A 55,528-nucleotide genomic window follows, 5' to 3' on the forward strand; every position below is an offset into this window, starting at 1 on the left:
CCCACGTCACCCCTCCTCGGAGCAGGAGGTTGAAACCGAGTGCATCTGAGGGTGTGCCTGGGAGCCTGGGTTTGTGTTGGAATTCAGTGAACCCAGTGCCTGGTGTCAGGCTGAAAATGACAGATTTAGCTAAAACAAGGGTTTCCCTCGAGGGCGTGACACCTCAGAGAGCTCTCGGGGCTTTGTGCTGAGTGACAGCCGCGGCCCAGGGAATTTGAGTTGGAGTTCGGCTCCAACACCAACAGTGCTTTTGTTTTTCTTTACTCTCTGGGGAGTGTTTGCCAGCAGGTCATGGTTGTGGCAAAGTGAGGAAGGCGTCCTTTCAAACCTGCAAACAATGAGAGTGAAACAACCCCTGAAAAATGACATCTCCACTCCCCCCTGGCACAGACCCACTCCCTGAGCCCATAAAAACAGGGGACCCGGCAGTTGCTCCCACAGGACTTGGCTCCTCTCGCCTTCCAAGCTTCAGCCTCAGCCCTTGGCTCAGAATTTTGGGGACCCTCCACCATGTCTCGCCAGTCCTGCGCTCTTGGCAAGGGGTTCAGCTCCAGCTCTGTGTGTTTCGGGGGCAGGAACAAGGTCACGTTCGGCCCCATGCCCCGTGGAGGATGCCGAGGATCCGGTGGCAGCTTCAGCAGCAGGAGCCTCTATTCCCTGGGGGGCAGTAAAAGCACATCCCTGGGAGGATTTGGGGGCGCTGGTGGTGCCTGCAGAGGCTTTGGTGGGCAAGGAGGCTTCGGCTTTGGGGCTGGAGCAGGATTTGGGGGCGGCTATGGTGCGGGGTGCTTTGGTGGAGGGCTCGGCGGCGGCTTTGGCGGAGGATTCGACGGCCAGGGCTTCCCCCCGTGCCCCCCGGGTGGCATCAGGGAGGTGACCATCAACCAGAGCCTGCTGGCCCCCCTCAACCTGGAGATCGACCCCGAGATCCAGAAGGTTCGGACGCAGGAGCGGGAGGAGATCAAGAAACTCAATGACAAATTCGCCTCCTTCATCGACAAGGTTTGGAGGGGCTTCGCTCCGGGGTCGGCTCTGGAGGGTGGGAACGACCAGGAGATGCTCATCCAGTGGCACCCAGAACTGGGAACTGCCCAAATCACCATAAACTGAAGGTGTTTGGGGCTGTTTTTGGGGGAAAATGGGCTATTTTAAGGGGAACATTAGGTTACTTCAAAGGAGAAGGTGAAATTTTTTTGGCATTTGGGGCTATTTTTAATGGGATTTTGGGTGCTTCAGGCTACTTTTAAGGGAAAGATGTGATTTGGGGTGACTAGGGCTGTTTTAAAAGAGAAGGTGGGATTTTGGGGGGTAATATTTTTAAGGAGATGTTGGGATTTGGGGTGTTATGGGTTATTTTTAAGGAGAAGGTGGGATATGTAGTGATTTAGGCTATTTTTAAGGAGTTGATTGGACTTTTCAGATGTTTTAGTCTATTTTGAAGATGTTGGGACTTTTTTGGCTATTTTGAACAAGAAGATGCCAAACCCATGAAGTTCAAAGTGTTTCTCCTGTTTGTAGGCTCCAGAACTGGGGAGGGGACGTGACCCCCTTTTGTCCACTGACCCCATCCAATCCAGTCCTCCCTGTTTCACAGGACTGGGGAGTTATCACACATATAATGGGAACAAAATATGGAAAACACATGGGGGGAAAAATCAACAAAAATATGGGATTTTGAAGGGAGAATCCGACTCTTTCCCCACCTGTTTAGGTCCGGTTCCTGGAGCAGCAGAACCGAGTCCTGGAGACCAAGTGGAAGCTGCTGCAGGAGCAGGGGGGCACAGGAACGGGGGGCAGGAGCCTGGACCCCTTCTTTGAGACCTACATCAGCGGGCTGAGGAAGCAGCTGGATTGTCTCTCCAGTGAGAAGCACCAGCTGGAAACCGAGCTGAAGAGCTTCCAGGACATGGTGGAGGACTTCAAGACCAAGTAGGTTGTTCGGGGTGTCTGGTGGTGAATAAATAGAGAGAAAATCTCACTTCAAACAGCCCCAAAATTAGAAATACTGATAACAATCGTCAATATTGATTTTTTTCTTCTGACAGTTGGAAAATGTTAAAATGTTTTGGGTGAAAAGTGGTGCTTTTTCAAGGTGTTTCTCAATTTATCTCAGACTTTCCTGAAGGAGGATCCTCCACTCTTTGTTTTCCTCCAGAAGGAATTCCTTAAGAATCAGTGACATTATGATTCAAAGAATAATCAGTTGCTAAACCCAACTCTAATTTCCTTGTGGATTTCCTCACGATTCCTTCACATAATATCATTCAGGAATTGAGGATTTCTGTGGAAGGTTGACATGAAGTAAAAAAAGGAAAGGAAAAATAAAAATTGTTTTCCTACTGTTATTATAATATATAATTTATTTTAGACTATAAATTTATTTTAGTCTAAAAATTTATTTTAATCTAAAAATTTATTTTAGCCTATAAATGCGAACATAAAATGTGTCCAGGTGGAAAAAGTAGAACAAAGACTGGAGAAATTAATTCCCTTGAGGAATTACAAAAGACAGTGGGCAAGGAAGTCAGGGAATCATCGGAACCCACAAGACCTGGGATCAACAAGAGGTTGCTGGTGAAAATTGATTTTATATTTGGAGACGAGCATCTGGAAAATTTGGGTTCATTTGGAATTCTGGAGTGTCCTGTGCAGGGCCCAGAGCTGAACTCGGTGATCCCTGTAAGTCCCTTCCAAATCAGGAGATTCCCTGACACCTGTGAGGAGCTGAAGGTTCTTGGATCTCACAGAAGGAACTTGGAGTGGCTGCAAATGCCAGGACTCACTTCAGCAGAGCCAGAATTCCTCTTTCCAGGCTTTCCTCACCCAGGTGCAGGAGCCAGGGCTTGTCCTGAACGGCGCAGTGCAATTCCCTGTCCATAAATCTCCCTCGTGGCAGATCTATTTTTGCCGAGTTTACGAGTCTGAGGCCAACAATGTTCATTAGCCTGAGCCGGAGCCAAAGCAAGCAGCCAGATTCCATCTCCCTCCTTCCCATCCACAGGTACGAGGAGGAGATCAACAAGAGGACAGCAGCTGAGAACGAATTCGTGCTCCTGAAGAAGGTCAAGTCCTTGTTTTTTACCGAAAGGGCTCCAAGAGAGCTGGAGGGGGACTTTGGACAAGGGCATGGAGTGACAGGAAAAGGAGGAATGGCTTCCCACTGCCAGAGGGCAGGGATAGATGGGAAATTGGGAAGATGTTCTTCCCTGTGAGGGTGGGGAGGTCCTGGAATGGATTTCCAAGAGAAGCTGAGGCTGCCCAACCCCTGGAAGTGTCCAAGGCCAGGCTGGACGGGGCTTGGAGCAACCTGGGAAGGTGTCCCTGCCCACAGAAGGGGGTGGAATTGCATTTAAGGTTCCTTCCAACCCAGACCATTCCACGATTCCATAAAATTTCAGATTAACGAGCGTGTGCTGGGCAGGTTTTCTCATCCCATTTCTGCTGCAGGACGTGGATGGAGTCTACATGACCAAGGTGGAGCTCCAGGGAAAACTGGATTCTCTGTCAGATGAGATCAACTTCCTCAAGTGTCTCTACGAGGCAGTGAGTATTCCAGGGACACCAGGACAGGGGAGGGTTGTGGCACCACGAGGAGGCTCTGGAAGGGCTGAATCCGGGTTGGCCTCACCTGCAGGAGCTGTGCCAGATGCAGAAGACTGTGTCTGACACCTCGGTGGTGCTGTCCATGGACAACAACCGCAGCCTGGACCTGGACAGCATCATCGCCGAGGTGAAGGCGCAGTACGAGGAGATCGCCAACCGCAGCCGCGCCGAGGCCGAGGCCTGGTACCGGTGCAAGGTGAGGGTGGCACACACTGCTGGGCTTCTCCAGCGTCCAGTGGGGGTGGGAGAGCTACTGATGGCAGCTCAGGGCATGGCAAGATCCAGAATGTTGCCGGTGCTGGTCCATCTAGAGTGGATACAGCACAGGCTTGCTCTCCTTGGCGTCCCCGCGGTGACGCGGGAGCAGCTGTGGGATCACAGTGGTCACACAGCCCTGCTCAAGGTGCTCCTCCTGCTCCATCCCACCAGTACGAGGAGCTGCAGGCGACCGCGGGCAAGCACGGGGACAGCCTCAAGGACACCAAGATCGAGATCTCAGAGCTCAACCGCGTCATCCAGAGGATCCGGGCGGAGATCGAGAACGTGAAGAAGCAGGTGGGGGTCATGTTTTTTTTGAGTAATGGGGAGGACCTCTTGGTCATGCCCTTCAGAAATTTCCTGAAGGGAAATAAGCGTGGTGGGAATGGCTGGGTGTGGGAGAGACCTGGGAATAGCTGAGCCTGAGTGGCTCTGGCACTTATTGCCCAGAGAAATTATGGATGCCCTATCTGTCACGGTTGGACACAAAATAAAAATGCTCGACTCCAGTCAGGAGGCAGAAGAGAATCAGAAGGTTTTATTTACAATTAGTTCAGCCTTTTTATAACATTCTGCCCTAAAAAGGCACTTTATTGGTGCATAGAATGGACACCTCTCTCCATTGGTTAAGTAACAAAAGCAACACCTGGGGGAGAGGTTGTTATGGGAAAGGAAAGTTGTTAGAAATGTTATGAGAAGAACGGCTATTTAAACAAATTTGGCTGGGAAAGGAGAAAATTGCTGAAAAGTTTCCCTTGGAAAAGCCAGCAACCCTCAGGCTTCAGAAACATCAGGCCCATATCCCATCCATGGAAGTGTCCAAGGCCAGGTAGGACGTGGCTTGGAGCAACCTGGGATAGTGAAAGGTGTCCCTGCTCATGCTCTGGATCATCTTTAAGGTCCTGTCCAGCCCAAACCATTACACCTTTCTCTGATCATGGTTTCATCTCTCACCGGCTGCCTCCACCCCACTCATCCCACCCGTGTCTCGCCCTCCAGTGTGAGACCATTCAGACGTCGATTGCGGACGCGGAGCAGCGCGGGGAGGTGGCTCTCAAGGACGCCAGGGACAAGCTGACCGAGCTGGAGACAGCCCTGCAGAAAGCCAAGGCCGACATGGCCCGGCAGCTCCGGGAGTACCAGGAGCTGATGAACGTCAAGCTGGCCCTGGACGTGGAGATCGCGACCTACAGGAAGCTGCTGGAGGGCGAGGAGTGCAGGTGGGTGGGGTACAGCAAGAATTCCAGTGTATCCCAATCACTCAGTGGGAAAACTGTGTACCATCACCTTCACAAAACATTAATGGTGTTGTCACAGCCATGGACCGTGGTCCTGTGGCTGTGCCAATGGACCAATCCTGACTTCCTGGGGCTGGACCCCTCCAGATGCTCTGGCTGGATCTGACGCTCCGTCTCTTTCCCTTGCAGGATGTCTGGGGAGTGCCAGAGCTCCGTCAGCATCTGTAAGTACTGTTCCCACGGGAGTGTGGCGGGCTGGGATCGGTGCTCCCAAACTTGTTGGTGGCACCAGAGGTAACCTGGTGCCTTTTGTTCCTCCCTGCAGCCGTGGTGGGCGGCAGCAGCTCCGTGGGAGGCGGATACAACAGCGGATTGTGCCTTGGAGGAGGAATGGGCTTCGGAGGCGGGAAAGGCAGCTGCAGCACGGGCGGTGCTGGTGTCTGCTTCAGCCTGGGAGGGGGCGGGTTTGGTGCCGGGGGTGGATTTGGCTCCCTGGGTGGGGGATCCAACTCGGTGGTGGTGGGGGGATCTAGCACCATCCTGAAGAACAGCGGCTCCACCGCCCGGAGGGTGTAGGAAAGGAATCAACCCCGACCCCGGCAGCCAGAGGAGAAAGGCAGCAAGTACACGATGACCCCCAAAGACCACTGAGTGATGGGCACACCTGAAACCACCACTCAGACTGTGGGCAGAAGACAAACATGGCCAAACCCATCTGCCAAGGACTCAGATTCCCAACAGCAGCCAAGAACAGCTCAATCCCTCGTGCTCCCCTCCAGCTGCTGCACATCGAGGTGCCCAGGTCTCCTTGGGGAGCGGGACCTGCCCACCCATGAGGAGCCCCAAAACTGGCTGGGTGAGCCTGTGGAGCAGCACCCTCCCAGCAAGAGCTGCCCAAGCCCAGGCAGGAGGGGAATGGATCCAAGCGCAGCTCCGGGTGTGCAGGGAAGCCTCGGCCTCTCTCAGGCTCCTGTGCTGGATCCAGCCGTGGTGCAACTTTAATCAGCGCCGCTCATCAGCCGCAGCTCAAGCTCCAAAGCAGAATTTCCTCCTGGTGCCTCGGCCCAGCTGAAGATGTTTCTCACCCAACCGACTTTCAGTTTGCTTTTTCCCCCCAAGTTTCATTCGGGCTGTTGTAAAATGTTTATTTTTACTCAGGGTTCACCTTTTCCTTGGGACCATGGCAACAATCGTGTGTGTTTGCTCAAGTCTTTCTCCTTGGCATGTGCAATCCCCCAATAAACATGAGAGGCAGAAACCTGGTGTGGTTTTCTCCCCGACCAAAGAGTTTCATGTTGGAACAAGTCTCGTCTCCTGACGAGATCTGAAAACATTTCCTGACTTTCTCCTGCCCTTTGAAGTCTGAATTTAAAGGAGCTCGGGTGAAGGTGCAACCGGGTCTCCTCTCACTTCCCTCTGTCTCCAAAAATGTGGGGAGTTTGTGAATTTTTCAGGAATAAGGAGGGTCTCACCGGGGAGGTTGAAGGGACTTTGGGTGCAGGGTGACAGTGACACTGTCAGGGATGTTTTTGGTGACAGCCCTGGGAACGAGCCCACTCCTGGCAGAGAGAAAGAGGCAGCCCCTGGATCCTCCTCTCTGTCCTGCAGGATCTCTGGACGTGGCAGAGATTTTTGTCCCTCCACTGTCCCCACCAGATCTGAGCAGACTTTCAGACTCTGTGGATTTTAGGAGACTCTTCCCTTCCTCCTTCTCTTCTTAAGCCCTTTCCATGCTGGAGTTGGCCAATTTGGGGTGTCCCACAGCTGTCTCACCTCTCCCTGGCCACTGTGCCTGACCACACAATGCCCACTCTGTCTTCTGAGGTGGCCCCAGGACTGCGGTGCCACACCTGGAGCTCCCAGGGCCCTCTGCACAGCTACAAGTGCTTTAGAGCATCCTACCACGGTTGAGGTGGGAGAAGGAAGAGTGGTCATCACCCCTCCAAACAATTTGGAGCTAATTCCTTGGTATCCACAGTTTTGGAGCCAGCCCTGCAGCTTCTCCTACTGTCTGGACTCACCAGGGTTCCATGGATTGCTCTTAAGGCATCTCCAAAAGGTAACTGAGACTGTGGGAAGCGCGAGACCTTCCCCCTGCCCTGCTCCATCAAACCCCACCTCTCCCAAAAGCAGAGTATTCACATAAATTTTGATCCCCAGACTCCTGTTGTGGTTTGACCTCTTGCCTAGGAGGCCTTGAATCGCATCCCTGGCCGACCACAGTCTGTGCTTGGGGTGACTCATCCCATTTCTCCTGTTCTGCTCTGAGCTGGTAAAGGCTGAAGACATCCAGTACCAGCAGCGGCAGGCGGGATGTCACAATGGAATGTCACAACGCTGCCAGCACGGGCTTGTCACTGCCTGGGTGGGGACATGGTTTGAGCCATGGTTAAACATGAGGGAAGTTGTAAAAGTGACTTGAAGTGGTGTTGAATGAAAAGGCACTGACTCCCCTTGGAGTCACCCCAATCCCTGGGAGTCACCCCAATCCAAACTCACTTCCAGCAGTGACTCCTGCCCGAGGAGAGACAAAGGGCTTCTCCAGGAGCACAAAGGACAGTTGCTAAAACAAACATACAGGAAGATCCCTCCCCTTTTGTTCCTGGGATGGCACCAGCAATTAGGGAAAAATTCTCCCAGGCCGGACACAGAAGCGATATAATTCCTGCCTCTGGTTGGAGGGGAGAAAATGTTTTCCACTGAAAATAGGATTGGATTCATCAGGGTTTGTCCCTGCTCATGGCAGGGGATAGACCAAGATGAACTTCAAGGTCCTTTCCAGCACAAATCATTCCATGATTCTGTGATTTCATGGTTGCCTCTTAGTTATTCAAGGCCTGTTTATTTTCACAGCATCATGGAACAGTTTGGGTGGGAAGTGACCTCTGAAGGTCCTTGTCCTTCACTGGGGGCTTCAGGAGAGCCGTAGAGGGACTTGGAAAGGGCCTGAAATGATGGGATAAGGGGTGATGGCTTCCAGCTGGAAGAGGGCAGGATTAGATGGGATATCAGGAAGGAATTCCTCCCTGTGAGGGTGGGGAGGCCCTGCAATGGATTTCCCAGAGCAGCTGCGGCTGCTGCATCCCTGGAAGTGCCCAAGTCCAGGCTGGACAGGGCTTGGAGCAGGAGGGCGCCCCTGCCCATGGCAAAGGTGCGATGGAAGGATCTTTCCACTCCTTTCCCACCCAAGCCATCCCAGTTTGGGCCAGGAGGTGATGTCGATACCCAAACCCGGGTTGATTTCCCAAGCTTGGCTGGAGCTGCGGCCGTGACTCAACGCTCGGCGTTATCTCTGCGCGGCGCTCGGGGCCCTGCCATTTGCTGACTCGGGAACTCTCCTCCCCTGGGAACGGGAGAGCTCTCAGATCGTCTCATCCCGCCCACAGGAGGAGGAAAAAACAAAAAAATCCCAACGAAAATCCCCCTGGAAAGCGTAACCAGAGGTTTAATAATGCTGAGGGAGGCAGGTCTTGCCTGGGCTATTGAGGGACAGTGCCTCAGCCCCCATTTTTAGCATCTGTGTATTGATTTCTTGTCTACTTTTTTATTTATTGCCTATAAAACCCTTTGTCCAACCCCCAACCCCGCTCCCCCCCATTCCTTTGCTTTTTACAGTGAGGTTTTGATATTATATATTCATTTTTTCAAAAGTAGGATTTGATGATCATGAAGGTCTTTTCCAGTCTTAACACTTCTATGATTCCATGATTTTTCTTAGCCTTATCCACCCCCCCCAAACCTTCCTGAGTCCTCCCAGACCCACACAGGTCCTGGAGGTGGGATAAACACATGGAATGTCAAGTTTTCCAGTGGAAATGCCAGTTTAGCTGCACGTCCGGGTCCCAAGGCACTTTTGGAAATGGGTGTCTGGGCGATATTTTTAGAGGTATTTAAACATCTGATGATACCAGAAGTTGCTGGTGTGGATTTTCCAGAAGCTCTTAATTAACATGTGTCCTGTGAGAATTGAGAGCTTCACCAGACGGCTGCCAGCACAGTTAGGTGCCTCCAGAGCAGTGGGTTTGGACTCCAATATGTCCTAGGTGGCTTTAAAATGTTGAAAAGTAATTAAAATAATTATTTTCTCTAGAAAAAAAGAAAATGAGCCCAACTGTTGTTTGAAAGGCAAGGCAAAAGGGTGGATCTGTGATGGATTTTTGTATTAAATGACTTACAGAGTCAGCCTGAATCATTCCATGGGTGGTGCATGCCCAATCCTTGGAAATGTCCAAGGCCAGGTTGGACGAGGCTTGGACCCACCTGGGATAGTGGAGAGTGTTCCTGCCCATGGCAGGCGGTGGAACAAGATGGGCTTTAAGGTCCTTTCCAACCCAAGCCATTCTGCTTGGAATTCTGGAATTCTGTGAGGGATCACAGTCGGAATCCATCCTCAGCCGGGGATTGGAACTGGAGAATTCGGACAAAATACTGCCTTCCTAAAATCTATATCTGCCAAAGATATGTTTGCATATAAACACCCAAATAAATGAAACAGCCGGAAAGAATGGAGATTCCTCCAAGCCCTGTGCTCTCCTCATTTCCACATCTCTATAAACGAGCTCAATTAATTGCATTTAAATTGCTCCAGGGTGTGTAATGCGGGCAGCAAAGTTTGGGATCCCTCCTCCCGCTGCATTCCCGGGGCTGTCCCTCCATCTTCCTGCATGTCCCACCACGGCAGCAGTGCCTGGTGTCTCCTCGTGGTCCTGAAGCTTTCAGAAAATCCTACACAGGTTTCCCAGCTGGGGTATTTCCTCACTAGTGCTGAGATTATCTTGGCATGAAGACAGGGGGACGTGTTTTAGTCCAACAATAAATGAATTTCCAGTGCCAGCACCGGCATCTCGTCACTGGTGAGGTTTTATTTATCAAAAAGGTGCAGAGCCTCATCAAAATGCAATTTGCTGAGCCCTGGCTGTATATTGAGAAACTCAATTCTCTGAGCCAAAGGCAATTTTCCAAGTAAAAAGGAGGCTGAGGGTGTAACTTAGGTGTGTTTTGGGAATTGTGAAAGCTGGGCTACAACTTGGCATGAGCCGCGGTGCCTGCCTGCAATGGGGCTTTGGAGTGAGAGATTTAAAGATAAATACAAGCAGGGAAACAACCCCAGTGGATGAAAGGTGGAAAAAAAAAAGCCTGGTGTGTTCTGGGGAGGCTCTTGCTGCTCTACAACGTGTAGGATTCCTTAGTCATGGAGCGCTGGGAGCCCCAGTTGGATTTTTTTTTTGCTTTTCTCCTGCATTAGAGGGTGTGTTTCTGGGTAGGGTCAATGTTTGGCAAATTGGAGATGGAAATCTTTAGCCACACCACGCTGATGAAGACAGGACCTGTCTCCTCCTTCACGCCCATGCAGACCCAGCCCATCTCCCAAAACACATAAAAGGGAGCATCCGCTGCCCTCCAGCCAGAGGGACTGACTTCCCTTTTTCCACCCACCTGCTCACCCACAAACCTGTCAAGCGCCTCAGCTTCTCCGCTCCTGGCTCTTTTGAGGATAACCAGCCATGTCTCGTCAGTCTGTCTGCAGGAGCTTCGGAGGGGGCAGCAGGAGGGGCTTTAGCTCCTGCTCCGCCATCGGCGGCGGCTTCGGAGGCGGCGGCCGCAGCAGGAGCAGCTACAGCTCGTACTCCATGTCCAGGGGGTTCGGAGGAGGAGGACGCTGCGGGGGCTTCGGCAGCCGGAGCCTCCACAACATGGGGGGCAGCACTAGGATATCCATGGGCGGGTGCTACGGCGGCTACGGCAGCAGGATGGGCGGCTTCGGCGGGAGCTACGGGGGTCTCGGTGGCTTTGGGGGCGGAATGGGCGGAGGAGGAGGAGGAATGTGCGGCTTTGGAGGAATGGGTGGAGGTGGAATGGGCGGTGGAGGAGGAATGGGTGGCTTCACTGGAGGAATGGGTGGCTTTGGTGGCGGCATGGGTGGCGGAGGAATGGGTGGCTTTGGTGGCCCAGGCTTTGGCATGGGTGGCCCCGGGAGAGGCGGCCCTGGCATCCAGCCGGTGCAGATTGACACAACCCTCCTGCGCCCGGTCCATGTGGAAATTGACCCCCAAATCCAGCAAGTTAAAAACCAGGAGAAGGAGCAGATCAAGACCCTGAACAACCAGTTTGCCTCCTTCATTGACAAGGTGAGAGGGTGGGACTGTGCCTGGTTAAGGGCAAAATTTGGAGGAACTTCCAAGCTGTGCAGAAATGTCCTTCTAGAGCTAAATCCCAGCAGGCAGAGAAGCTTGAGCAGAGCCTTTTCATTAAGGGAAGAGATGGGAATCTCTCCTCCACAGGAGATCAAAGCGATGTCTCCAGGGCTTTCATCTGCCCTGTTACACCAAGCTTTACTCTGAGGTTACTCTCGCAAGCAGGTTCAACACCTCCAACCTCCGCAGGTTTCGGGCACAGATTCTCCCTCCTCCACCACTCTCTGCCCAAAAAACCTCCCATTTAAGTATTCATTTATATATTCTTCTCTTTGTCTTCAAAGCTCCAGGCTTTTAAATCCAGGCCAGAGACTGCCTGTGATGGGGATGGACTTGGAGTAAAGACAATGTGTAAAAGCTCCTTTGAGTAGAAAATTATTAGAAATTTCCTCCTTTTCCCAATGTTGCAGCTTAGGCACCAACAGAAATTTAAAAAACCAGAGTTAATTGGTTCTCTCATCACCATGCAAATCTTTCTGAGTGATGCAAGAGATGTTTTGGTGGGAGCTGTTCCCCTGTGACAGTGGGTCCTCTGTGTCGTGGATGCAGGTCCGATTCCTGGAGCAGCAGAACAAGGTGCTCTCCACCAAGTGGGAGCTGCTCCAGCAGCAAGGGCCGATGGGGCCCAGGAAGAACCTGGATGTGATCTTTGAGAATTACATCCAGAACCTGCGGAGGCAGCTGGATTCAATCCTGGCACAGCGGGGCCAGCTGGAGTCGGAGCTGCAGAACATGCAGCAGTACGTCGAGGATTACAAATCCAAGTGAGTGTGGAGCCAGGAGCAGCTCAAGCAGCTTTTTGGTCACTTTAATTTTCCCCAACTGTTCTTATGGTGATAGTTTTTCAAATATTTTAATTTAGGGAATTTTTTTTTCCTTTTAGTTTGCTTCTCATGGCCTTAGGCAGGAAAGTCCAGGAACTCAATTTGCACTTTTCCTCTCCACAGGTATGAGGAAGAGATCAACCGGCGCACAAGCGCTGAGAACGAGTTCGTGGTGCTGAAGAAGGTGAGTCACAGGCACCACAAAACAATCCCTCAATATTTGGCTTTACCTGTGCTTGAATGGGAATTGTGGAGTTTTTTAAGGTCTTCCAGCTGATATCTGGAATCCCTTAGACTCAATTTGCATGATTGAATGACACCATAACATTAATTATTTATATGTATGATTATGGAATTATATGCAAACATAATGATGTCCCAGTGAATAACAACAAACCCTCAGCACAGACAGTGATTCCCACAAGCCTGAAAGATTCCCAAGAGGAAACAAAACTTTTCTGTGGGATCTTTCCTTTAGGATGTGGACAGTGCCTACATGAACAAAGTTGAGCTGGAAGCCAAGGTGGGAGCTCTGACAGACGAAATCAACTTCCTGAGGTGCATCTACGAGGAGGTAGGAGCTCTGTCTTCTCCAGGGGGCCACAATTTTCATCAGGTGTGGTGTGGCCAAGGACACTGAGGTTGGATGGGGTGCCTGGGTGGATTTCAGCTTGAGACGGTGCCTCTGAGTCATGTCTTGGTTGCAGGAGCTGTCTCAGATGCAGACAATCAGCCGGGACCTGTCAGTGGTGGTGTCCATGGACAACAACCGGCACCTGGACCTGGACAGCATCATCGAGGAGGTGCGGCGCCAGTACGAGCAGATCGCCCAGAGCAGCCGGGCTGAGGCCGAGGCCTGGTACCAGAGCCAGGTGAGTCAGGGAGCAGCCGAGACTCCTGGGTGTGGCATTCACAGTAATTTATGGCTGGCTGAGACACCTTCTCAAGCTAACGGGGCTGGAGCTCGTGGTGTAAGGAAGGTCCAGAGGGACTGAGCTGCTTTTGAGGGATCTGACTCAGTGTTCCCAATGCATGCTAAACTCACTGAGGTGGCACAAACTGATGCCTTGAGAGGCTCCCTAAACAGGGGCTAGACAGTGCTAAAAGAATAAAGTCGGTATTTATTAAAAAGGCCTTCAAAGAATACACCTTAGGCAGTACAAGAGCATGGCTGAGGCCACACCCAAGATGGACGATGGGTCACGAGTTTTTACACTTTTATACATTTTGGTCCATTTACATGTTGGGGTTAATTGTCCAATTACAGCTTCAGGTTATGAAGTCCCATCCTCCCTGGTTGCTCTCCTCAATTCGCTGTTTATACTTTTGGGGCCTGAAGCTGCAGTGGTGCCCTTGGTTCTGGGGCTGGAAAAGGATTGTTTTGTCCAACTAAACTGTGAGGAGAATTTGCTAACACTTTACATGAAGTTCAGAGCTATATACTAAAGCTGTACACAACCTGGATAATATGAAAGCTAAAACTGAAGGCATCAAAACCTCTCAATAAAAGCAGCCCCAAGTGCACCTTAATGAGGAAATCCCAGCCCAAGTGGATTTTCAGAAGCCAAGAGATGATTTTTTAGTGTCACTAAAATCCATTTCAAAGTCCAAACCCCATGACTGAGCCCCAGAGCCACCCCTGAACACTGAGCTGGGCATCCATCGGCAGAACAGTGGGCCCCCATAGAGTCACCCAACCCTTGAAATGGGGACAAACCTCCCAGAGGCACCAGGAGTGTGTTGCTGATGGGTCGCTCTGTCTCGGTGCCACCAGTACGAGCAGCTCCAGAGCACGGCCGGCCGGCACGGGGACAACCTGCGCAACACCAAGATGGAGATCCAGGAGCTGACCAGGAACATCCAGAGGCTGCGGGCTGAGATCGAGAACGTGAAGAAGCAGGTGGGGGTGTTTGGTGTCTCAGGGATGAGACCGAGGGCAAGAAGAAAGGAAGGGGCTGGTTGGTGTCTGGGGGGAAGGTGGCAGCAGGTTGGATCACAAAAGGCCATGAGTGTGGTGGAAACCTTTCATCACCCCAAGCTCACTTTATGCAGATGTTTGTTTGCCTCCTGATTTCTCCTCTTGGGGATCTGAGGACTGGTCCTTAGGAACAAAATGAGGCCTGAGAAAGGTCCTGTTGTGCTCCCCAGAACCAGCAGCTGCAGGCAGCCATCGCTGAGGCTGAGGAGAGAGGGGAGATGGCCCTCAAAGACGCCAGGTTGAAGCTGGAGGAGCTGGAGAGCGCCCTGCAGAAGGACAAGGAGGAGCTGGCTCGCCTGCTGAAGGAGTACCAGGAGCTGCTGAACACCAAGATTGCACTGGATGTTGAGATTGCCATGTACAGGAAGCTGCTGGAGGGAGAGGAGAACAGGTAAACAACTGAGCTCCCACTGGGTGTTGGGATCTACCCTGGACACCCGGAACATTGACAGAAATCCCAAACCAATTCTTTGGGCTGACAGGTGGAAGTTATGATTGATGCTGTGTGGGTTGTTTGAGGGGCCAGGACCCATAACTGTCTCCCCAGGGGTGGCAGAGCTGCTGCCCCATCTCTGTCACTGCTGACTTTGAAATGAACCCGAAATCTGGAGAAACCTCATCGTAAAGAGGAAATGCCCTTTCCCTCCTCCAATCGTTCAGTGATTCCAAAGCGGCTTAGGAGGGTGAAACAGGAAAATGATTTGATAGTGGAAACACAGTTTAAAGCTTTTACAACCTCTCTTTTATTGGGTAATTAAAATGTCCAATTTCCCTCACAGGCTGTGCAACGACAGCATGTCCAACGTCAATGTCTGTAAGTATCTGCCCTGGGCTCCTTCGGAAGGGGTGGAAATTGTTCTTTTGGGCAGCAGGTGAGTAACCTGTGCTTCTCTTCCAGCGGTGGTGGGCAGGACGACCATCTCCGGAGGCAGAGGAGGCATGGGAGGAGGATTCGGAGGCAGCGGCATGGGAGGAGGATTCGGAGGCAGCGGCATGGGAGGAGGATTCGGAGGCGGCAGCGGCATGGGAGGAGGAATGGGAGGAGGTGGCATCTGCGGAGGAGGCAGCATGGGCGGCAGCTGCGGCATGGGGGGAGCCATGTACGGTGGGGGCTTCTCCTCCGGCAGCGGAAGGATGTGTGGCTCCGGTGGGGGATCCTCCTCTGTGCGGAGATGCGTCACCACCACCTCGGTCAAATCTTCGGGGGTGAGATTCTGAGCCCCGAAGGCTGACAAGGAAAGAAGCACCTCCCGTGTCCTGCTGACAGCAGCCCAGCCTGCCAAAGCCCAGCTCCGGTGTCCTGCAATGGATGAACGCCGTCCCTCCCACCCAGCTCCTTCCAGCTCCTGTTCCCACACGGGGTTCTGGTGGTGATGCCGTGGGTGTCCCGGCACCGGGAGCTGCCTGGCAGGAGGGGCCGCTCTGCCTTCCTTGCTGTGTTGTACATTTCTTGTGGCAAATGTGTATAAACCCCTCTGTCCTCCTCTCTCCTCCTGCTCTGTGTCCCTGGGGTGCTTCTGTGTGTGTCCATCCTGCTATTCCCTTTGCAGGCCTTTGGGGTCAGGGTGGGTGTGGGGCAAGCGGGACTCGTTCCTTGGAGAGGGAGCACCTCAGGCGGTGGCCAGAGAGATGAGCTGGCCCGGGGTGGAGCTTCTGGGCAGCTTTTCTTACTTGGGAGCCCCAGCAGGAGCTTCCCTGGAGCTCTGGCTTCCATTCCATTGTCCCGGCTCTCGGTGACACCTGGGACACCTCACACACACTGGGACTATCCCTCTGGAGACCAAAATTGTGCCCAGCTCCTCTGACACAGTGCAAGACATATTGTCCCCACCTCCCCTCCTCCTCTGTGGGCTGCCCTCCTTCCTTGGGATGTTGCCATTCCCAATAAATTGCAGAATAATCCATGATGTCATTGTGTTGCTGCTTTGGGAGCTGTTCTGGGCAGGGTGGGAGAGGGGGTTGTTCTTCTGCCTGTCCCTGTGTTTTGAGGGAACAGATCCGTGGTGGGGATGGACCAGGGCAGGTGGCACAGCTCAGATGGTGCTCTTGACTCACCTGGAGGCACAATCCTATCTCTGGAATGGTGGAGATCTGGGTCCTCCAGCTAAGCAATGAGAAATAAGAGCCCAGGTCAGAGATCTGGAATCACTGAATAATGGAATGGTTTGGGTTGGAAGGGACCTTAAAGATCATGCCATTCCACCCCCCTGCCATGAACTGTCGGAGTCTAGAACATTCCTCTGGCCGCCCTGGAGGGTTTGGAGACCGGACAGGGGGTCTGGGATCTGTCCAAGGGGCTCAGGCAGCCTCACACAGAGCCCAGGAGGGCACTGCCTCTGATCCCTGCCATGGCAGTGAATGCCCACAGTGTGTGAAGAATCACAAGCTGAGAGAATTCAAAATAAGCAGTATTTAGTTAATCACAGAGTGCAAATGTAGAATTTAGGATTTTTAGTTTATGGGTTTAAAGAGGCGAGAGAGAGGAATTGGGGAGTGGTCCCGTCCTCCTTGTTCTTGTTCTCATCCCCCATTTTCTGCTAAATTGGATCACAAGGATTGGTTTAGAGTAGAAATGACAGGTTAACATAGGTAGTGAATATTGGTAAGATTCTGTAAATAAAAAGTTCCTTGTGGACGTGGTTGGGTCAGGGAATGGTACAAAGGGTCCGGGACCCTCTGACCCGCCCAGTCCTGCCGCGTGTCCTGCTCTGCTGGGGACGCCCTGCAGAGCTGGGAAAGAACTGAGATAATGTACCCTGCCAGGGATGCCTGGCAGAGCTGAGAAAACTGATAAATAATGAAGAATAAACAACCTTGGAAACATGCACTGGCTGACTCAGCTTGTCATCTCTGGCTCTGGAAACACTTAGGGCTAAAGAAGACAAAAAACCTTATTACCTCAGGGAACAGCAACCCCAAGGAGAATCTCAGGGAACAGCAACCCTGAGAATGAACAGGGACATCTTCCACTAGAGGGGAGGTGTCGCACCCCTTGGACAGACCAATGTAAGGAAGCTGTTGCTTCTGAGGTTCCTTTGGGATTGTCTCCAGGTGCAGAAGACTTTGACCTGTGCCGGGTGAAGGAGGTGGCACCAGTGCTGCCATGTGCAGTGGTGCGAGGGCAGGTGAACACGGATCAGGACGCTGGCCAGGCACCTGCCACTGGCTGCAGCCAGCCACAAACTCATGTGCCCCAGGATGAGCCACGATTCCAGGCTCATCCTGAAATCAGGATGAGCCATGATTGCAGCCGTGGGAACACAACGGGCTGGGAAGGTGTGATTCACCCCCATCCATGAGCTTGGGTCCCGTCCTCTCCCTGAGAAGCTGATTAATTCCTCAGTGGCTCATCCTTGCTCCAAGAGCAGGAGGGAGAGATTTGGAGGAGCTCAGGAGAGGATTTGGGAGGGGAGTCTGGAGTGTTTGATCTGAGCTGTGCTGTGGTTCCTTCACCACCTGGAGAGATCAAAGAGGCAGCAAACGCTGTCGGTGGTGGTTCAAGAGTCCCACAACAGCCTCTGGGAGCTGCTGATGTTCTCAGAGTGTGTCAGGAAGCTGCAGACTGAGGGAGAGGGCCAGGAGAGGCAGCAGGGAATGACTACAGGCTTTTTGGAAGAGAAAATTCTCCCATTGGGAGCACAGCAGGAGGGTTCCAGGGTTGGGGAATGCAGCTGGATTTGGCTCAGATAAAGATGCTGAGAAGGCTCTCAGAGACTGCTGTTGTGCCAGGAGCAGTTTGAGGTTCATCTTGGGGCAAGAGTCACCTGTTTTGGTGCTTCATTTTAAGAGTCTGTTTCTTCTCAGCTTTACAATCCTGAACACAGCATTGTAGTGCCGAGTGTTGAGTCGCTGCAACACCTCCTCAGTGCAAGATCCATGATGGAAGCTCTTGGCTGGGTCACATTGGAAGCTGGAGCTGGGCTTGGTCTCCATCCACGTTTTCTGCCGAGCTCACATTTTCCCTGGTGTTGATCTTACCATGTTCAACTCCTTGTGCAAGAGATCTGAAGGATCAGCTTGGTGTCGAGTCTCACCTGAAGGAGGCCAAAGTGACTCCAGGTTTGGAATAATCTGCACATCTTGTCTCAAGACGTCAGGGTGACTCAATCTGGGCGTCTTATCTGCAGGAGCTGAGTGTGGTCAGCACCCAGGCATCTGGCTGACTTTGCAGATCTTCCTCCTCCTCGTGGAACCTCCTCGTGGGATGTTCCAGCGAGGTCCTGGTGCCTCCATACCATGGGCTTGGCAGCTGGGAGGGAGGCCAGGAGAAGGGACAAACCTGTTTGCTCCACCTAAACCTGAGCCCCTCTGCAGCTCCCCCGGGATGCTGGTCAGGAGTGAGTGTGCTGGACTGCAGGACAGTCTGGAGAGCTCAAATCTCCATCTGGGAGATGACCCTGGAGAAACCAGCCCATCTTGACTGCAGCTGCTTTTGGAAGGGAGGGTGTCCCCTCCATGCTGTGGGGTGCTGTCCATTCCCCAGCTGCAGGAACACACACCTGGTAACTTCTTGCCAACCCTGGTCACCCTGGTTGGTCTCCCTCAAAGCTGGATAACCTTGTCCCTCAAGGGTGGGATAATCCTTGGCCAACTCCTGCCTGAGTCCACTGAGGGTGGGAGAACCCTTGGATAAGCGTTTTTTGAGTCCCTCATGGGTGGGAACAATCCTTGGCCAACTCCTGCCTGAATCCCTTGAGAGAGGGATAATTCTTGACCAACCAGGAGTTAGGAGTGGGATAACTCTTGTTCAAGTGTTACTGAGCCCCCAAGTGTGGAATAACCCTTGGCCAACTCTTACCAAGTTCCTCAGGAGTGGGATAACTCTTGGCCAACCGTTGACTCCCTCAAGGGTGATGTTCTCCCCTCCCTCACACCCTGTTCATGCAGACCAGGGGGCTCAGCACCCCCGTCCCAGGGATTATCAGGGACATTTTGATTTCTGATGCCTCGTGATATTTCCAAACCACATTCAGTGGCCCAGATCTCATTGGAGGCTCTGAAAATTCATTCTGAAGGTCTGTGTTCATACACAGGTCTTTTGAATGACCTTAAGTTCATATTTTAAGTATTTCAAGGGCTAGAATGTGCAGTTTCTGTCATTTGTTTTATTACTTCTGTTGTGCTGTTTTCTAGGAAAATGTGAACATTATTTTCCATTTAATTTATTAAATGATTCAGGTATTTAATTGATAATATCAAGGTAGATAAAACTTTTAGAATGCCTCTTAAATAGTATTTACAGACTCGGCTTCCTTTTAAACTAGAATCTACTGTTTTTTGGAACACACCAATATTATTTATATTTTCCATAAATAATTAACATTTCATTTACATGCAACAGAAAAAAAAAGGGTTTATTTCAGACACATCCTGTAAAATACATTTCTAAACCACATTCTTAAACCACATTCCTTTCCCAATAAATTATTTGGAAGCAAAAGGTTATACTGTGCCTTGGGGGTTGTAACAGCTCCATTTCTCAACAGGTTTTTCCATATCAGTCATCTCATTTTTTGGGAAAAACCAGGTAAATCACAGGTCGTGGGATTCACCAGAGCAGCAGGAACCCCTCATCACTTTGAATTGTCCATCTGTCGCACCTCTTCCATAGTGTTTGTCTGTCTGTCCCTGACACTGTCACCACAGGGTTCCCAAGGTGTCCCCTCATTCCTCCTTAAGCTGTCACGCCCTGTCACCCTCAGAACACTGAGGAGAGCGAGATTATTCCAGGCTCCTTCTCCCCTCTGCTGCAGCATCATCCAGAGCCCCAGCTGGCAGTCGCAGATTTGCGGAGTTGCGAGTGGAGGGAATTTAGACTCAGGCAGAAGACACTCCCATTGTAGTGGCACCACACGCTCCAAGGAGGTGTTTTTCCTCTCTCGCAGGAGAATATGCTGAGTCTCCTCAAATTTTGGTGTCGTGAATTCCCATTCAGGATTGGGAAACATCTCCTGAAACTCCAAAGGCAACTTAACATATAAAATGGGGATTAAGGGTGTGTGTGAGGAATTGTGAAAGCCATATTATAGCTGGGATTTCATCAAAACTTTGCTGTTCTGTGTAGCTTTGATAGGGAGATCTCTATCTTGAATTATTGGGAGCCACTAATGAGGGCTGGATACCCAATGAGGGGGCGCAGAAAAGGGAATTATGGACAAAATTGATTTCCAAGATGTCATAAAGATATGAGAGTTCACTTAGTCACAGAGACCTGCCTCGATGCTTTTGTTTTATTCACCTCTAGATTACAGGGTGTGTTTCTGGGCAGCCCCAAATACAGCAAAGCTCATGGAAAATCTGTCAACAGCCCCGTGCTGATGAAAATATTAAATTGCTTTTCACCTTCACGCCCAAGCTGTCCCAGCCCACCTCCAGCAGCGGATAAAAGGGAATGCCCTGAGCTGTTGGAGCCAGACTTCTTTCTGCCCTCATCAGCTCTGTTGGTCTTTCTGCTCTTCTGGATTTTGATTCTGCTTGGAAAACACCAGCCATGTCTCGTCAGTCTGTCTGCATGAGCTTCGGAGGAGGGAGAAAGGGATTCAGCTCCTGCTCCGCTGCTGGTGGTGGCTTTGGAGGCTGCGGTGGCCGGAGCAAGACCAGCTACAGCTCGTACTCCTCATCCCGAGGAGGAGGAGGAGGACACTGCGGGGGGTTCAGCAGCCGGAGCCTGCACAACACGGGGGGCAGCAGAAGGATTGCCATGGGCGGATGCTACGGCGGCAGCAGCTACGGCAGCAGGATGGGCGGCTACGGTGGAGGGATGAGCTGCGGAGGAATGGGTGGTGGCGGAATGGGTGGTGGCGGAATGGGTGGCTTTGGTGGTGGAATTTGTGGTGGAATGGGTGGTGGGTCAGGAATGGGTGGCTTTGGTGGCGGGATGGGCAGTGGGGGAATGGGCGGAATGGGTGGAATGGGCGGCTTTGGTGGCCCGGGCTTCCCTGGAGGCATCCAGCCGGTGCAAGTTGACCCCAGCCTCCTGCGTCCGGTCCATGTGGAGATTGACCCCCAGATCCAGCAAGTCAAAAACCAAGAGAAGGAGCAGATAAAGACCCTGAACAACCAGTTTGCCTCCTTCATTGACAAGGTGAGAGTTTAGGACTGGGGTTTTTTGGGGGGTATGCTGTCAAATAACAAGGGTGTGGAATGGGAATTTATCAACAGCTGTTGGAGTAGTCAGACCAATGCCTCAGCATCAAGTTGTAATTAGTCAGGTTTTCTTAAGTAGCATCGAACAATAGAGGAGGTTTTGTGCTAATGGAAGTTTAAAGAGAACATCTGTAGGGTATTCTGGGGATTGTCTTGCCAAGGCACTTCTGCAGTCCCATTTTGGGTGATTCAGGGCAAAATCATCATTGTGAATTTATTTGTCCTAAGAGTTCTCATTGCTGGGACTTGCTTTTTTGATTAGACTTTCTTCTCAAAGCCTGATTCTAGAAACTTCAGAGCATTAAACCTTTTTCCAATACTCTTGGATTATTTTCAAGTAGAAGCCGAAGAAATAGACAATCTCTCCAAAGAGAATGCATGGGCAGTTAGGGAACAAAAAATTCATCTTTCTTGACTTCAGTGCTGGAAAGATGACGGCAAACTCCAAACCGAATGCTATGGAAAATTGGGATGGTATTTTTTACTGGCAACATCTCTTTGTCCCCAAGGGAGAAGTACAGAATGACTCAAAACTTAATGGTCTAATAATAGATAAATTAAATAATATTTCTCATGCACTTATGGAGCTTAAATGCCTGAATGAGACATAGATGGGGAGTGATTCTCTGGGCTCTCAAAGCTCCCGGGAGGTTTGAGCAGTGGGATTTCTCTCTGGTCAATGTCTCACACACCCGTTGTTGGCTGCAGGTCCGATTCCTGGAGCAGCAGAACAAGGTGCTCTCCACCAAGTGGGAGCTGCTCCAGCAGCAAGGGCCGTCGGGGCCCAGGAAGAACCTGGATGTGATCTTTGAGAATTACATCCAGAACCTGCGGAGGAGGCTGGATTCAACCCTGGCACAGCGGAGCCAGCTGGAGTCAGAGCTGCAGAACATGAGGCAGTACGTGGAGGAGTTCAAAACCAAGTGAGTGCGGGCACAGACAGGGAGGGACCGGCCAGGAGAGCAGAGCTGGTGCGGAGACCCCGTGGGGGGAGGGACCAGGGGTCTCAGAGCCTCACCAGGGGTCTCAGAGCCTCACCAGGGGTCTCAGAGCCTCACCTTGTCCTGCTCCCTCCACAGGTATGAGGAGGAGATCAACCGGCGCACGGCTGCTGAGAATGAGTTTGTGGTGCTGAAGAAGGTGAGTCCCGAGACACCAGCAAGGATGGGGTGAGGGGGGACAGGAGGTGAAGATGTGGGAAGGACTCAGCTCCAGGATGGGCAGATCCAAACAGGAAGAGCCAGCAGTTCTTGGGGGATGAGAGGAAGCCATGGTCCAATTCTGGGATCTTTCCTTTAGGACGTGGACTGTGCCTATATGAACAAAGTTGAGCTGGAAGCCAAGGTGGGAGCTCTGACAGACGAAATCAACTTCCTGAGGTGCATCTACGAGGAGGTAGGAGCTCTGTCTTCTGCCGGGTGAGGTTTTAATGAGGGTGTGGTGGCCAAGAACACTGAGGTTGGACTGAGCATCTTTGTGGGTTTGATCTGGAGAGGCTGTCTGGAGCTGCTGCTCTTGTCTCCCCTCATCAGACGGTGCCTCTGAGTCATGTCTTGGTTGCAGGAGCTGTCTCAGATGCAGACAATCAGCCGGGACCTGTCCGTGGTGGTGTCCATGGACAACAACCGGCACCTGGACCTGGACAGCATCATCGAGGAGGTGCGGCGCCAGTACGAGCAGATCGCCCAGAGCAGCCGGGCCGAGGCCGAGGCCTGGTACCAGAGCCGGGTGAGTTGCCGAGGGGTTGAGGCTCCTGGGACAGTCCCCGCTGTTTGGACCACCTGAGCTTTTTGGTCACTTGTGTCCCTGACGAGTGTCTTTGTCCCTGTGCCCGTAGTATGAAGAGCTCCAGAGCACGGCCGGCCGGCACGGGGACAACCTGCGCAACACCAAGATGGAGATCCAGGAGCTGACCAGGAACATCCAGAGGCTGCGGGGTGAGATTGAGAGCGTGAAGAAGCAGGTAAGGGACCATCAGCGCCTCACTGGGTAACAGCTGCTGGGTCAGTGTGGGGCTGGGTCGTGAGAGGGAAAGCAGTCATGAAAATTCATGCCCTTTGGAGGAGATGGATTATTTTTGTCTGTTTTCTCTCCAGTTTGTGCCATGAGAATGCTGCAGTGGAGGGTGGGCAGAAGGGATCTCACACTGGTTTTCTCTTCCTTAGAACCAGCAGCTTCAGGCAGCCATCGCTGAAGCTGAGGAGAAGGGGGAGATGGCCATCAAGGATGCCAGGAGGAAGCTGGAAGAGCTGGAATGTGCCCTGCAGAAGGACAAGGAGGATCTGGCTCGCCTGCTGAAGGAGTACCAGGAGCTGCTGAACACCAAAATGGCACTGGATGTTGAGATTGCCATGTACAGGAAGCTGCTGGAGGGGGAGGAGAACAGGTACTTAATTGGCATCTATTTGACTAAATTCTTGACAGATTATAAGACGTGTAGGTAAAACCCTTGAATCCACACCTAAAGATTGATTTTGTGTCATTCATGCTCTAATTCCCAAGTATCTAATAATTATATCAAGCATAATCATACTTAAGTGGGTTTTCCATTTTAATGTGAAGGTAAAGGTTGCTCATTTCTATAAAGAATAATTGAAAAATTCTGGAAAAAATATTGAACAGGTTGCAAATTTTTTTTAGAATAATTGAGAAATATAAATGTGTACAAAAAAGGGAAATTCTCAGCTGAAGTGCCATGCACTTCCTGGAGGAATAACTGGTCCCAATTTCCCTCACAGGCTGTGCAACGACAGCATGTCCAACGTCAATGTCTGTAAGTATCTGCCCTGGGCTCCTTTGGAAGGGGTGGAAATTGTTCTTTTGGGCAGCAGGTGAGTAACCTGTGCTTCTCTTCCAGCGGTGGTGGGCAGGACGACCATCTCCGGAGGCAGAGGAGGCATGGGAGGAGGATTCGGAGGCAGCGGCATGGGAGGAGGATTCGGAGGCGGCAGCTGTGGAATGGGAGGAGGATTCGGAGGCGGCAGCGGCATGGGAGGAGGAATGGGAGGAGGTGGCATCTGCGGAGGAGGCAGCATGGGCGGCAGCTGCGGCATGGGGGGAGCCATGTACGGTGGGGGCTTCTCCTCCGGCAGCGGAAGGATGTGCGGCTCCGGCGGGGGATCCTCCTCCGTGCGGAGATGCGTCACCACCACCTCGGTCAAATCTTCGGGGGTGAGATTCTGAGCCCCGAGGGTTGACAAAAAAGAAGCACCTCCCGTGTCCTGCTGACAGCAGCCCAGCCTGCCAAAGCCCAGCTCCGGTGTCCTGCAATGGATGAACGCCGTCCCTCCCACCCAGCTCCTTCCAGCTCCTGTTCCCACACGGGGTTCTGGTGGTGATGCCGTGGGTGTCCCGGCACCGGGAGCTGCCTGGCAGGAGGGGCCGCTCTGCCTTCCTTGCTGTGTTGTACATTTCTTGTGGCAAATGTGTATAAACCCCTCTGTCCTCCTCTCTCCTCTTGCTCTGTGTCCCTACTGCCCTTCCTCCGTGTGCGTGTCCTGCCCTCCTTCCCAGGGATGTCGCCATTCCCAATAAATTGCAGAGAACATTCACGATGTTATTGTGTCACTGCTTCGGGACCCACTCTGGGCAGGGTGGTTCCTGCTTTGGGAAGGAAGCTGGTCCCTTTGTTGGGAAGCTGGGGGTCGTTCTCTGCCCAGTGTGTTGTACCTGTGCTTTGATGGAGCCAAACGGGTGGGGGTGGAGCAGGGCAGGCCCCCCAGCTCAGGTGGTGGCTGACTCTCACCTGAAGGCACAAATCCAGGTGGTGGGTGCTGGATGCTCAATTCACACAATGCTCACCAACTCAGTGAGCCAGCAGAAGACCAAACTCAGGAGTACAGGAGCATGCTCGATTTTTAGGCATCTCCTGACATAAGGAATCACCCAGTTCATCTCTGGAATCCTGCAGAGTTATTGCCACAGCAGATTCTGCAATTGTTGGGTCTGGAAACCTCCAGTAAAGGGGTCCAGCATCTTCCCAGTCACTGAGCTAATACGGGCTGCTCTGTCCCAGTTTTGGGGACTCAGCTTTAGGCACACAAAGACACTCAGTGCCTCAGTGCCCCTGTCACGTCTCTCCAGATGTGGCAACACTCCAGTTCACGAAGCTCAAGGAAAGGGACTGTCTCAATCCCTCTTGGATTCTGGAAGCTCAAAGGGTCTGCTGAAACCCGTGTCCTGGGATGTAGGCAGGAACGTTCCCAGTGCCTCATGGCCTGACCAGTAGAGAGCCACGGGGGCTAATGGATGATGAGAATCAGCAGCAGCAGGTGGGAGCCAACATTGGAACAGTCTCGTCTGAATTTCCTGCCTCCAAATGGTCTTGGGGTTGTGACAAGGGGGTGTCAGGGTAGGAGCCCCTTGGGTGGGAGAGCTGGTGAACATGGATAACAATGGATCAGGATGTTGGTCCAGCACCTGCCTCTGGTGCACACCTGGGCTGTGGGATGGCCGGGTGGGACGCACAGCTGGGCAGAGAGCAGGGGGAGCACAGGCAGCATCCCTGACCAGCCGTGGGAACATGACAGGCTGGGAAGGTGTGATTCACCCCCATCCATGAGCTTGGGTCCCATCCTCTCCCTGAGAAGCTGATTAATTCCTCAGTGGCTCATCCTTGCTCCAAGAGCAGGAGGGAGAGATTTGGAGGAGCTCAGGAGAGGATTTGGGAGGGGAGTCTGGAGTGTTTGATCTGAGCTGTGCTGTGGTTCCTTCACCACCTGGAGAGATCAAAGAGGCAGGAAACGCTGTCGGTGGTGGTTCAAGAGTCCCACAACAGCCTCTGGGAGCTGCTGATGTTCTCAGAGGGGTCGGGAAGCTGCAGACTGAGGAAGAGGTCCAGGAAAGTGAGCTCTTGGAAAAGGGAGTTCTCCCCACTTTGAAGGGTGCTGGAGCTGGGATTGTGGCTGGATTTGGCTCAAATAAAGATGCTGAGTAGGCAATGCCTGTGCGAAGCTGGTGTTGTGCCAGGAGCAGTTTGAGGTTTGGCTTGGGGCAAGAGTCACCTGTTTTGGTGCTTAATCACCAGTTTCAGTGTTTAAGAGCCTGTTTCTTCTAAACTTTACAATGAACTTTACATGGCGTTGCAGCGCTGCTGTGAGGAGTCATTGCGACACCTCCTCCGTGCTCTTGGCTGGGTCGGGTTGGAAGCCGGAGCGTGGCTTGGTCTCCATCCCTGTTTTCTGCCGAGCTCACATTTTCCCTGGTGTCGACGATTCTGCTGCGCGCAGCTCCTTGCGCAAGAGATCTGAGGGCACAGCTGGAGCCCAGCTGCCGGTCGAGTTTTACCTGGAGAAGGCTCAGGTGACTCCAGGTTTGGAATAATCTGCACATCTTGTCTCAAGACGTCAGGGTGACTCAATCTGGGCGTCTTATCTGCAGGAGCTGAGTGTGGTCAGCACCCAGGCATCTGGCTGACTTTGCAGATCTTCCTCCTCCTCGTGGAACCTCCTCGTGGGATGTTCCAGCAAGGTCCTGGTGCCTCCATACCATGGGCTTGGCAGCTGGGAGGGAGACCAGGAGAAGGGACAACCTGTTTGCTCCACCTAAACCTGAGCCCCTCTGCAGCTCCCCCGGGATGCTGGTCAGGAGTGAGAGTGCTGGACTGCAGGACAGTCTGGAGAGCTCAAATCTCCATCTGGGAGATGACCCTGGAGAAACCAGCCCATCTTGACTGCAGCTGCTTTTGGAAGGGAGGGTGTCCCCTCCATGCTGTGGGGTGCTGTCCATTCCCCAACTGCAGGAACACACAACCACATGGATAACCCTTGGCCAACCATGACTCAAGGGTGGGACAGCCCTTCACCAACAGTTTAGTCCATTGATGGTGGAATAATCCTTGGCTAACTGTGGCATCCTTCAATTGCCAAATGACTGTTGCCAACTCCTGGGTCCCTAAGGGTGGGATAATCTTGGCCAACAGGTGAATCCCCATCAAGGTTAACGTCCTCCCCTCCTTCTCATTCCACACAGTCTGTGGCTCCAAAAGCCCCATCCCAGTCACAATCAATGACATTTATGTTTCTGATTCCTCCAGTGGCTTTTGGAAGTGTTTTTCTGGGCTGGTTTTCCAAAGTGTTTTCTGTGTCTGTGACCACTAGCTGATTCCTAGGGATGCTTTCAAACCACACTAACCTGTCCAAATCTCCTGTGTGACCATGAAAGCTCAACACATGCAATCAGGAACCTTAAAAACAGGATATTTTTTGACTACTGAAGTGCTTTAAAATCTCTATTTCCCTTGACGTTTATTCATTATTTTTAGGAAATACGAATGAAGGAAATGTCGGTGATTTTTACTGATCAAATTAATAAATGTAACTAAGATATTTATTTGATTAGTGAGGCTCAGAAGGTACCTGCAAGATGTCCTTCGTGTGAGTGTCCAAATCCATTGCTGGGGAGCTGGTGGATTAAATTAAACATTATTGTCAGTCACCATTACAACATCTACTGCCTGGAGCGTCCTTTCCGTCCTCTGTGGCTTGACAATCCCTGTGGCCACTGTAAAAGCACAAGTAAGGAGCTGGACATCCTCGTTCTCCTGCTCTGGCACTCAGAATCCCAGGACCTGTTGTCTCAGACTTTGTGGGACACATTTTGGAGGGATAAAATCCCACCTGATGCTCTTAGGAAGGAACTAAGCAGCTTTTTTCCACATAAAACAGAAATGCTGACCTCTGTCAAATGTTAATGATGCGGCATTTTTCCACTTGGAAAGCCATTGGGAATTTTCTGCTTAACAAGGAGATTCAGGGCGTGCTTGGGAGAATTGTGAAAGCCTCATTCTGTCTGGCTTTCACCAAAATCCTTGCCTAGTGTGAAGCGTAAGGAAAAAAAATCTGGAGTCAGACAACCTGTGGAGTCATTAGGAGCAGGCAGGGAAATGGGAGGAGGGAAGAACATGCCAACATCGTTGTAAAACATATTTTTCCAGATGATATAAAGATATGGGAGTCCACTTACTCCACTTACTCACAGAGACCTGCCTCGGTGCTCCTGCTTTTCCTTCTGCACGGCGAAGCGGATTTCTGGGTGGAGTCACCAATTTGGCAAAAATCTGTTAACCGCACCAAGCTGATGAAGACAGTAAATTTGTTTCCTCTTCACGCCCAAGCTGTCCCAGCCCACCTCCAGGAGCAGATAAAAGGGAATGCCTGGAGCTGTGGAGCCAGAGAAGACTCTGAGCACTTCTCTCTGCCCTCAGCACCAGCTCAGCTCTCTCGATCTCCTCATCTTCCCCAGTTTCGGCTCTTTTGAAGAGAACCAGCCATGTCTCGTCAGTCTGTCTGCAGGAGCTTCGGAGTTGGGAGCAAAAGGGGATTCAGCTCCTGCTCTGCTGTTGGTGGCGGCTTTGGAGGCGGTGGCCGGAGCAGGATCAGCTACAGCTCGTTCTCCACATCCAGGGGGTTCGGAGGTGGCAGCGGACGCTGTGGAGGATTCAGCAGCCGGAGCCTCCACAACCTGGGGGGCAGCACAAGGATTTCCATGGGCGGCTCTTACGGCAGTGGCTACGGATGTAGAATTGGTGGCTTTGGTGGAGGATTTCCAGGAGGATTTGGTGGCATTGGAGGAGGTGTCATTGGTGGAGGAATGGGCGGCTTTGGTGGCTCCGTCAGATGCGGCCCCGGCTTCCCTGGAGGCATCCAGCCGGTGCAGGTGGACCCGACCCTGCTGCGGCCAGTCCACGTCGACATTGACCCTCAGATCCAGCAAGTGAAGTGCCAGGAGAAGGAGCAGATCAAGACTCTGAACAACCAGTTTGCCTCCTTCATTGACAAGGTGAGAGGTTGGAACTGGATTTGCTTGGGAATGGGAAAACTGCAGAAATTTCTTATGCTTTGCTGAGGGAAATGTTATCCTTCTCAGCTCAGTGTTGGGCTGTGATTGTTCCCATTGGGTTCCATCTGGTTTCCTCCTGAGGAAGTGTCAAAATTTAGCATCCACAGAGAAACTGAACAACTTTCTCCAGGTTTGGTGGATGGACATTTCTCTCCAGTGCACACAGGCCAAAAGGGATGGGGATATATTCAGTGACCAAAGTGTTTCTTTAAGTCTTTCCTTTTTCTGGGATAATTTTTTCTCAAGGAACTGAAAATCTAGGAAAAATTTTTTTAAAAATTGCAACCATTTCTTCTTTCAGTTTAAGTGCAGATGAGTTCCCTTTAAATTATCTAAACTGGGAGAATATTGGTTATAAATGTGTTCCTTGTTTTTTAAATATATGACATGTATATGGAATAATTTCTGTGTCTGATAAGAGGAATGTGCTTGAATATGGAGACCAATGGGATTTCATTCATAGGAAGGTCAAAAAGGGATGCTTTTGTTTTTCTGATTTTCTGATGCTCCAGAAAATTAATGCCAAAAATCCTGACTGGTGTTGGAAATAATTTGGAAGATTGGAATGGAAGCATTTCAATAGCTACCCACACTCCTCCCCTCCACCCCCCCCAAAAAACACAACAAAAAAAAATGTGAGCAGAAATACAGGAGGAGAAAAGAGGAGGAATTTAAGAATTACAGGGTAAAAAAAAAAAGGAGAGAAAAGGGAGGAATTTTCCCCTTGGAAGCAATGGTCGTATGAAGGTTTTGGGGAATGATTCCCATGGCCCTCCAAAGCTCCCAGGAGGTTTGAGCAGTGGGATTTCTCTCTGGTCAATGTCTCACACACCCGTTGTTGGCTGCAGGTCCGATTCCTGGAGCAGCAGAACAAGGTGCTCTCCACCAAGTGGGAGCTGCTCCAGCAGCAAGGGCCGACGGGGCCCAGGAAGAACCTGGATGTGATCTTTGAGAATTACATCCAGAACCTGCGGAGGAGGCTGGAGTCTCTGCTGGGGCAGCGGAGCCAGCTGGAGTCAGAGCTGCAGAACATGAGGCAGTACGTGGAGGAGTTCAAAACCAAGTGAGTGCGGGCACAGACAGGGAGGGACCAGCCAGGAGAGCAGAGCTGGTGCGGAGACCCCATGGGGGGAGGGACCAGGGGTCTCAGAGCCTCACCAGGGGTCCCAGAGCCTCACCAGGGGTCTCAGAGCCTCACCTTGTCCTGCTCCCTCCACAGGTATGAGGAGGAGATCAACCGGCGCACGGCTGCTGAGAATGAGTTTGTGGTGCTGAAGAAGGTGAGTCCCGAGACACCAGCAAGGATGGGGTGAGGGGGACAGGAGGTGAAGATGTGGGAAGGACTCAGCTCCAGGATGGGCAGATCTAAACAGGAAGAGCCAGCAGTTCTTGGGGGATGAGAGGAAGCCATGGTCCAATTCTGGGATCTTTCCTTTAGGACGTGGACTGTGCCTATATGACCAAAGTCGAGCTGGAAGCCAAGGTGGGAGCTCTGACAGACGAAATCAACTTCCTGAGGTGCATCTACGAGGAGGTAGGAGCTCTGTCTTCTGCCGGGTGAGGTTTTAATGAGGGTGTGGTGGCCAAGAACACTGAGGTTGGACTGAGCATCTTTGTGGGTTTGATCTGGAGAGGCTGTCTGGAGCTGCTGCTCTTGTCTCCCCTCATCAGACGGTGCCTCTGAGTCATGTCTTGGTTGCAGGAGCTGTCTCAGATGCAGACAATCAGCCGGGACCTGTCCGTGGTGGTGTCCATGGACAACAACCGGCACCTGGACCTGGACAGCATCATCGAGGAGGTGCGGCGCCAGTACGAGCAGATCGCCCAGAGCAGCCGGGCCGAGGCCGAGGCCTGGTACCAGAGCCGGGTGAGTTGCCGAGGGGTTGAGGCTCCTGGAGCATGGGAAGCATCTGTATTTTTTGGTCTGTTGTGTCCCTGACGAGTGTCTTTGTCCCTGTGCCCGTAGTATGAAGAGCTCCAGAGCACGGCCGGCCGGCATGGGGACAACCTGCGCAACACCAAGATGGAGATCCAGGAGCTGTCCAGGAATGTCCAGAGGCTGCGGACAGAGATTGAGAACGTGAAGAAGCAGGTGGGGGTTGGCCAGTATCTCATGGGTTCCCCCTATTTCCCCTCCAGCTTGTGCCATGAGGATGCTTCAGTGGAGGGTGGGCAGAGAGAATGAAGAAATTTCTTTTGCTCTCCACAGAACCATCACCTGCAGTCAGCCATCGCTGAGGCTGAGGAGAGGGGGGAGATGGCCACCAAGGATGCCAGGAGGAAGCTGGAGGAGCTGGAATGTGCCCTGAGCAAAGACAAGGAGGAGCTGGCTCGCCTGCTGAAGGAGTACCAGGAGCTGCTGAACATCAAGATTGCGCTGGATGTTGAGATTGCCATGTACAGGAAGCTGCTGGAGGGAGAGGAGAACAGGTGAGACCTCCCACCATGGGCTGGGCCAGCTTTCTGTCCCCTCATGGGTCAGATTCTTCTTTAATCATCCCTCACAATGCATTTAACTTTGAAATCTGATTACTTTCCTTTTTTCCTCCAAATTTTGAAGCCCAAAACAGAAACATGATCTCCACAGGGAATATTTCTCAGGGGGCTTGATTGATATTATATGAAACAGGATAAAAAAGGAACATTTGAGGAAGAGTTTTGCTTCTGACTATGTATAGATTTACAACCGATGTTCCTCTCCCTACACAGGCTCTGCTTAGAGAACCCCTCCAACGTGAATGTCTGTAAGTACCCACACGTTGTTTTCTCTGCAGAATTACCTTTACCCTTGGTTTTGTGAAGATTCCCAGGATGTTGCCTGGTGTTCAATGAGCCTCTCCCTCTTTTCCAGCTGTGGTGGGCAGAACCACCGTGTGTGGAGGCCGATCTGGCAGCTTTGGAGCCAGCAACGGCCTGGCTGCAGGAGGAGTGTGCACGGTTGGCGGTGGGAGCGTCATGGGCGGCAGCTGCGGTATGGGAGGAGGGATCCTCAGTGGCGGCTTCTCCTCCGGCAGCGGGAGGATGTGCAGCACTGCAGGTGGCAACTTCATGGCCGGGGGAGGTTCCTCCTCCGTGCGGAGATGCGTCACCACCACGACGGTCAAATCCTCTGGGGTCAAATACTGAGCCCTCACCTCCCTCCTCCCAGGGAAAGCAGCACCTTCCTCTTCCTCCCACCAGCAGCACAGCCCCTTCCGTCCCCATCGGTATCCAGGAGGAAACAAAGTGTTTTGGGGGGAAATCTCCCCAAAGTGAGATTGAAAACAAGGCGCATCCCTCCAGCCCGGCCTGGCCCTTGCTGAGCCCCACTGGGGTGAAACATCTCTCCCGTGGGTCCCCCAGCACTGCAGAGCTCCCCGGGGCTGCTGCACCAGCTGAGGAGGAGCCTGTGGAAAGCTGCTCTTCCCTGTCACTTTTTAAGGCCCCTCTTTCCCCCGCGCCCCCCATGGGTCCCCCGCATCCTGCTCCAGCTGCGTCAGGAGCCCACATGAACAGAAGGAAGGAGATGATGTCCCATAGTCAGATTTAGGAGTGAGAAACAGGTCTCTGGAGCTGTCCACCTTCCCCAGGTGGAGTAAATTGACAGCTTCAATGTTTTATGGGTCCTTTCCCTCCTCTCCTTCCCACCTGGAGCATGTGGCCCTGTTGCCCCCCTCTGTCGTGTGAATCAGCTGCTTCCTGCCAGTGCCATGGCCCCAGGGTCCTTCAGTGTACCAATAAACTGCAGAGAGATGAAGATATTTTTGTGTTGTCTCATCACTCGATGCTCCTCAGGGGAGGGGAAACACGGGTTTGGGATCAGGGCGATGGCAGGACAAACACAGAGTGAACAGGGAAAGAATTGAGAGCAGCCCTGGGAGAAGAACTTGGGCATGCTGGTGGGTGAGCACTGAACCTGCCCCAGCCCAGAGACCCCCGAGCCTGGGCTGAGCCCCCAGCATGGGCAGAGGGGAGGGGGGTTCTGCCCCTTTGCCCTGCTCAGGTGAGACCCCACCTGCAGAGCTGCTCTAGCCCTGGGGTCCCGCACAGGGAGGACGTGGAGCTGCTGGAGAGAGCCCAGAGGAGGCCACGGAGCTGCTCCAAGGGCTGGAGCTCCTCTGGGGCCAGGCTGGGAGAGATGGGGGTGCACACCTGGAGAGAAGGAAAAGGAGACCTTTGAGCTCCTTCCAAGGGGCTCCAGGAGAGCTGGAGAAGGACTGGGAAAGGGAGAGATGGGACAAGAGGTGATGGCTTCAAATTGGAAAAGAGGAGAGTTAGATGGGATGTTGGGAAAGAATTCCTCCCTGTGAGAGTGGTGAGGCACTGAAATGGATTTTCCTCAGATTGCCCCATCCCTGGAAGTGTCCAAGGCCAGGCTGGATGGGGCTTGGAGCAACCTGGGATAGTGGAAGGTGTTCCTGCCCATAGCAGAGGGTGAAACAGGATGAGCTTTAAGATCCTGTCCAACCCAAATCCTTCCTGTTTTGAGCTGATTTAGACAATCTTGTGGGAATGCCAAGGTGTTTCCTTGGGCATCACCCTGAGAACTAGGATTGATTATTCCCATTTAGGGTTTGGGCAGGAGCTTGGAGCAACCTGGTCTAATGGAAGGTGTCCCCGCCCACGGCAGGGGGTGGGACTGGATGGGCTTTAGGATCCCCTCCCACATTCTGTGTTTATCTCATTCCAACTCCCGCCATGGAAGAGGCTCCAGTGGGTACCTGGAGCCAGGGTGAGGAGGCTGAATCCTCCCCCGGGCTGGCACAAGGATGAGCAGCACCCTCTGCCTGTCTGGCTGGGCTCTTACACCGCTCACCCGTGAGCCGTGGGAGGGTCTGACAACTCTGAGTGGACACAAATTACTCACAAAGAAAATAAAAACAGCATGAGAAAATAAGCTAGGGCCCAGAACCTGCCATCAGAGCTCCAGGTTGCCCAGCCAGATTAGTCATTAGCCCACTCCAAATTACATGCCATTGCAACCAAATAAATTTGATTAATGCTTGACTGGATTCTTCTGTAGCTCTGGGAGGAGCGAGAGGTGAATCAGACTTCTCTGCAGTGTGTGTTATGGGCGGTGAGAACAGATGGGATTTAAGGTCCTTTCCAACTTCAACCATTCCATGATCCTACGATTGATCTGGTGCAGATAAAATATGGAAAGGGAGATGAATATTGTCAAGTCCTTGTTATCTAAATGAGCAAAACAAGGAAGAAACGTTTGGTTTTATTTGAACCAGTGTTACTTTCCTGATGTTTTTCTTATTTACCCCTGAATTTCCTTCCAGTTCACCCTCCTGACTTCTGAATGATGCTCACACCAGGCTGCAATGCATCTTATTCTTCTGTTTGAGTCAAAAATGACATTTATGATTATAAAATTCATAGGTTGGGATGGGAAAAACTAAAAAGTCATGGCCCTCTTCCTCATCCCAGGGAAAAATCCAGGGTTGGACCCAGGTGGTTCAAACCCAAGGAGTGTCCTGGGGACACCCTCGGGAAGGTGGCAGAGAGGACAGGGATCTCCAGCCTGCTGAAGCCCAGGAAGCCAAAGGTGCTGACGTCATCCTGCCAAAAACCACAGGATTTTTGCTGAGTTCCCTGAGTTTTCCCTGGAGAGAAGCCAAGAGGTGCCTGGGTTTATCATTCCTGTCTGATGCACTCATGAAAAAGGCAGCTGAAGGAAATAGCTCAAGGGTTGGGTTAGCCTGCTCTGTGGGGCACTGTGAGAGCTGCTGGATCCCATCCAGGGGGACAAGAAAGACATGAGGGGCTGGAGCATGTCCAGAGACAGGAACAGAGCTGGGGATGGGCTGGAGCACAAGGAGAAGGGTCTGGAGAACTCTTGAGGAACAGCTGAGGGAGCTGGGGGGCTCAGCCTGGAGAAAATGGGGCTTGGGGGGACCTTCTCACTCTCCAGAACTCCCTGACAGGACAGTCCAGCCAGGAGGGCAGGGGAATGTCACTGCTCCACTGGGGTCAGGGCATGGGCTGAGAAGGATCTTTTGCATTAGAACATGAGAAGAAACCGCATCTGTGCCATGTTTTATGAGCTCCTTGGGAAGTTAACCCAAGTGGTATTTTATTGGCTCTAATTAGGGCTGTAATGAATTTTTAATTGTTGCTAATCATGTTTATGGTGGGAGGGCCCCATGGTTTTTCCTCTGGGTGGGTCATTGTGCAAACATGGAGGAGACTCCCCCAGTCTGGGCTCGCAGGGAGATGATGGGGACAGCTGCGGACAGGAAATATTTGCTTTTGTGAGAAGCCCTGGTTTGTCACTGGGAGGTGACCTCCCTCTGCATCCTCCAGACTGGGGTTTACCTGGCACACTTCTCCTGAGCAGCTGGAGTCCTTTGGGATCTTGAGGATGGGATGTTCAGAGGAAGGAACTGAGGTGCAGAGAGGTTAAGGAGGTTAAAAGTGGGGATCAGCATCCTTTGATCCCCTCTCTGCACTCCAGACAGAAACATCCCCAGTTCTCTTACCTCCAACTAGACTGGTCTAAAAAACAGCTCAAATATACACTAGCAAACCCTCTGACCTCCTCAAGGAATACCAAAATCAGCAGCTCATGGAAGCCACGGAGTATCTGGGCTTGGGAGGAGGTTTAAAACTCCTGTGGGCAAATACATTGACAAAGGTACCCAAAGCTGTGCAACTTCCAAAGAAATTTAGCTAAGGGGAGCTCTTTCCTTTGCTTTCCACACTGGGCTCCTGATGTTTGATCCTGGAAACTCCATCACCTCCATTCCTGCTCTTTGGACTTTCCTGCTTTGAGTTCCTTGTGAGTGAATCCACTGCCAGTCTCCAGGGGTGATTTCTGCTGCGATCCAGAGGAATCTGTGTCACAGAGCATCATCTGTGGCTGTGCAGAAAAATCTGGGCCTTTCATGTAATTAATATTCACTCCAGCTTTGCTGGGACAGGTTGAGCTGACATCTGAGCACTTTTCCTGCCGGACTTGGCCCCTGTTGGATGCTGACCCTGCTCCTCTGAACAAAACAGCTGCTCCCACCCACCCCCATGACCTGGATGCCCGGGAATGTGGTGCCTCCTGCTCCCTGCGGGCCCCGTTCCATCCAGGGCTGCCTCAGCTCCCGCTGGGACAGGTAGAGCCGGATTTGCACAATTTACGGCAACTGCATCACCCGCGCCTGGTGCTGACAGAGCCCAGGCCTCCTCATCCCCCTCCCACCCATTTCAGTTGGGATGGTGGTGGTTCCCTGAGCTTCATCCTCCTTCCACATTCCCAGTTCCTTGGAGTGGAATGATATCCTGAAGGGTTTACAGGCGTGACCCCAAAACCTGCATTATCTGACCAATTCTGTTGGAGCACGGGTTGAATCAGTTCTACCTGTCCCATGGCCTGGGGACTCAGCCACAAAATGCCACAAAATGTCACTGGGAGGTTTGGAGCCTGTGCAAGGGAAAGGTCTCTGATACAGCTACATCTGCTGGTAACCACCAGGTGCTGCTGTGACACACCTGGTGTGTCACAGCACTGTCCTGTGCTGTGTCACCTGTCACTGTCCTCCAGGTGTTGCTGTGAAACATCTGAACCTGTCAGTGATCTCCAGACCTTCTGACATGCCTGAACCTGTCACTGTCCTCCAGACCACTCCTTACACCTGAACCTGTCACTGTCCTCCACATCCTGCTCTGACAACTGAACCTGCCAGTGACCTCCGGGTGCTGCCCTGACACCAGAACCTGTCACTGTCCTCCAGGTCAATGACAAATTGACTTTCCCCTAAGTTATGGGTCAGGCTGAGGTGGGAATTTGGGGTTGGGTACAAACCCACCACTGTTATAGGTCATGGCTCCAGCTGACAATCAGGAGGAAGGTGACAGGAGAAGAGGTGGGTTGTGCCCATGTTCGTGGTGGCGCTCTCTGTGCTGGGGGCTCTCTGCTGAGTCTGATCCATTTAAGATTTGATTTGGGGACAGAATCAGCTGAAATGGGAACTGCTCTGTGTGTCAGCCTTGGACAAGGACCTCCTGCCGGCCCTGGGGGGCCTTGGAGCCACCTCCCTCCCTCCTCCCCCACAAAACTCCCTACTGAATGAGTTCTCCCATTTTTGGGGTGTTTGTGACCTCTGGAGTAAAGGTTGGGCTGGCGGACAAGGAGTTGAGCCCTTCACCTGGATTGCTTTCTGTGGGGCATCCTCTGGGAAATCCACTCCAGGGCCTCACCGCCCTCACAGGGAGGAATTTCTTCCCAGCATCCCACCTAACTCTGCCCTCTGGCAGTGGGAAGCCATTCCCTCTGTCCTGTCCCTCCATCCCTTGTCCCCAGTCCCTCTCCAGCTCTCCTTGAGTCCCTTTAGGCCCTGGAAGGGGCTCCAAGGTCTCCTTTCCCTTCCCCTCTCAGGTGAGCACCCCCAGCTCTCCTGGCCCCAGAGGGGCTCCAGCCCTGGAGCATCTCCCTGGCCTCCTCTGGACTCTACAGCAGCTTCACGTCCTCCCTGTGTTGAACAATGCTCTCAGGTGTGGAATTGTTGGGATTCTCCTGATCAAGGCCAGGAGTTTGACTCGATGATCCCTGTCTGTCCCTTCCAGAACTCAAGATATTCCAGGATTCTATACCTGTCAAAGCCCTTAAATTGCCCTTCCCCACCCCATCCTCAGGTCTTTCCCTCCCCAGGCAGGAAATTTGCACTGGAACCAGCACGGTTTTGGTGCTTTTTGTACAGCTTTACCTTTTCTGCGCCTGCCTCGTTGTGCTGTGGCTGCTCCTTCCGCTGTTGCAGAGACAACCACAGCAATTGGGATCCATCAATAGAGGGATTTACTCAATTGATCACAAAGCCTGACCTTGATTGGGCTAATTATGAGCTCGGAGTCCAGCCCAGGTGGAGCTGGGTGTGGTCACCCTCCTGTTGCTGACGCTACCCCGGGAAGGCAGCACAGGACCCACTTCCTGGGAGGTCAGTAATCACCTTGTTTACTGGATTTGGAACATCTGCCAGAATTAACTGCTTCAACTTCCTGGGGAACAGGATGTGATTAAAATCATTCTCAACTCACACAGCAGCTTTTGAAGCTGCTGAGCACTCTCAGACTTGTCTTTACCTTGGGGACCAAGTGAAGAGGTTCCCGAGGTTCCAAACCCCTGGAGAGGCCATTCCTGAGACCTCTGATTGTTGGGTCGCCTGGAGATCCTCATCAAAATCCTGCCCTAAAAGAAATAAAAATTGATTTATATCATGACTGCCACATCCATTGATCATTTTTCTTCTGAGAAAAGTGCACATAAGAAAAAAACCCTCATGTCTCCCTGTGCTTTTAACTTGGAGTTCAACACAGTTTCTTCCTCATCCTCTTTGTTGTTGTGGGTTTTTTTTTTTTCCTTAATCTTTTTTTCCTTGCAGGTCATGCCTTTCCTCCTCCACCTGCTCCTTCTGAAACCCTTTGGAGATTTTATCTCTGCCTCGTTCCAGCACCTCCCGCCCGAGCCCGAGGGCATCAGCTGTGTGTGGAGGCACGGGGACACGCTCAGCCTGTCGGAGATCTCAGGGATCAGAGGCTGATATTTGGCATTAGCCAATTAAGCAAAAAATTAACGAGCTTCTCCTTCATCCACTCGCCACCACTGTTAATAATAATAGCAAAAGAAAAATTACTTCAGTGTATTCCCAAGTCATATTCAATTTAATTAATAGACTTTCACATTATTCTCAGGGAAAGAGGAGATTAACCAATATCGTAATTATGCTGTTATTTTATGAATTGATTATTTAATATCAAGGGTGTTGTTGAGGATGTTATTGGCTTGTTTACCTTCCTGTCAACCCCGAATCACGAACCATTTATTAAAAGAGATTAAAAGAGCCATCAGCCCCTTGTTAACGGGATCACAAGTTAAAGCCAGATTTTGGGTTGGTCCCTAAATGAGCCTCACCACAGACCCCCTCCCTCAGGGACACTGTCCCAGCCTGGGGCTGGTGACCTCCCTCCCCACTGTGGCTGGAATCCACCCTGGGAGCTCCCTCTGCCCTCCTCAAAGTCAAAATTCCAGTCTGAAGGCATCACCAGGGCATTTCACCTCTTTTGTCTGCAAAACCCAATGTTTTTGACATTTCCCTTCCTTGGTCCTTTCCGAGTGCTCCTGCCTTGGCTGTGGGGAGCTCTCCCTGCTCTCTGAGGGCCTGCCAGCCCTGCCCCCTCACCTCCTCTGCTTCCTTTGCTCTCATGGATTCCAACCTCTACCCTGTTGTTCCCAGAGATCCTGGGCTCCATCTGCTCGTGTCCTTCTTCCCCTCTGTCCTGGTTTAGGGCAAATTTGGGAGGAAATCTCCGAATAGCGTCCCTCTGGAAAGCAAACTCAAACGGCCCCTCCCCCCCAGCCAGTCTGGGAAAAGAATTTCCTCGGAGAAAAGTGGAAGAAATTATCTAACAAACAAAATGCCCACAAGCATAAAGAATGAATAATATGAAACAATAAAACCTCTTGCTGCTCTGAAGAGAGATGGCAAACTTGAGAAAATTCTTGCCGTGTGTAGCTCAGCTCAGTTTTTTATTAGTCTTTCTGGAGGTCCAGGCTTAGTAGGCCGCAGGTGCCAGCCCTCAGTGCTCCTCTGGGGTTTGCAGTCCTGAGCAGATTAAACAGTCCCAAGAAAAAGGAAAAAAACAAAAAACCAAACCAAACCAAACCAAAAAACCCCAAAACAAAACAAAAAACCTAAACCCAACAAAAAGACCAAACCAAACTAAAAAAACCACAAAAAAGCCCCCAAAACAAAAAAAACACCCCAACAAACAAAACCACGAAAAAACAAACAAACAAAAAACCAAAACAAAAAACCAAAACAAACAAACAAACCCAAAAAACAAACAAACAAACCCCAAAACAAACAAACAAAAACACAACCCCCCCCCAAAAAAACCAAAACAATCTAGGGAACTTCTCTGCCCTAGCTAGCTAAACTAACTAAAAATTTAAAAAAAAAAAAAAAAAAAAAAAAAAAAAAAAAATCTCTGTCCCAGCTGCTGATCTGTGCTTCAGACAAGCAGTCTGGAGAGGAGTGTGCAGGAGTGAGAGCTGTTCTCAAAACAAACTTGGCACTTCTTTCCCTGTTTTGCTCTCAGAGGCATTCTAAAGGCACAGAACTCAATACACAGCACAGACAGGACAGATGATTGGGGATACAAGCATCACAAAGTCACCCCAGGACACCCTCCAAATAAATTTCCTCTGTGGCAGCAGCGTCATTCCTCCTGCTCTGGAATTCCCTGGTCCGTGGGATGCTTCCTTCCATTCGTGTTTTGGGGCAGCTCCTGATGGAGTGACCCAGCGATGGGTCCTGTTCCTCCCTCTCTGCCTGTTTGGAGTGTCCAGCACTGCCCCTGGCCCTCCCTCGGCCCCCTGCCCTGGATCAATTCCAACAGAGTGTTTCCATAAAACATTGCTGTTCAGCAGAGACAACAGCAGATATCCCCCACCAAAATCATTCCCAACCACCTGAGCTCTGCCTGTCTGCACAGGAAAAACCCCTCCCATTTAGGGCCTTCCCAGACCCCCTCCAGTTACAGTTTTCTCACCAGGAAAACTCACCAGGAAAAGTTTTCTCACTATTTACCACAAAGTGTTGAGAAATCATGGAATTCAAAAAATTCCCTCATAAAGGGATTTTTTTTCTGTGGTTTAATAGCAACTTCCAGTCTCACGCAGCTCTAGGTCTGTGTGAGGGAAAGTCCATCTGGCCTCCCTGTGCCCTCAATGATGAATGTGGGTTCCACTTTGGAACATCTGTATCATTAGGACAATATATTCTTGCAGCTGGGAAACCTCAGGCTTAAAATAGGGTAAGCTTTGGGAGACTACCAGCATTTCACCTCTTGTTTTGCAAAAAACACAAAGATTTGGACATTGCTCTCTTTTTTTTTTTTTTTTTTTTTTTCCTCTTCTCCAAGTCCTTGCTGCCTTCGCTGACCACAGGGAGAGGTTGTGGTTGTTCCAGGGAAGGAGCGGGGGAGAAAAGGAAAGTCTGTGGGCTACAGGCATTTTTATGAGTGTGCCTGTGTCATCCCAGCCCCAGTTCCGAGTGACTGAGGGCTCTAATTATGCAGGAACTTGGGCAGCTGGAGATCAAGATCTCTCTCAGTGCTCATTTATCTCCTTCGTTGGGGCAGTTATTAAATTTAAATGCTGGATTTCTTCATGTGCTACCGTACAGCTCTGGCAGTACCTCTTGAATAGTCAGAAGTGCATTGATATTCTTATTTATTTATGCTGTTCTGCCGGTGGGGCTTGTAAAGATCCTTCATCTATATTTAGGATCTGGTTTTCTGAGATACCCTCAGGATTTTAGTAATTTTAGGTTTGTGTTTTCTGTAGGTTTTTTTGTGGTGTTGTTGTGCCTTTTTTTTTTTTTTCCTTTTTTCTTTTTTCCTTTTTTAGTTCTTTTTATTTCTATTTTCTAAAGAGTTTGTGGCTACCTCATCTCTGAAGGTGCACAAGGACAGGTTGGATGGGGCTTGGAGTGACCTGGTCTGGTGGAAGGGAGACCTTGGAGTCCATTCCAGGGCCTAAAGGGGTTCCAGAAGAGCTGGAGAGGGCCTTGGGACAAGCGATGGAGGAAAAAAACAAGGGGGAATGGCTTGCCACTGCCAGAGGGCAGGGATAGGTGGGAGATTGGGAAGAAACTCCTTCCTGTGAGGGTGGTGAGGCCCTGGAATGGCTTTCCCAGGGAATGCTCCATTCCTGGAAATGTCCAAGGCCAGGCTGGACAGGGCTTGGAGCACCCTGGGATGGTGGAAGTTGTTCTTGCCCATGGCAGGAAGTGGTTGAGCTTTAAGGTCCCTCCCAGCCCAGAGCATTCCATGACTTTGTTTTGAGTTGATTAAATGATCCTGTGGGAATGCTGAGGTGTCTCCTTGAGTCTCAGCCTGAGAACTGGGATTTATCAGTCCCATTTATGGTTGGAGTTGAAGGTGGACAGAGGTGGATGAGGGTGGTGGAGTTTGGCAGGTTCCTGCCCCAGTTGTGCTCAAAAAGCTCCAGTTTGGGTCTGTCTCTAAATTTCTGGATGTTACCAACATGTCCATCCCGGTGCTCTCCTGGTTCCCTCACTGTCCACAAAAAGTCACTCGCATGTCACTGTCTCAGAGGCTTTTCCAGGTGGGAGGAACCTCCCCACCTGCCTTGCCTTCACCACCTGCCCCAGGGACTGCTTTGGATTGGCAGAACAACTCGAGGGCCCTCAGGCCGTGCTCCAACGGGTGCACAGGTGGCCCAGGTGCACAATTTTAATGGATCAAGTTTTGGGGTGCAATTTAAATTTATCCTTAAAGTCCCAAGACAAAGAGCCAGGTTAACCCTGATGCCATGAAAATCCATCTCCCTGGGAGGGATATGGATGAGCCTGTGATTCCTTTGTCCCAGCTGTGTCAGAAAGAGGAAAGAACGACAGGAAGCTCCCCCTTCATCCGCAGGATGCATGGCCACCTCTTGGGATGCATCCCTGTTTCTGGAGCCAGCCTGACAGGTCCAGGTGTGGCTGGGAGATGCTGCCAAGGCTGATCTGGTGCCAGCTCTGATCACAACAGCTGCCCACGCTCCAGCTGACGGCACGTGGGGTGGGATGGCTGCTCTCCCTTCCCGGGCTCGGGGCTCCAGCTGCCAGGGACAGCTCAGAATTCACACCCGGTTCACTTCAGCTGCTGCACAGGGCAGATTTGGGGATGTGTTGTATTTCTCTGGGAAATGGTTTGTCCTACCCCAGAGAACCCTGGAGCCTGTAACCACGTAGTTCAACCCTTCTTCCTCTTTCTGACCCTATTGGCTGAGTTCCAACTATCTCTCCTTAGCAGGAGAGTAGATAAGGCTCTGTTCTTCCTCATTCTGTCTCTTTCCCCCCTGGAAACAATCTGGAATAAACATCTTGGATTACATCTGGGGGTTAGAGCCTCTTTTGGAATCCTTTGCCTTGTCCCTGAAATATTCCTCCAAAGCCTCCTAGGATCTGAGCTAGCATAGGAACTTTGGGGGGCAGCAGGGGGGATATTTCAGGGATGGACACTTCTCTCACCAGTGTTCCACAGGGAGCTGTGGCCGCTCACTCTCTGGGGTCACAACACTTCCTTCCATGATCCGTGGGGATTACCTGGAGCGTTGCCCAGCACAGCTCTGGAATGAGGCACTGACAAAGTGAGGAGGGGTAGAGAGGGGAATGGCACTGGAGCCAGCACCAGCCCTTCAGAATCACAGAATCATTTAGGTTGGGATCATCAAGTCCAGTGATTCCCTTGGGACTGCCAAGGCCACCACAGACCGTGTCCCCAAGTGCCACATCCACTCATTTCTTGGATGCCTCCAGGGATGGGGACTCCACCCCTGCCCTGGGCACTTGTGACAGGGTTGGACAACCCTTTCCAGGAAGGAATTTCCCCCAGTTTCCAACCTAAATCTGGCACAGTTTGAGGTAGTTTCCTCTCATTCTATCACTCATAACTTGGGAGAAGAGTCAGACCTCCCACCTGGCTCTAACCTCCAACCTTTCCTTCAAGAATTCCCTCCCCTCTCCTTGGCTTTTAAAATCCTGGTAATTGCACCTTTTTTTTAATGTTCACCATAATAAATTCCTGCAGGAGACAGAATTCTCAATCCAAGTCATATATTTATGCAAGTTTATAAAAAGGGGGAAATCAACTGGAAATCTGCTGGAATTTCTTCAGGAAATGTAGATAATGAGTAAAATTTAATTACAAAATTAGCACAGAAGGAAGGTCTGAGATACCGGTTTGGCTGTTCCTGGTGTAAGGTGAGGTAGGGGATTTTGGTAGGGAGAAGTGGATTTCTCAGCTGTTTTCCTGGAAAACACTGTGTTTCCAGGTGAGAAAAGTCTCACTGAGCATCCAAAGTCTTGTCCACCTTGAGATATACCAGTTGTTTTAATAACCTCTAGCTACAAACCCCTAATTTAGGGAGTTTATGAGGCACTTTCCAAATGGAGCCAGGATTGCACAGCCCTGACCACAGAACCTCTATATAACTGATGTATCCTCAGCCTGGCTTCATCCAGCTCCTTTGGGAGGAAGATGATCCTGGCCAGGGGAAGTCCAGCTCCTCTTAAAGTCATGTAAGGGACAAAGAGGAGGTTCTTCCTTGGGGAAGTGGTTCCAGAGGTGGTTTTGGAGAAATCACATCTCAGTGCTTTTCCATATGTGTGTGGCCACTGAATATGAGAAAGGTGGAGTCTGGCACAGGGATGGGGAGAGGGATGGATCCTCCCCCTAAGAAGAAAAAGTTGCTCCTGGGATACTCTGGGAGTGAGAGAAGAAAAGAAATGGGAAGGAAAGGGTGCAGTAGGTGCCCCTGGTGATGTGTTGAAGGGAGGTCAGACACCCCCAAGGACCATCAAGATCTTGTGCCCCTTGAAATACCGAGAGAGGTGGGGAAATATGGGAGAGAACGAGCTCTGGGGATGAGCGGGGGTAACTGTAATTACGGATGGAGGCTAATGAGATAAGGAGATCCGTCAGCAAAGCTCATGAGTCAGGCAGGATTTGGGGAATTTCACAACTGCCCCACTGGTGTTGGTGTTTATCCGACCTCTCCGGGCAGCCATTAATTGCTGCCTGATGAACCAAACCCAATAACATTAAAGACCTGCCAATTAACACGGAATGGAGACAAGCTCCTCCGGAACGTATAAAGGAGAACTTCCATACTCCTCCAGAGTCGCTGAGGATCCTTCACTCTCCTTTCTCCTCCTGTTTCACCACCTCCTGCATCGGCTCTCCCGCCTGGAAGTGCTGCCATGAGACGATATTTCTCCAGATATGGGGATGGGAGTTTCAGTTCTTCGTCCGCTCACTGCGGGACCTTGGGTGGTGGAGACGGGAGATTCAGAGGGTTTGAGCATGGGTATGGCAGCAGGAGCCTGCACAACCTTGGAGGCTTCAGGAATGTCTACACTAGCGGAGGCTATGGAGGGGAAGGAGTAAGATATGGGAGATGCCTTGGGTTTAGTGCCTGGAGACAACCAGAGAGGGGCTTTGGGGGAAGAGGATATTTCGTGGGAGGTTTTCAAAGTGGTGGAACGGGGCTTGGTGGCACCTACAGAGGAGGCTCAGGCAGGGAGGTGCTCGGAGGAGGCCTTGGAGTAGGGCAGCAAGGAGCTGGACAGGGACAGGCTGGAGTTCTCCGAGGCATTGAGGAGGTCCATGTCAACACCAACCTGCTGAGGCCAATACAGCTCCAGGTGGACCCCGAGTTCCAGCGAGTGCGCTCAGACGAGAGGGAGCAGATCAGAGCTCTCAACAACAAATTCGCGTCATTCATCGAGAAGGTGAGCCCTGGTCTCTGTGCTGTCATCTGGGAAGGGGGAGGTGTAAGGTAGGCATGAGTCACAGGGACACTTTCATGTTCCATCTTCTCCCCACAAAAATCCCAGCGTTGGCTGGATCCCCACAGGCTGGAGCTCACAACGGGCCACTGTGAACGCCGCTGTGTGAATCACTTTTTGCCTTGGGATAAAGATCTTGGAGTCATCTTTTGTGGCAGGACAATAAACTGCCAGGATGTCACCGGCATGTAGACTCTCTCCTCTTTTGAGGAAAGGGGCTTCTGGGAATATATATTCCTATGTTCCAGTGCCTGGAGGTTGTTGATGCCAGCAGGAAAAATGGGTGATGGACTTGGATATCTTGATGAGTATATTTTTCTCAAGCAAAGCCAAACCTTGTGAGAACAGGCTGTTTTAGTGCCTCTTCTTGCAGGGGGTTGCACTTGCCAGAAATTGCAAGTGAATTCAATTTCTCTGAATTATTGAACAAATCACTTCTTGGTTTGGAAGCCCTGCCCTCTACTAGATAGTCCATCTTCAGCTCTTTAATGACTTTCCATCTCTCCAGTTTTGTCTGCTCTTCTGCTTCTACTCAAACCAGCCATGAAAGCTCTTCCACCCCAGTGATGTCTGGGAGGTGTCTCTGTCTCCACTTCTCTCTGTTACCTGTGGAGACTTCAGGGTTTCCTGTTTCACCAGACAGGAGGTGTTGGTTACACTGGGGAGGTTTTAAGATTCCATAGTCCTGAAAAATTAGTGTGTCTGTGACTCTTCTTTCCCTCCTAAATGTTTGTGTGTCCAGGTTATCACCTGGTCCATATTATAGAAATCGTGGAGTGATTTGGATTGGAAGGGAACTTAAAGCTCATGCACTTCCTGCCATGGGCAGGGACACCTTCTACTAGACCACTCTGCTCCAAGCCCCATCCAACCTGGCCTTGGACACTTCCAGGAATGGAGCATCCCCTGGGAAATCCATTCCAGGGCCTCACCACCCTCACAGGGAGGAATTTCTTCCCAATCTCCCACCTATCCCTGCCCTCTGGCAGTGGCAAGCCATTCCCCCTTGTTTTTTCCCCTCCAGGCTCTTGCCCCCAGTCCCTCTCCAGCTCTCCTGGAGCCCCTTTAGGCACTGGAAGGGGCTCCAGGATCTCCCTTCCCTTCTCTCCAGGTGAACACCCCCGGCTCTGCCAGCCTGGCTCCTTGGCAGCAATGCTGACTGGAGACCCCTCTGACTCTGCTTTCCCTTCCAGGTCCAATGCCTGGAGAGGCAGAACCAGGCACTCTTGGCCAAGTGGGAACTCCTGCAGCAGCAGAGCTCTGGCCCCGAGGAGAGCAGGAACATCAACAACTTCTTCCAGTCCTACGTCACCAGCCTGCAGCGGCAGCTCGAGACGCTCCAGAGCCAGAAGGAGCAGCTGGATCCCGAAGCCTACAACATGCTCCAGCTTGTTGAGGATTATAAAAACAGGTGAATAGTCACAAATCTGGGAAAACAGGTACTAGGATTTTCCCAGGTGATGCTCATCGTGCCCTTGGATGGCAGAGATCAGCCTGGCATCAGCAGGAGTTTGGAGTTTCTTAGCTCTGCTCTGCTGCAGGTGCATTATGGGGCTTGGCTTTGATGCTGGAAGAGTTTGGTAAGGGTTGAACTCCCAAAAATGAGAGGAAAATCAAAGTTTGTGATGATCTCTCCCATTGTCTTCCCTTCCAGACTCCTCCTCTTCTTTCTCCCCCCTAGAAGTGAGTGACCTTGGATTCCACTTCTGGGGCCCTGGTGGGAGGGACAGAGCTGAGCTTGGGGTCAAGTTGGGAAGAGTTGTCACCTTTGCTGGTTTAGATAATTTATGTTCACCCACAACTCTGAGAAATGGAAAGTTCAGTTCAGAGTTATTAAATTTAGGACCAATCTGTATTGACCCCATTTTTTGCAGAGAGTTTGCACTTGCCAGAAATTGCAATTAAAGTAAAATGAAAACTCAACACATTCAGTCCTTGGGTGATTCTGTTGTTTACTGGTCCACTTGACTTTAAAATTAAGATCAATAATTAAAGATAATGGATAGATTAATTAAATAGATTAATTAATAACAGATAATAGATAATTATAATCGATTAATAGATTAATAGATTAATACATGAATACATAATACATTAATACATAATACATAATACGAAATAATCTACCTCCTTCTGTCCTCCAGATTCGAGGATGAGATCAACAAACGCACATCCAAGGAGGAGGAGTTTGTGGAGCTCAAAAAGGTGAATTAACCTGAGACCCTAAGCAAAATCAAAGCCTTGGAAATAAAACAGTATCTGGGTGATTGCCAAGGTTCTCAAAAGCTGAAGTTTTTAGTGAGCTTTGTCTAATTTTAACCAGTGTAACTGAAAACCACAACAAGACTGAGGAGGGAGTATTTCCTCTAGAGAATGAATTGGTCCTTTGTAGGACAAATATCTAAAAAGTGGTGGGTTTTCCCTATTCACTCAATCCCAGTCCAGGTGGAATATTGTTATTATGTTAAATAATGTCTGTAGATGGCTTAGAAGAATAAAACTATCTGAGAAGAGGAAATGTAGGCAACATTTACTAGAAGTACGAATAAAATTGGTGTTTTCCCATTTCTCATGTTCCCCAGGAACAGATTTTTTGCTGCAGTTGCTTTTCAAATGAAATCTGAGATCTCTAGGCCATTATTTGATCCCAAGAATGAAGGCTTTATGAAAATATCCCAAGAATTGCACTTCAGTGAAGCATTTGGATCAACAAAATGCAAATATTCCAATGGGTTTTGGTTTTTTTTATAGGAACTGGACAGTGCCTACATGGGAAAAATGGAGTTTGATGTCCGAGTGGATATCCTGAGGCAGGAGCTGGAGTTCCTACGGTGTTTATATGAAGCTGTGAGTGATTAAAATCTTACCCTCAGGTCTTGAAGGACACACCCTCTGGAGATTCCCAGAAATTTTGCTTGGGTGGGATTTTTTTGACTTAGAGAATTAATTGTCCTTGGCCTTTTGTAAGTGAAAAAAGGGTTCTGGTGTGACCTTGAAAATTACAAGTGGTGGGGGTACAGTACACCAGGGGCCTGCAGGTGGAGAAATTCCACAAGGTCCCATTTTTTCCTCATAAAGGCCTGGACTGACCACAGGGGCTGTTAAAATCCCTAACCTGATTTTCCATGCAGGAGCTGTCCCAGCTGCAAACGGTTATTGGGAACACGGATGTTGTCGTGTCCATGGACAACCACAGGGAGCTGAACATGGATGGGATCATCGAGGAGGTCAGGCAGGAGTACGAGGGCATTGCCCACAGGAGCACAGCTGAAGTGGACGCCATGTACCGGGGCAGGGTGAGTGCACACCAGGGAACAGGAACACCAATCTCCTCATTGGAAAAGAAACCAAAAATGTGTTGTGTCCTCTTCCCATCCAGTACCAGGACCTGCAGAACATGTGGGAGAATCAGCGAGAGCAGCTGCGCAACAGCCACCAGGAAATCCAGGAACTTGCTAGGCACATCCAAAGGCTCCAACCAGAAATTGAAATCACAAGGAAAAGGGTAAAGCTGATACTTTCCAGCAGGACTAAATGGTTTAAGCCCCTTCTCCATGGGATCTTAGCGCAGTATGGGGCAGTCATTTTGAGGCAAACGTAGGGGTAAAGTTTTCTCTTCCAAATGAAGCAGATTTATATTTTTGGGATGTATATTGGGGTTTAATTGTGTTAATTTACCCAGTCTAATGTATTTTCGTTGTTCTGTCACTGAGGAAAGCCGCTTGTTTTTCAAGGAATGGTAGGAGGGTATGAAAATTATGGGATTTGGGGGTTTTCCTGTTCTGGGGCTAGGAGCAGGGCTTGAAGATTCCTGTGGTTCCCTCGTGACTATGGCTATTCCATGATTCTGTGACAGAATCCTCCCACTGATGGGACACAGTCATATTCCCTTTGTTCCCTCTGCAGAATTCCAGCCTCCAGGACTCCATCAGAGATGCTGAGCACCGTGGTAGCTCGGCCATCAGGGATGGCCAGGAAAAGCTGCAGGAGCTGGAAAAAGCCCTCCAACAGGCCAAGGATGACCTTTCTCAGCTCGTCCGAGATTACCAGGAGCTCCTGAACGTGAAGCTGGGCCTGGACGTGGAGATCGCCATGTATCGATCACTCCTGGAGGAGGAGGAGAACAGGTGGGGGCAAAACCCACCCTGGGGGAAACACCCAGACAAAGCTGGGTGTCCCTGGGTCTGTCACTGGGATCTCTGGCATGGACTGGGCCTGGGAGGAGCCACTTTTCTGATAGAGCCTAGCCTGAATTTTAGTTCTGATTTTATTGGCTGCTTTACCTCAGTGTCACTTTTCCTCCTCAGGATCCAGGAAGGATCACCGGCCACCATCTGTGAGTATCCCAAGGATTTTCTCAGGGTTTTTCAAAGAAAACTGTTCCTACTTTGTGGTCTTGACACCATTGGAACAAACTATCCCAGTTCCCATCTTGATTCAGGAAAGGATGCAAAGGGGAGTTTGTGAACACGCATTAATATTACAACTGGCTTTAGAATTATTGGCTAATTCCTAATAAATTTGGAGGAACTGGGAAACACAGCATTTGACCCATAGGTCTGTTTGATGCAGGGCAGAAGGGAAGGAAATAAAAACTAGTCCTAAGATTTGTGGAAAAGCTGAGAAAGCAGAAGGAGAGAGAAACACAGGCTTGGTCTTTGTAAACGATGGGCTGCACTGAGTGTTCATGGGTGGAATAAGACATAAATTATGTTTTAAAAAAGCTAAAACCCCAAAAACATGAGAAAATATTTCATATGTCGATCTCTACTAAGGGAGATTTTTTTGGCCCCTTCAAAGATAAGTCCATGACCACCAGGGTAGGAGGGATGATGTTTAAACCAGCGCTGCTGTGAATGTTTTGGGGTAAAAAGAATGAATTGAACGCAATTTCCATTTCTTGCAGGTGTCATTGACCACAATGCCAGAGCTACAGGAGTCTTTGGAGGCATAAAAAGTGTGAAGGGGAGAATGAGCTCTGATGGTACCAGTGGGAGCAGCGTGAAAGGGCCGATCTCTGGAGGGGGGAAAGGTGGAAGCTCTGCAGGGAGTGGATCCATCTCTGGTGGGGGTGGATCCATCTCTGGAAGTGGAAAAGGCTCAGGATATGGAGGAGGAGGAAGCTCAGGTGGTAGAGGGTCCATCTGTGGAGGAGGATCCAGCTCTGGCAGTGGAGGGTCCATGTCCAAGGGCAGCAGCATCTCTGGAGGTGGAGGATCCAGCTCTGGTGGAGGTGGAAAAGGCTCAGGATATGGAGGAGTAAGCTCTGGAAGTGGGGGATCCATCTGTGGAGGAGGATCCAGCTCTGGCAGTGGAGGATCCATGTCCAAGGGCAGCAGCAGCTCTGGAGGTGGAGGATCCAGCTCTGGTGGAGGTGGGTCAAGTTATGGAGGTGGAAAAGGCTCAGGATATGGAGGATCCAGCTCTGGCAGTGGAGGGTCCATCTGTGGAGGAGGATCCAGCTCTGGTGGAGGTGGGTCCATCTCTGGAGGTGGAAAAGGCTCAGGATATGGAGGATCCAGCTCTGGTGGAGGTGGGTCCATCTCTGGAGGTGGAAAAGGCTCAGGATATGGAGGATCCAGCTCTGGTAGCAGTGGAGGGTCCATCTGTGGAGGAGGATCCAGCTCTGGTGGTGGAGGATCCAGCTCTTCTGGAGGTGGAAAAGGCTCAGGATATGGAGGATCCAGCTCTGGCAGTGGAGGGTCCATGTCCAAGGGCAGCAGCATCTCTGGTGGTGGAGGATCCAGCTCTGGTGGTGGTGGATCCATTTGTGGAGGTGGAAAAGGCTCACAATATGGAGGAGGAAGTTCTGGTGGAGGCGGGTCAAGTTATGGAGGTGGAAAAGGCTCAGGATATGGAGGATCCAGCTCTGGTGGCAGTGGAGGGTCCATGTCCAAGGGCAGCAGCAGCTCTGGAGGTGGAGGATCCAGCTCTGGTGGAGGTGGGTCAAGTTATGGAGGTGGAAAAGGCTCAGGATATGGAGGATCCAGCTCTGGCAGTGGAGGGTCCATCTGTGGAGGAGGATCCAGCTCTGGTGGAGGTGGGTCCATCTCTGGAGGTGGAAAAGGCTCAGGATATGGAGGATCCAGCTCTGGTAGCAGTGGAGGGTCCATCTGTGGAGGAGGATCCAGCTCTGGTGGTGGAGGATCCAGCTCTTCTGGAGGTGGAAAAGGCTCAGGATATGGAGGATCCAGCTCTGGTGGAGGTGGGTCAAGTTATGGAGGTGGAAAAGGCTCAGGATATGGAGGATCCAGCTCTGGTGGAGGTGGGTCAAGTTATGGAGGTGGAAAAGGTTCAGGATATGGAGGATCCAGCTCTGGCAGTGGAGGGTCCATGTCCAAGGGCAGCAGCATCTCTGGTGGTGGAGGATCCAGCTCTGGTGGTGGTGGATCCATTTGTGGAGGAGGGAAAGGCTCACAATATGGAGGAGGAAGTTCAGGCAGTGGAGGTTCCATCTCTGGAGGTGGCCAGGGCTCTGGTGGGTATGGGTCTGGCTCCAGCAGTGGCAGATGCAGCCCCCAAAGTGGAGGCATGAGCTCTGGAGGTGGGAGTAGCTCTGGAAGGAGAGGCTCCATGTCTGGAGGCGGAGGACAGGGAAGTTCATGTCATGGAGGTTCCATGTCTGGAGGTGGGCAGAGCTCTGGGGGTTATGGATCTGGGTCCAGCAGTGGGAGATGCAGTCCCCAAAGTGGGGGGATGAGCTCGGGAGGTGGGAGCAGCTCTTGCAGGAGAGGCTCCATGTCTGGAAGTGGAGGACAGGGAAGCTCTAGCAGTGGAGGCTCCATGTCTGGAGGGGGCCAGAGCTCCGGTGGATATGGATCTGGCTCTGGCAGTGGGAGATGCAGCCCTCACAGTGGGGGGATGAGCTCTGGAGGTGGGAGTAGCTCTGGAAGGAGAGGCTCCATCTCTGGAGGTGGAGGACAGGGAAGTTCATGTCATGGAGGTTCCATGTCTGGAGGTGGGCAGAGCTCTGGGGGTTATGGATCTGGGTCCAGCAGTGGGAGATGCAGTCCCCAAAGTGGGGGGATGAGCTCGGGAGGTGGGAGCAGCTCTTGCAGGAGAGGGTCCATGTCTGGAGGTGGCCAGAGCTCTGGTGGTCATGGATCTGGCTCTGGGAGTGGGAGATGCAGTCCCCAAAGTGGGGGAATGAGATCTGGAGGTGGGGGTAGCTCTTGCCGGAGAGGGTCCATGTCAGGAGGTGGCCAGAGCTCTGGTGGTCATGGATCTGGCTCTAGGAGTGGGAGATGCAGCCCCCAGAGTGGGGGGATGAATTCAGGAGGTGGGAGCAGCTCTGGAAGGAGAGGCTCCATTTCTGGAGGAGGACAGGGAAGCTCTAGCAGTGGAGGGTCTATGTCTGGAGGTGGCCAGAGCTCTGGTGGATATGGATCAGCCTCTGGCAGCTGCAGCCCCCAGAGTGGGGGAATGAGCTCTGGCAGTGGCGGGAGCAGCTCAGGCAGGAGAGGCTCCATCTCTGGAGGTGGTGGAAGCTCTGGCAGGAGAGGCTCCATTTCAGGAGGAGGAGGAAGCTCTGGTGGATATGGATCAGGCTCTGGCAGCTGCAGCTCTCACAGTGCAGGAATGAGCTCTGGAGGTGGGAGCAGCTCAGGCAGGAGAGGCTCCATCTCTGGAGGAGGAATGAGCTCAGGCCATGGAGGGTCCAGTTATGGCAGTGGTGGGTCCATGTGTGGAGGAGAAGGAGGCTCAGGGTATGGAGGCAGCTCAGGGTATGGAGGAGGAAGCTCAGGCAGGAGAGGCTCCATCTCTGGAGGTGGTCGCAGCCCTGGTGCTTATGGCTCTGGCAGTGGTGGGAGCAGTTCTGGAGGAGGAATGAGCTCTGGCTATGGAGGAGGGTCAGGCAGTGGAGGATCAAGCTCAGGGTGCATTGGTGGTGGAGAAGGGGGTTCCGGGTATGGAGGAGGCTCCGGGTATGGAGGAGGTTCAGGATATGGAGGAGGGTCAGGGTATGGAGGAAGCTCTGGCAGGAGAGGCTCCATCTCTGGAGGAGGAGGAAGCTCAGGCCATGGTGGGTCCAGTTATGGCAGTGGTGGGTCCATGTGTGGAGGAGAAGGAGGTTCAGGATATGGAGGAGGGTCAGGGTATGGAGGAAGCTCAAGCAGGAGAGGCTCCATCTCTGGAGGTGGTGGAAGCTCTGGCAGGAGAGGCTCCATTTCAAGAGGAGGAGGAAGCTCTGGTGGGTATGGATCAGCCTCTGGCAGCTGCAGCCCCCACAGTGGCGGGATGAGTTCTGGAGGTGGGAGCAGCTCAGGCAGGAGAGGCTCCATCTCTGGAGGAGGAATGAGCTCAGGCCATGGAGGATCCAGTTATGGCAGTGGTGGGTCCATGTGTGGAGGAGAAGGAGGAACGGGATATGGAGGGAGCTCAGGGTATGGAGGAGGAAGCTCAGGCAGGAGAGGCTCCATTTCTGGAGGTGGTCACAGCCCTGGTGCTTATGGCTCCAGCAGTGGTGGGAGCAGTTCTGGAGGAGGAATGACCTCTGGCTATGGAGGAGGTTCAGGATATGGAGGGAGCTCAGGCAGGAGAGGCTCCATCTCTGGAGGTGGTCACAGCTCTGGTGGATATGGATCAGCCTCTGGCAGCTGCAGCCCCCACAGTGGAGGGATGAGCTCTGGAGGTGGGAGCAGCTCAGGCAGGAGAGGCTCCATCTCTGGAGGAGGAATGAGCTCAGGCCATGGTGGGTCCAATTATGGCAGTGGTGGGTCCATGTGTGGAGGAGAAGGAGGCTCAGGGTATGGAGGCAGCTCAGGGTATGGAGGAGGAAGCTCAGGCAGGAGAGGCTCCATCTCTGGAGGTGGTCACAGCCCTGGTGCTTATGGCTCTGGCAGTGGTGGGAGCAGTTCTGGAGGAGGAATGAGCTCTGGCTATGGAGGAGGGTCAGGCAGTGGAGGATCAAGCTCAGGGTGCATTGGTGGTGGAGAAGGAGGTTCCGGGTATGGAGGAGGGTCAGGGTATGGAGGAAGCTCTGGCAGGAGAGGCTCCATTTCAGGAGGAGGAGGAAGCTCTGGTGGGTATGGATCAGGCTCTGGCAGCTGCAGCCCCCACAGTGCGGGAATGAGCTCTGGAGGTGGGAGCAGCTCAGGCAGGAGAGGCTCCATCTCTGGAGGTGGTCACAGCCCTGGTGCTTATGGCTCCAGCAGTGGTGGGAGCAGTTCTGGAGGAGGAATGAGCTCTGGCTATGGAGGAGGGTCAGGCAGTGGAGGATCAAGCTCAGGGTGCATTGGTGGTGGAGAAGGAGGTTCCGGGTATGGAGGAGGGTCTGGGTATGGAGGAAGCTCTGGCAGGAGAGGCTCCATCTCTGGAGGTGGTGGAAGCTCTGGCAGGAGAGGCTCCATTTCAGGAGGAGGAGGAAGCTCTGGTGGGTATGGATCAGCCTCTGGCAGCTGCAGCCCTCACAGTGCAGGAATGAGCTCTGGAGGTGGGAGCAGCTCAGGCAGGAGAGGCTCCATCTCTGGAGGTGGTCACAGCCCTGGTGCTTATGGCTCCAGCAGTGGTGGGAGCAGTTCTGGAGGAGGAATGAGCTCTGGCTATGGAGGAGGGTCAGGCAGTGGAGGATCAAGCTCTGGTGGGTGCATTGGTGGTGGAGAAGGAGGTTCAGGCTATGGAGGAGGCTCTGGGTATGGAGGAGGTTCAGGATATGGAGGAGGGTCAGGGTATGGAGGAAGCTCTGGCAGGAGAGGCTCCATCTCTGGAGGAGGAATGAGCTCAGGCCATGGAGGATCCAGTTATGGCAGTGGTGGGTCCATGTGTGGAGGAGAAGGAGGATCAGGATATGGAGGAGGGTCAGGGTATGGAGGAGGAAGCTCAGGCAGGAGAGGCTCCATCTCTGGAGGTGGTGGAAGCTCTGGTGGATATGGATCAGCCTCTGGCAGCTGCAGCCCCCACAGTGGAGGGATGAGCTCTGGAGGTGGGAGCAGCTCAGGCAGGAGAGGCTCCATCTCTGGAGGAGGAATGAGCTCAGGCCATGGTGGGTCCAGTTATGGCAGTGGTGGGTCCATGTGTGGAGGAGAAGGAGGCTCAGGGTATGGAGGCAGCTCAGGGTATGGAGGAGGAAGCTCAGGCAGGAGAGGCTCCATCTCTGGAGGTGGTCACAGCCCTGGTG

At 51.8% G+C, this 55,528-nt stretch overlaps 5 protein-coding genes across 10 annotated transcripts; all 5 read left to right on the forward strand.

Annotated features, from left to right (window-relative positions):
* The first annotated feature begins 310 nt into the window (after nucleotides 1-310).
* Nucleotides 311-6,351, forward strand: LOC134565478 (keratin, type II cytoskeletal 4-like). The gene is made up of 9 exons (XM_063425066.1): nucleotides 311-1,002; nucleotides 1,712-1,929; nucleotides 3,002-3,062; nucleotides 3,448-3,543; nucleotides 3,635-3,799; nucleotides 4,033-4,158; nucleotides 4,861-5,081; nucleotides 5,289-5,323; nucleotides 5,425-6,351. Exons 1-9 carry the CDS (start codon nucleotides 511-513, stop codon nucleotides 5,673-5,675), a joined length of 1,665 nt encoding a protein of 554 aa, XP_063281136.1. The 5' UTR covers nucleotides 311-510; the 3' UTR covers nucleotides 5,676-6,351.
* A 4,159-nt stretch (nucleotides 6,352-10,510) lies between these two features.
* On the forward strand, nucleotides 10,511-15,978 carry LOC134565489 (keratin, type II cytoskeletal 6C-like). The gene is made up of 9 exons (XM_063425077.1): nucleotides 10,511-11,227; nucleotides 11,843-12,057; nucleotides 12,241-12,301; nucleotides 12,596-12,691; nucleotides 12,825-12,989; nucleotides 13,892-14,017; nucleotides 14,266-14,486; nucleotides 14,875-14,909; nucleotides 14,994-15,978. Exons 1-9 carry the CDS (start codon nucleotides 10,604-10,606, stop codon nucleotides 15,311-15,313), a joined length of 1,863 nt encoding a protein of 620 aa, XP_063281147.1. The 5' UTR covers nucleotides 10,511-10,603; the 3' UTR covers nucleotides 15,314-15,978.
* Nucleotides 15,979-20,585: 4,607 nt separating this feature from the next.
* Nucleotides 20,586-24,748, forward strand: LOC134565491 (keratin, type II cytoskeletal 3-like). Of its 6 annotated transcripts, none has more exons than XM_063425085.1 (10): nucleotides 20,586-21,179; nucleotides 21,950-22,164; nucleotides 22,321-22,381; nucleotides 22,541-22,636; nucleotides 22,805-22,969; nucleotides 23,079-23,204; nucleotides 23,407-23,627; nucleotides 23,980-24,014; nucleotides 24,099-24,188; nucleotides 24,267-24,748. In XM_063425085.1, the coding sequence occupies exons 1-10, from the start codon at nucleotides 20,586-20,588 to the stop codon at nucleotides 24,422-24,424; spliced, it is 1,761 nt and encodes a 586-aa protein (XP_063281155.1). In that variant the 3' UTR covers nucleotides 24,425-24,748. The 6 variants fall into 6 exon arrangements, with proteins under 6 accessions (XP_063281155.1, XP_063281151.1, XP_063281154.1 ...); XM_063425081.1 differs by having other exon boundaries at nucleotides 24,099-24,194; nucleotides 24,252-24,747; XM_063425084.1 differs by having other exon boundaries at nucleotides 24,099-24,164; nucleotides 24,237-24,746.
* A 3,680-nt stretch (nucleotides 24,749-28,428) lies between these two features.
* LOC134565492 (keratin, type II cytoskeletal 6B-like) lies at nucleotides 28,429-32,799 on the forward strand. Its single transcript, XM_063425086.1, has 9 exons — nucleotides 28,429-29,020; nucleotides 29,929-30,143; nucleotides 30,300-30,360; nucleotides 30,519-30,614; nucleotides 30,783-30,947; nucleotides 31,047-31,172; nucleotides 31,290-31,510; nucleotides 31,790-31,824; nucleotides 31,932-32,799. Exons 1-9 carry the CDS (start codon nucleotides 28,511-28,513, stop codon nucleotides 32,204-32,206), a joined length of 1,704 nt encoding a protein of 567 aa, XP_063281156.1. The 5' UTR covers nucleotides 28,429-28,510; the 3' UTR covers nucleotides 32,207-32,799.
* Nucleotides 32,800-44,762: 11,963 nt separating this feature from the next.
* On the forward strand, nucleotides 44,763-53,242 carry LOC134565467 (keratin, type I cytoskeletal 9-like). The gene is made up of 12 exons (XM_063425054.1): nucleotides 44,763-45,354; nucleotides 46,605-46,822; nucleotides 47,556-47,616; nucleotides 48,163-48,258; nucleotides 48,543-48,707; nucleotides 48,791-48,916; nucleotides 49,318-49,538; nucleotides 49,719-49,747; nucleotides 50,318-52,324; nucleotides 52,370-52,888; nucleotides 53,042-53,155; nucleotides 53,214-53,242. The coding sequence occupies exons 1-12, from the start codon at nucleotides 44,824-44,826 to the stop codon at nucleotides 53,240-53,242; spliced, it is 4,116 nt and encodes a 1,371-aa protein (XP_063281124.1). The 5' UTR covers nucleotides 44,763-44,823.
* Nucleotides 53,243-55,528: the final 2,286 nt, after the last annotated feature.

Source organism: Prinia subflava, unplaced genomic scaffold, assembly GCF_021018805.1.
Source record: "Prinia subflava isolate CZ2003 ecotype Zambia unplaced genomic scaffold, Cam_Psub_1.2 scaffold_52_NEW, whole genome shotgun sequence".
In the NCBI taxonomy this organism is placed as follows: Eukaryota; Metazoa; Chordata; class Aves; order Passeriformes; family Cisticolidae; genus Prinia; species Prinia subflava.

Excerpts from the sequence above, each read along its gene's own strand:
- LOC134565478 (XM_063425066.1), top strand. The coding sequence starts at position 511 with ATGTCTCGCCAGTCCTGCGCTCTTGGCAAGGGGTTCAGCTCCAGCTCT. Across the intron at positions 1,003-1,711 it reads TCGCCTCCTTCATCGACAAG|GTCCGGTTCCTGGAGCAGCA; the intron begins GTTTGGAGGGGC and ends CCACCTGTTTAG. Across the intron at positions 3,063-3,447 it reads AATTCGTGCTCCTGAAGAAG|GACGTGGATGGAGTCTACAT; the intron begins GTCAAGTCCTTG and ends TTTCTGCTGCAG.
- LOC134565489 (XM_063425077.1), top strand. The coding sequence starts at position 10,604 with ATGTCTCGTCAGTCTGTCTGCAGGAGCTTCGGAGGGGGCAGCAGGAGG. Across the intron at positions 12,058-12,240 it reads GTCGAGGATTACAAATCCAA|GTATGAGGAAGAGATCAACC; the intron begins GTGAGTGTGGAG and ends TCCTCTCCACAG. Across the intron at positions 14,910-14,993 it reads CATGTCCAACGTCAATGTCT|CGGTGGTGGGCAGGACGACC; the intron begins GTAAGTATCTGC and ends CTTCTCTTCCAG.
- LOC134565491 (XM_063425080.1), top strand. The coding sequence starts at position 20,586 with ATGTCTCGTCAGTCTGTCTGCATGAGCTTCGGAGGAGGGAGAAAGGGA. Across the intron at positions 22,382-22,540 it reads AGTTTGTGGTGCTGAAGAAG|GACGTGGACTGTGCCTATAT; the intron begins GTGAGTCCCGAG and ends TCTTTCCTTTAG. Across the intron at positions 24,019-24,098 it reads TCCAACGTCAATGTCTGTAA|CGGTGGTGGGCAGGACGACC; the intron begins GTATCTGCCCTG and ends CTTCTCTTCCAG.
- LOC134565492 (XM_063425086.1), top strand. The coding sequence starts at position 28,511 with ATGTCTCGTCAGTCTGTCTGCAGGAGCTTCGGAGTTGGGAGCAAAAGG. Across the intron at positions 29,021-29,928 it reads TTGCCTCCTTCATTGACAAG|GTCCGATTCCTGGAGCAGCA; the intron begins GTGAGAGGTTGG and ends TGTTGGCTGCAG. Across the intron at positions 30,615-30,782 it reads TGAGGTGCATCTACGAGGAG|GAGCTGTCTCAGATGCAGAC; the intron begins GTAGGAGCTCTG and ends TCTTGGTTGCAG.
- LOC134565467 (XM_063425054.1), top strand. The coding sequence starts at position 44,824 with ATGAGACGATATTTCTCCAGATATGGGGATGGGAGTTTCAGTTCTTCG. Across the intron at positions 48,708-48,790 it reads ACGCCATGTACCGGGGCAGG|TACCAGGACCTGCAGAACAT; the intron begins GTGAGTGCACAC and ends CTTCCCATCCAG. Across the intron at positions 49,539-49,718 it reads CTGGAGGAGGAGGAGAACAG|GATCCAGGAAGGATCACCGG; the intron begins GTGGGGGCAAAA and ends TTTCCTCCTCAG.